The sequence below is a fragment of the Nomascus leucogenys genome, unplaced genomic scaffold, assembly GCF_006542625.1.
Source record: "Nomascus leucogenys isolate Asia unplaced genomic scaffold, Asia_NLE_v1 000683F_127431_qpd_obj, whole genome shotgun sequence".
NCBI classification, from domain to species: Eukaryota; Metazoa; Chordata; class Mammalia; order Primates; family Hylobatidae; genus Nomascus; species Nomascus leucogenys.
The window spans coordinates 59,569-127,845 of record NW_022096908.1 but is presented as its reverse complement, the minus strand read 5'-3'; the positions used below and the strand labels follow the sequence as shown (position 1 = coordinate 127,845).

Here is a 68,277-nt window from a genome sequence, read left to right as displayed (position 1 = left end):
TCACGTCTGCTCCTCACTGCAGCTCCTGGGCCGTGGAGCTTCCCCAGGGAGCCAGAGGGACTTTTTGCCGCAGGCATGAGGGGGCACGCTGGAGGAGGGCCCCCTGGGTGTCCCTGAGCTGCCTGTGTCTCTGCCTCCTTCCGCATGTGGTCACGGGTAAGTGATGGAGAAACAGGTGAGGCTGGCTGCAGGGAGCACTTGGGGGAGGTGGGAGCTGTCAGAGAAAGAAAGGTACGGGGGGGAGAGAGAGAGAGAATAGGGGAAAGGGAGACAGCGAAAGAGGAAAGAGAAGAGAGAGAGAAAAGAGGGAGAGAGAAAGGAGAAAGAGATGAATGGGGCAACCTGGGGGGAAGGTGGAGAGAGACCCAGAGAGGGAAAGAAGAGGAAGAGAAGAGGGAGAGAGAAGAAGAGTGGAGGCCGGGCGCGGTGGCTCACGCCTGTAATCCCAGCACTTTGGGAGGCCGAGGCAGGCCATCACCTGAGGTCAGGAGTTTGACACCAGCCTGGCCAACAAGGTGAAACCCCATCTCTACTAAATATACAAAAATTAGCCGGGCGTGGTGGCAGGTGCCTGTAATTCCAGCTACTCAGGAGGCTGAGGCAGGAGAATCACTTGAACTCAGGAGGTGGAGGTTGCAGTGAGCTGAGATCACGCCACTTGCACACTCCAGCCTGGGAGAGACAGCGAGACTCTGTCTCAAAATAAATGAGTAAATAAATATAAAATTAAAATTAAAAATGAGAAGAGGAGAAAAGTGGGGAAGAGGAGGCGTGAACTGGCAGATACAGGACAAGATCTGAGGGGAAAGACAGAGGGAGAATGCTGGAGAGAGAGAGAAAGAGGACAGAGGGCCAGAGAGCAGCCGATGATGTCTGCAAGGACCCATGGTGAGAGCCAGGCTTACTCGCGGACAGAAAGACAGGCAGAGCCAGAGCAAGAGGAACAGAGTCAAGGAGAAAGATGTACACCCTTTGTTACAGAGCCAGGGGTAGAGGGGATGCCAGGAAAGCTGGGTGATGGAGAATTCTGGAAGAAAACTCTTATAAAGCCGCAGGGTGAGAGGACGAGACAGGTGAGAGACAGACAAACTGAGGACCCTGGGAATGGAGAGATGAGAAGATCAGGAGACAGCAGCAAGCGAGGGAAGCGACAAGGAGGAGAGAGGCGGCCGGCCGGGAGGGCGGTGCGGAGGAGCGGCAGGGCGGAGAGGGCCGGAGGTCGGTGGGCTTCTTACCTCTGAGCTTGGGTTTAAAAGCCTCCACTTGGGTCACGGCCTTGCCTGGGGCTCGTAGCCCTGTCATTGGCCTTGGCTCCTCCGTGTACAGAGCTGGGAAGGGAGGGATGCCAGGCCTGTGGGAGACGTTCCCTCGGGGCCCCGTCTCTTCCTCACACTTTCCAGGCTGTCCGTCTGCTTCAGGACCAAGTTTCATTCTGTATTTCTGGGTGTCTGAGTCTTTGGGGGGAGAGTCTGGGGTCCAGGATAGGGTAAGGGGTCTGGAGTTCAGGCTGGGGATTAGAGTCTCAGCTCCTGCCCTGCCTCTCAGCAGGCTGGGAACATTCGCCAAGGGAAAATATTTCTTGGGCGAATATTTTTTTTTTTTTTTTTTTTTTTGAGACGGAGTCTCGCTCTGTCGCCCAGGCTGGAGTGCAGTGGCGCGATCTCGCTCACTGCAAGCTCCGCCTCCCGGGTTCACACCATTCTCCTGCTCAGCCTCTCCGAGTAGCTGGGACTACAGGCGCCCGCCACCACGCCCGGCTAATTTTTTTTGTATTTTTAGTAGAGATGGGGTTCACCGTGGTCTCGATCTCCTGACCTCGTGATCCGCCCGCCTCGGCCTCCCAAAGTGCTGGGATTACAAGCGTGAGCCACCGCGCCCGGCCCTGGGCGAATTTTTGAGGAGCTTCCTGGGAGTGAGTCAGAAGGCGAATGCCCTTAAAGGCTGCAGAGAAACCATGCTGGTGAAGTGGAACCTTCCACCTCGAAATGTTTCAGGACTTGGCTGAGGGCAAAGGGAACTGCCACCACCTCCCTACACCTCCTACCCTCCAGCACCCCCGCCCCACCCTGGCCACACACCCCCGCTCGAGCGCTCATCCCACCGTGAGGACGTGGAGGCCGGAAGGAGCCGCCACACGGCCTTGCCCTGCAGATACGGTTGAAGGGGTCTCCACGGGAATCACGGGTCCCAGAGCGAGGCCGGGGGTTGGGGCGCCGGGGCGGCAGCTTGGATTTAGTAGCCCCCAGTGCCAAGTCTTTGCCATGAACTGTTCTGGCCCCTGTAACCAGGCCCTGCCCCGTGTCCCCCAGGGCCCCGGTCCCTGTGTAAAAAGCAGTGGTGAATGCTGGACCTCCTGACGCCTAAGTCCTTGAGTTTCAAAAATCTGTGATTTAAAGCTGACCCCAAATGTGTTGGGTACCAGCTGGACACTCAGCTCCATGTGGAGCCAGGAAGTGGGGTCTGTAGAGAGGAGCCCAGAGGGGCAAGACCTGGAGTGGGCATGAAAAAGCACGGGGGCATGGCCTGGAGGAGGAGTGAAGGTCTGTTGGTGTGCAAGGGTGTCTCCGTGACGACCCGAAGAAGCTAGGCATGTGCTGGAGCCCTGAGTCCTTTGTGTCGCTAAGAGACCAAGCGGAGCTGGGTCAGGAGAGGAGGTGGTAGTGGCTGGGAGATGGCACCCACACATCTGACCGGGCACTACCAGGGCCTTGGCAGGAAAAGTAGTCACCAAGGGTGGGCGGGCAGCCCCACCCCACAGGGCAGCTGCTGGAGGACTGGCAGCCAGCCAGCCGGTTCCTTTTGGCTCCCTGAGGGGCTTAGAGATGACCCTCCCTGAGGGGCTTACAGATGACCCTCCCAGCCCGGAGCGTGGCTGACGCTTGTAATCCCAGCACTTTGGGAGGCCGAGGAGGGCGGATCACGAGGTCAGGAGATCGAGACCACGATGAAACCCCGTCACTACTAAAAACACAAAAAATTAGCCGGGCGTGGTGGCGGGCACCTGTAGTCCCAGCTACTCGGAGAGGCTGAGGCAGGAGAATGGCGTGAACCCGGGAGGCGGAGCTTGCAGTGAGCCGAGGTCGCGCCACTGCACTACAGCCTGGGCGACAGAGCAAGACTCCGTCTCAAAAAAAAAAAAAAAAAAAAAAAAAAACAGATGACCCTCCCTGAGGGACTTACAGATGACCTCCCTGAGGGACTTACAGATGACCTGCCTATATTCGAGTCTAGGGTCTGTTTGCACACTTGCCGGCAGGACCCTCACCCAGTCTGGGTCGCACTGAAGCCCCAGGTCAGAGGAAAATCCCAGGGTTTCCTTAAGGAACAGCCCTGGCTCTCAAGGGTTAAAGGATAAGGCACAGCAGACAGAGGTGGGCTAGACAAGGACAAATGGAAATTTGGTGTCTACAGTCGCCCCAGGCAGGAATGACTGAGAAGGAAGCCTGGCTGTCCTGGTTCCACGCCACAGGGAAAGGCAACTGGGTTGAAATAGGCCTTGGTCTCCAGCACTATCAGTGACCCCGGGGAGGTGACAGGCTGGAGCAAGTGCAGGGCAGGCAGGGGAGGGGACGCCGGCCGCAGCGCACCCTGCAGGGAAGGGTCTTTATGGGCCCCTCCTCAGAGAACCCCCGGTGTGTCAGTCTGGGACAGGCCACCTCAACTTGCCACCAAGGACACGAAAACTCTCCACAGACCGCTCTGGCCCTCTGGGAAACCCCACTGTGCTCCAGGACACTCAGAAGGAAAGGATCCCTGGACAAGAGGTCCTGCCAGGAAAATCAGCCAAATTTTGGCCAACCACCAGCAAGGTGCACAGGGAAGAGCAGGTGCTGAAACTCAGAGGTCCAGCGTCAGCGACGCCCTTTGCAGCCCGGGGAACACAGGCAACACCCTTTGGCTCTGGAGTCTCAGGCTCTTCATCGGCAAACAGCCCAAGGGGAAGGGGTTACTACGTAAGGTTGTCATGAGGATGAAACGAGACAGCATCTGGTGTAAAGTAGAAAACGCATATAGGGCCGGGTGCGGTGGCTTACGCTGTAATCCCAGCACTTTCGGAGGCCCAGGTGGGTGGATCACCTGTGGTCACGAGTTCAAGACCAGCCTGGCCAACCCCGTCTCCACTAAAAATAAAAAATTTTGCTGGGCGTGGTGGCGAGCACCTGTAATTCCAGCTACTCGGGAGGCTGAGGCAGGAGAATCGCTTGAACCTGGGAGGCAGAGGTTGCACTGAGCCGAAATGGCAGCACTGCACTCTAGCTTGGGTGACAGAGCAAGACTCTGTCTAAAAAAAAAAAAAAAAGAAGAAAAAAAGAAAAGCCATAAAGACGTGTCTGAGAGAGAGGCCTGGGAAGATGGGGGAAGGAGGGTGATGGAACCCAGAATGGCATGAACACTTGTGTCGGCCCAGGGTCATATCCCTTCATCTAAGGATCCTCGTGCCTCTAAAAAGCCACCCTGTGCTTCCTGTGGGTTTGCAAGGGCTGGCTTGGTATATTCAGAATGTGGCTTATTGCATGAAAGGACCCTGAGGGCCATGGCCCTAGAGCAGGGGCTCGCTCCAGCGGACGGCTCTGTCTCACCGCTCCCTGCCTGTGAGTCCCCCCATGCCCTTGGTTTCTGGGCTTGGCCATGGAGGCAGAGGCTGGCCTGGCAGAGGCTGGCCTGGCAATGCTTGACACGCAAGTGATTTGTGTCTTCATTGCCAAGGACAAGAGGCAATGAGAGGACAAGAAGAAGTGGTTGGCCTTTTGTATGCTCAACGGGTGGTTTTGCTACTGTGTCTTTTCTCTGATTTCGCCGTGCTGTTAAATGCTTAAAATATGCACATCGTGTAGCTCACACAGCCACTTCTCTGAAGGCCAGGACAGAGACCCTATAGGTTCTCTCTCCCCCCAGTTTCTCAACTTTTTACCTTAAATATACATCTTTCTTTCTACTAGGCTAAGTTCATGCCCCAGCATGTTCTGAGAAATTGAGTCAAAATAAGTGAGTCTGTTGGCACTTCATAGACAGTTTCTTCATAGACGGTTTTTGGTGTTGTTGGTTTTTTGGGTTTGTTTGTTTGTTTTTTGAGACAGAGTTTCTCTCTTATCCAGGCTGGAGTGCAGTGGCGCGATATCAGCTCACTGCAGCCTCTGCCTCCCGGATTCAAGAGATTCTCCTGCCTCAGCCTCCCGAGTAGCTGGGATTGCAGACGCACGCCACCACAGCGGCTAATGTTTGTATTTTTAGTAGAGATGGGGCTTCACCATGTTGGCCAGGCTGGTCTCAAACTCCTGACCTCAAGTGATTCGCTTGCCTCGGCTCCCAAAGTGCTGGGATTATAGGCGTGAGCTACTGCGCCCGGCCCTACTTCATAGAGGTTTAAATGCCTTTTCACCCTTTTCCTGGAGACTCTGAAGAGGCCTCAGGAAACGGGCATTTGTGTTGCACATGAGGCCCTGCAACGGTGGCCCTGCTCGGAGGAGGGGCACTGGCCTGTGTTGCCGGCAGCTCCACTCCCCGTGTGTGTGTGTTTAGGGACCGCAGCGGACATCGACTCTCTGTAGAGATGCTGCCCCGCCCAGGTTGCAGTTTAGGTTCCAAAAGTCCAGTTGCCAGTGGATTTTGGGGGAATTTGGAATAATAAACAGCCTAGACTTTGGAGTTGTTCATTCACTTGCAGAATTTCTGCTCATGCCAGCTGCTCTGGACACGAAGATGAATACGTCACAGTTCCTGCTTTTCAAAGCTCTCTAAGTTAAGTGACTTGTTTAAGGTCATAGAACCCATAAGTGAGGCAGCTGGGACTAGAACCCAGGTCTCCTGACTCACTGCAGCACACAACCTTTTGGCAATCTCCAAACCAGCCCAGCCCACCGATGGAGGGAAGAACAGAAGCATTCACACACCCTGCTGAGACAGCCATTCATTCATTCATTCATTTATTCATTCATTCATTTGTTAATTAACCATTTAGGAAACGCCTGCCTTAAGTTCCTGACATTGTTCTAGGACACAGCACTGGATGCACACAGTGAAGAGTGAAACAGACAAGGCCCAGTCTCTTGGCACTAAAATCTTGGTGCAGACAGACATCAAATAATTACAGAAATGTTCTCAACTGCACATGTGGTAAATGCAGTGTGGAAAAGTACAGGGTGTGCTGAGAGCTGCATTTCGAATGGCCAGAGAGTACGGGAGCTGCATCTGACTGAAGTCAGGAAGGCCCCTGTGAGGAACTGCTGTGCGGGGAGCTGAGGCCTGAGGCTGAGGACAGCCAGGTGGAGAAAGTGCCAGGCCTGAGCAGGCAGAGGCGGAGCTCATGGAGAGGCAGGAAAGAGCTTGGCCCCTTGGAGGACTTGAAAGAGAAGGCAAGTGTTAGATCGCACAGGGCTTTGCAAGCTGTGGAATAGATTATGAATTTTATGTTATTTTATTTATTTATATTTTTGAGACAGTCTCACTGGGTCACCCAGGCTGGAGTGCAGTGGCGTGATCTCGGCTCACTGCAACCTCCGCCTCCAGGGTTCAAGAGATTCTCGTGCCTCAGCCTCTGGAGTAGCTGGGATTACAGACACACGCCACCATGCTCTGCTGATTTTTGTATTTTTAGTAGAAATGGGGTTTTGCCATGTTGGTCAGGCTAGTCTCGAACTCCTGACCTCAAGTGATCTGCTTACCTTGGCCTCCCAAAGTGCTGGGATTACCAGTGTAAGCCACTGCGCCCAGCCCAGATTATGGATTTTGAGTAATTAAAATGACAGACAAGGCCGGGCACGGTGGCTCATGCCTGTCATCCCAGCACTCTGGGAAGCTGAAGTGGGTGGATCACTTGAGGCCAGAAGTTCGAGACCAGCCTGGCCAACATGGCAAAACCCCGTCTCTACTAAAAATACAAAAATTAGCAGGGGATGGTGGTGGGCACCTGTAATCCCAGCTATTTAGGAGGCTGAGGCAGGAGAATCGCTTGATTCCAACTGGGATCACAGGCACACGCCACCACACCAAGACAGCCCAAAGCTAACCACTGTGGAGGGGTAGCTAGGCTCCTGAGGACAGCCCTAGGCTAAGAGGATGTGCCTGCCCTGGTGGGAGCCAGGAGAGATGGGTGGCAACACCAAGATGGTGGAGACGGGAGATGGCACCTCTGAGAAGGAGGCGTTGGGGAAAAGAGAGTTGAGCTGGGCCGGTGTGCTGTGCTCACAGCCGGATTTTGGTGCTTCTAGGTTTGGTGCTGAAGCTTCTGCGGCGATCACCAGGGTGGCCAGGTGCTGCCACAACAGACGCTGACAGAAGTGAGGTCAAATGACCGGTGGTGGGATCCATGGTGAAGAAATGCCTGGTGACAGGCGTGGGTTGGGGTGTGACTTCGGTGGGGATCGTTGGAAAGAACCGATAAAGTTCTTGCCTTGGAGTCCACTGTGAAGGGACTTGAACCTGGGAGGCGGAGGTTACAGTGAGCTGAGATCACCCCACTGCACTCCTGTCTGGGTGACAGAGCAAGACTCCATCTCAAAAAAAAAAAAAAGATACAGATAAAGAAACAGGCAACGTCGCCCTCTCTCCAGCCTCGGCTGAAGGCAACAAAGGCCACAGGGCCTGGGACGCAGGAGCTCCTGTATTCCACAGATGTTTATGAAGGCATTGCTGTATGCCAGGTCTCGTTTCAGGCGCTGGAGATCACAAGAGGTCAGTTATTCCAAGGGCATCTTGAGTTAGTGTCTTTCCTCATCTTGAATCCTAGGGAAAATACCCAGTGGACACAACGCTGGTCACAGTCGATTCTGGGGCTGATACACAAATAGCATTAGCTCCCCGTCAAAGGCGGTGGGGCCGGGGTTCAGCATCTGCGCGCCTTCCGGGCCGGGGTTCTGCGTCTGCGCGCCTTCCGGGCCGGGGTTCAGCGTCTGCGCGCCTTCCGGGCCGGGGTTCTGCGTCGGCCGCGGCCTTCCGGGCCGGGGTTCTGCGTCTGCGCGCCTTCCAGGCCGCCTGCTGCCTGTGTGGGGGTGAATGTTCTGCTCAAGGCCATCCTTACCGTTGGGCACTTCCCTTGGGCTCACACTGCCCTGCCCGAGGCAGCCTGGCAAGGGGCCCCACCCGTCAGGAAGTAATTCCGCTCCAGGAAAGAGAAACACTGTGGCCATATGGCTTACGGGTTCCTCACCTCCAGTTCCAGGAAAAACCCAAGACAAACAGACCAGATGCTAGGAATAAGCCTCAACCCACAGCACTAGAAAGCCGCAGGCTTTGTGTTTCTTCAGGGATTGGCTTCACCCTTCTTGGAACCTGTCTTCCGCCATCGTCACTCATGCTGCTGCCACTCCTTCTCCAGAGCCAACAGCACACCTGTCACCTCGGCACACCTGTGGAGTCAGCAGAGGGGCCACCTGGGGAAAACGATGCCTACTGCCACTCAGCCTTCACATCCCTGGAGCCCTAACAGCTGCGGGCTGTCTCCCACCTGACATGGTTCAAGGAGAGAAAAGAACTACCTTGATGGGAGATCTCTGGCTGACACGATGGCAGAGGTTTGACAGAGGCTTCGAGGACTCAGATGTGGGGAACGTCTCTACCTCAGTGCCAACGCCAGTGCCCTCCTCCTCCCTGGATGGAGCCTCCTCCTCTGACAGAATGTCTTAAAAACTATCCATTTTACTCAATGACACACATGTGTCTTCTCACAGTGATCTTGTCACCTTAAGGGGTCAACAGCCTTCACACTCACTCTAACATCATCCCAGAAAAGAGACACCAGGAACATTGCAAAAACACCCCAGTGTCACAGCGTCCACCCCGAGAATGTGCCTGGCTCAGCCTCAGGCTCAGAGCCCTCTGCATGTGGCAGTCCAAGAATTTGGGGCAGGTCAGTGACCATTTCTCCATCTTTGCCTCAGCTCTCCATCCACTCGGTGGCAGTCCCAGAGCTGAGCAGCTTGCAGCTTCCAAGCAATGGCTCTTACCCCGAGCCCCCAGCCCTGCTACTTCCAAGGCATATAATATCGCTCGGTCTCTTCGAATCTCGATTTCCCCGCCTGTGAAATGGGGCCGCTGAATCTCGATTTCCCCACCTGTGAAATGGGGCTGCTATTAACAAGATAAGCTATAAAGCCCCACATGAACATGAGCTGTGAACATTTGTATTATTCATAGAGTCATAATGTGCCTACGAGAGAAGTAAAAAAGAAGTCCCACCTCCCTGGTGTGTTCATCACAAGTCAGCTGACCCTCAGTAACTCGACCCAACGCAGATGCAGAGGCTCTCGCTGCTTACCGAGTTTAATTCATAAGGTCTGGTAGGAAGAAAGTGAATTTATTAACCAAACTAGTGAAGGGGAAGCAGCCAGATTTCTACTTAAAGTAGCTGCTTTGGCCGGGCGCAGTGGCTCACGCCTGTAATCCCAGCACTTTGGGAGGCCAAGGTGGGCGGATCACGAGGTCAGGAGATCGAGACCACGGTGAAACCCCGTCTCTACTAAAAATACAAAAAATTAGCCAGGCGTGGTGGCGGGCACCTGTAGTCACAGCTACTCGGAGAGGCTGAGGCAGGAGAATGGCGTGAACCTGGGAGGCAGAGCTTGCAGTGAGCCGAGATTGCGCCACTGCGCTCCAGCCTGGGCGACAGAGCGAGACTCCGTCTCAAAAAAAAAAAAAAAAAAAAAAGCAACTGCTTTGATTTTCAGAGGGGAAAGCCTTGATAAGGAAGGCACACGAGAATCGGGCTGAGTCCTGTGTCGGTGTGTCTTGTTCTGGTGGCTCTTTTGGGTCCCAGTCCGTCTGGACCTCGGGCTGACATTATTTTAACAAGAGCTGTCTTGAAGTAATTTCTGGGATTTTGCAGCTGGATTTCCAGATGTGGTTTGTCTCTTTCAAGGTTTTAGCCCCTGAAACTTTTAGGAAGACACATAATTCGATCCTCGCACACAGAGAAATGGAAGGGAGTGTATACAGACGGTGAGATAAATGGAAGGGAGTGTATACAGATGGTGAGAAAAGGGAGGGAGTGTATACAGATGGCGAGAAAAGGGAGGGAGTGTGTACAGACGGTGAGAAAAGGGAGGGAGCGTATACAGACGGTGAGAAGAAGGAGGGAGTGTATACAGATCGTGAGATAAGGGAGGAGCGTGGAGTCTATTTTTACGCTGAGGAAAACGGCCTTTGCAGTTGCCTCAAGGTTATACTTGGAAACCCAAGGGAAAGGGGAAAACATGTTTAAAATGCATTTTGAAGTTAAGCTGCCAGCTACAAAACCAAAGACAATGTCTCCCGCAGAAACGAGAAATCCCTTGGTGTGGCCATTTCTTATTATAGAAGCTGTCCTGCCATGCACACAGATGCGCTGGAAGTATCTTTTCTCAGTCCCAACCAGAGGAAGGTCGTTCTTGCCCAGTGGCCTCCCTCTGAGGATTCTGGTTTCTGGCATCCGTGTCACAATGACAATGCCAGTCACCAGTCTCTGACCACTAGACCCACGCCCCCAGGACCTATGCAGACACCCAGGACCAATGCCAGTCACCAGTCTCTGACCCCAGGACCTACTAGACACCTTCCAGGGCAGGCAGGGCAGGCCATTTTCCAAAGCAACTCGCGCTAAGGAGACAGCAGCAGCAACCCTCCCTCCTGGCCCTCAGAGCTGAGGATCAACCCACAGGGGTGTGATGGAGGCTGAGAGCAGGGGTGTGGAACCGGAGTCAGCAGGGGCAGTGAGGAGGCTGCCGCAGTAGTCAGAGTGACAGGGAGGCTGTGGCAAAGCAAACAAGGGGACGCGATGGGGTAAACACTTGGGAGGAAGAGCAACTTGTACTGACTAGGACCCTGGGGACAAGGAAGAGAAAGAAATCCAGAGGACCCAGAGCTTTCTGGGATGGATGTCTGGGGGACCGTTGTTAGAATGAACAGGAAGAAGGAAGAAAGCTTGGAAGGAAAGATTGACCTGGACCCATTGCATTGCATGAGCTAGGCAGGAAATCCCTGGGAGGGTGAGGCCAGCATATGGGTGGGAAGTCAGGGAGAAGCACAGATTTGTAAGGCGTAAGAGTAGATGCAGGGTGGCCAGAGAGGGAGGGGCAGCAGGAGAGGGAAACGGCTGGAGACGTGTCATCTGGGCGCGGAGCGGGGGAGAGAGGTGGCAAGGGGAGTGGAGTGGAGGGCCCGGGAACGTGGACAGTGGAGCAGGACCCGTCAGCTTCAATGAGGGCGAAGCTGGGTGGTGGCACGGGGCCGCTGGCCAGGGAGAGCACGGGGAGGTGGGCGCACAATACACATCTGTCAGATTCATGAATGAATAAATGGATGGGGCTGAATTGACGAGACACGTAGGGACTGGAGAAAATCGTTTTTGCGGTTGGGAAGGAGATTCTGGTAGCTCTGAGGAAAATGGCTTGAGTAAAGTGACTGAGGTGGGGGCAGAGCGAGCAGCGCTTGGTAAAGAAGAGGCGGCAGGGGAAGCCCCGCTTTCACGGTGCTGGAGGGCAAAACAAAAGACAGGGATGAGGAGGACACAGACGGATGAGAGACTTGTTTTAGGCCAAGAGACACCTAAACGTGCTCACAGGCAAAAGGGAAGGAGAAAGGCAGAAAGAGCGTCGGAGACAGAGAGGCAGAGCAGTGAGCCATCCGGGCAGGAGGGAGCCACAGGGCCCTGGGGAGGGTGCGGAGAAGGCTCTGGGCATTGAAGGAGATGAAGGGCACGGCTTTGGTCCTTTCAGTGAAGTAGAAAATGGAGTGTCACAGGGAGAGAAGAGAGAGGAGAAACCTGTTTCTCTCCAGTATCAACTCTTTACGCTCAAATCTCCCAGCTCTCTGCTCCGCAAGTTTATGCGTTTGGCCAGAGTGAGAAGAATAAGTTTCAGTTGTCTGACAATCTGATGGAACCTGAAGGGCCTGACTTGCATCCTGGTGAGAGTCAAGGTCAGTTCATTCTGGCCAACATTTGAGCAGCAAGAACAAGGCTATGAATATTTTTTAGGATAAAACTTGATCAAGGCTTCAAATTTCTCTGCCTTACAACTTCAGCAAGATGCTTTTAGCTTACGAACATTGTTAATAGTGGATACTATCATTTTATTTTAAGGGTAGTGTTTCTTAACGTGGTCCACAGACCACCTATATCAGAATCACTCTGGGTGTGTGTTAAAATGTTGATGCACCCTGCCTTTTGAGAACCACTTTTTTTTTTTTTTTTTTTTTTTCAGAGAAGGGGTCTTGCTCTATTGCCCAGGCTGGTCTCAAACTCCTGGCCTCAAGCTATCCTCCTGCCTCCACCTGTCCGTGCTGGGATTTTAGGCATGAGCTACCATGCCCAGCTGAGCACCATTTTCTTACCAAAAATCATTCTCCATAGTCTCTCCATCCACTAGGACTTCTTTCTTTTTTCTTTTTTTTAAAGATAGGTCATACTTGAACACAGGATTTCTTACCTATGAATAACCTACTCAAGCTTAGTAGATTGAGTTATCTGAAAACTGTTTTCCTAAATAGCTGAATAATCAATCTATTGCAGGAGTGGCTTCAGATGTATTGTTTAAATGATGGTGAAAGACAAATGCAATAACTAGTTTTGTCGTAATGAATGCTAATCTCTTCCTCCTCACAAGCCCAACAGATTGAGAGATTTTGACAGCGCCTTCTCCCCTAGACAATAAAACTATGTCCTCCACATACAGTGACTCACTTGCCCTCCTATTTGTGGCAGCAGGAAACTCTAATCAACTCGGCTCAAGATGAGCAAGTTCTCTAAATAAAGATTTAAAAGGAGGACTACCAGGACACAGCCCTGTTTAGCAAGACTTTTTTTTTTTTTTTTTTTTTTTTGAGATGGAGTCCCGCTCTGTTGCCCAGGCTGGAGTGCAGTGGCATGATCTCGGCTCACTGCAACCTCCACCTCCCAGGTTCAAGCGATTCTCCTGCCTCAGCCTCCTGAGTAGCTGGGATTACAGGTGCACCCATTGCCTGGGTAATTTTTGTATTTTTAGTAGAGATGGGGTTTCATCATGTTGGCCAGGCTGGTCTTGAACTCCTGACCTCAAATGATCCACCTGCCTCGACCTCCCAAAGTGCTGGGATTACAGGTGTGAGGCACTGCACCCGGCCGATTTTCAGTCGATGCTGTGAAGCAAAGAGCAGCAGGTGAGGGATGAGGCCTGTCCTGGATCATGCCCCTTTGTTCACAGGCCAGGGATATGGGGAAACAGGCACGCTCTTGCACACTGCCAACAGGTCTGTAAATTGGCACAAGCTTTCTGCAAAGAAATTTGGCAGTCTGTATTAATAACATGAAAAATTTTATAACAGCATTAATCAGTAATTCCACTGATAGAAATTTATGTTAAGGAGGTGAGCTGAAATAATGTAAACAAAACGTTATCACGAAGATAGTCATCAGCGCTTTATTTAAAATAAGCAATACATTGGAAATATCCTGATTGTCCAACAGTAAGTTAACAATATGAGCTTTCTCTATGATGGCTTATTATTTAGTGTTTAGGCTGGGCGCGGAGGCTCACGCCTGTAATCCCAGTACTTTGGGAGGCCGAGGTGAGTGGATCACCTGAGGTCAAGAGTTTGAGACCAGCCTGGCCAACATGGTGAAACCCAGTCTCTACTAAATATACAAAAAATTAGCCTGGCGTGGTGGCACATGCCTGTAATCCCAGCTACTTGGGAAGCTGAGGCAGGAGAATCACCGAGGCGGAGGTTGCAGTGGGCCAAAATCGTGCCGTTGCACTCCAGCCTAGGCAAGAAGAGCGAAACTCCATCTGGAAAAAAAAAATGTTTAAAGGCTATGTCCAGTGTTCCATAAGGGAAGGGACACACACACACACACACAGTGTCGCACATACATACTAGCAACACAGAATGGGCATAAAGTAAGACATATTAAGGAGAAATTGCGAGCAGGGAGCAGTGGAGTCCACATGACCCCCAAGCTCTCATCACACAGAGAGGTGGGTACGGTGGACACACAGCAGGATATGGTCCAGGAGAGAGACCTGCTCCTGTTTAACGGAAAATGGGAAGGGTAACAATGCTTCCAGTTGGGGGAGTGGCTTTGTTAGGAAGGAGGCCACCAGAGCTCAGCAGGGAGTTTTTATACAGCACCCTAGATTTTACTGTGGAGCTGAGCACTCCCAGTCCCCCTGAGCCAGCTCTTGTAGGACTCCAAAAGAGGGAAGCAAGGAACTGCCATCCAAGACATAAAAGATGTGCCTCTTCTCAGGCTATGTTTATGAAGCTAGTATCTTGAAGAAATGCTCATATCAGGTATGGCTAAAAAGGCAGGATATAAAATTACATATACTGAATAAGTTACACTATATATGTATTTTTTTAATTTTTAATTTTTTTTTTGGAGACAGAGTCTCACTCTGTCACCCAGGCTGGAGTGCAGTGGTGCGATCTTGGCTCACTGCAAGCTCTGCCTCCTGGGTTCATGCCATTCTCCTGCCTCAGCCTCCTGAGTAGCTGGGACTACAGGCACCCGCCACCATGCCCGGCTAATTTTTTTGTATTTTTAGTAGAGATGGGGTTTCACCGTGTTAGCCAGGATGGTCTCAATCTCCTGACCTCATGATCCGCGCACCTCAGCCTCACAAAGTGCTGGGATTACAGGTGTGAGCCACCACGCCCGGCCTAAACTGTATATTTTTTAAAGCATAAAAACATCCTGGAAGGAAGCATTGTCTGGTAGCAAGATTATGGGTTTTGATCTTTCAACTATCTCAATGTTCCCAAATGCACGTAACCAGTATGTGTGTTTTCTTTGGCATATTTCAATGCAGTTGTACAATTTTGCCCATAAAGATTAAGCACATCTTTTGTTAGATTTATTTTTACGTACTTTTTTTGGTCACTATCATAAACACTATAGTCTTAAAAATATTTTCTGTTTCACTGATATATAGGAGTGCTACCATGCCCAGCTAATTTTTTATTTTTTTATTTTTTATTTCTGTAGAGACAGGATCTTGCTATGTTGCCCAGGCTGGTCTCGAACTCCTGGCCTCAAGTGTTCCTCCTGCCTCAGCCTCTCAAAGCACTGGGATTACAGGCGTGAACCACATGCCGAGCTGGAATGCAATTATTTTTAAAATTTTGATTATGGATGTAGAACTTTGTAATAATTTATATGTTTGGGAAGTTTCTATGTAAACGATTATGTTATCTGCAAATAACCATAGGCTTGTTTCATCCCTTCCATACCCAAAATAACATTTCTCTACTCTCATACCTTTTGTTTATTTTTCTCATCTTATTTCAGCAGCTAAAACCTCCAACCTAATGCTGATTAGATGCAGTGATTGTTGGCATCTTGGTTTTATTCCTGATTTTACAGAAATGTTTCCAGTGTTTTAAGTATAATGTTTACACGGGGTTATAATTGACATTGTTTATCAGGTTAAAAGAGTTAACGTGTCTTTTTAGTTTGCTAGGAGTTTTAACAGGAGTAAGTGTTGACTTTTATCAAATAATTTTCCTGTATCTGCTGTGGTGATCGTGTTTCCCCTCCGTTCTGTTCACATGGTGATTTACATTAAGAAAGCATTGTCTTTATCTTGCATTTCTGATTTAAACTCAGCTTGATCATAATGTACTTTTTAAATTTTTATTTATTTATTTATTTATTTAAGATAGAGTCCTGCTCTGTCGCCCAGGCTGGAGTGCAGTGGCACAATCTCGGTTCACTGCAATCTCTGCCTCCTAGGTTCAAGCAATTCTCGTGCCTCAGCCTCCTGAGTAGCTGGGATTACAGGTGTGTGCCACCACGCCCAGCACACACCTGTAATCCAAAAAAATACAAATTTTTTGTACTTTTACCAGAGACGGGGTTTCTCTAGGTTGGCCAGGCTGGTCTGGAACTCCCGGCCTCAAGTGCTCCGCCCGCCTCGGCCTGCCAAAGTGTTGGGGTTACAGGCATGAGCCACTGCGCCTGGCCATGATGCACTTTTTAAAAATTCTACTTTGGCTTGCTACTATGCTTCCAACTACTATTACTGGGACTTATTAATCTATAGTTTGTCTTTCTTATCCTATGTTTGGTTTCCAACCTTATAAAATTAGTATTAGATCATTTCCTCCTGTTCCAAACTCTGAATAAGTTTGTATAAAATTTAAATTACCTATTCCTTGAATGTCTGATTTGCCTGTAAAATCATCTTAGCCTACATTTTTTGTGGGGTGGATAGATTATATATACGTATTTTTTTTTTTTGAGATGGAGTCTCACCTTGTCACCCAGGCTGGAGGGCAATGGCACGATCTCGGCTCACTGCAACCTCTGCCTCCCAGGTTCACGCCATTCTCCTGCCTCAGCCTCCAGAGTAGCTGGGACTACAGGTGCCTGCCACCATGCCCAGCTAATTTTTTTTTTCACCGTGTTATCCAGGATGGTCTCAATCTCCTGACCTTGTGATCTGTCTGCCTCGGCCTCCCAAAGTGCTGGGATTACAGGCGTGAGCCACCGTGCCCGGCCTAGATTATATTTTTTAAACTGCTGATTCAATTTAAAATAGTTTATAGCAGCCGGGCGAGGTGGCTCATGCCTGTAATCCCAGCACTTCGGGATGCCGAGGTGGGTAGGTCACCTGAGGTCAGGAGTTTGAGACCAGCCAGGATGACATGGTGAAACCCAGTCTCTACTAAAAATACAAAAGTTAGCCGGGCCTGGTGGCACGCACCTGTAATCCCAGCTACTCGGGAGGCTGAGGCAGGAGAATCTTGAACCTGGGAGGTGGAGGTTGCAATGAGCAGAGATCATGCCATTGCACTCCAGCCTGGGTGACAAAGCAAGACTCTGTTTCAAAAAAATAAATAAATAAAATTAAATAAATAAAATAGTTTATCGCCAGGTTTTCTTTTTTTCTTAATTCATTTTTGATAAATTATATTTTTAAGGACAGTATATCCAATTTATCTAAGTTTTCATATTTTTTGGTATAAATTCATCAAAGCACTGTCTCTTAAATTTTTTTTTCTGAAGTTATGTACCCTTTTTTGTTTCTAATAATCTTGGTATCTGTGTCTTTTGTGTCTCTCTCTGTCTCCCTCCTCCCACTCCTCCCACTTTCTTTCTCTTGCCAGGTGTTTGTTTTATTTTCAAAAAACTAATCTTTGGCTTCATTTATTCCGTCTTTAATTGTTTCTATAGCGAGTTCTGGTCTGTTACTATATCCTTCATTCTGCTTCCTTTTTCTTTTTTCTTCCTGATCTTTCTAGTCCACTTTTTTTGCTGGCGGTTCCAGCTTTTTTTTTCCTTAATGCAGTATCTGTTTTATTAATCAAAATAGCAGATAAAATAGATGATATCTTTTTTCTTTATTATTATTATTATTATTGTACTTTAAGTTTTAGGGTACATGTGCACAATGTGCAGGTTTGTTACCTATGTATCCATGTGCCATGTTGGTGTGCTGCACCCATTAACTTGTCATTTAGCATTAGGTATATCTCTCAATGCTGCCCTCCCCCCTCTCCCCATCCCACAACAGTCCCTGGAGTGTGATGTTCCCCTTCCTGTGTCCATGTGTTCTCATTGTTCAATTCCCACCTATGAATGAGAACATGCGGTGTTTGGTTTTTTGTCCTTGAGATAGTTTACTGAGAATGATGGTTTCCAGTTTCATCCATGTCCCTACAAAGGACATGAACTCATCATTTTTTATGGCTGCATAGTATTCCATGGTGTATATGTGCCGTATTTTCTTAATCCAGTCTGTCGTTGTTGGACATTTGGGTTGGTTCCAAGTCTTTGCTATTGTGAATAGTGCCGCAATAAACATACGTGTGCATGTGTCTTTATAGCAGCATGATTTATAGTCCTTTGGGTATATACCCAGTAATGGGATGGCTGGGTCAAATGGAAGTTCTGGCCAGGGCAATCAGGCAGGAGAAGGAAATAAGGGGTATTCAATTAGGAAAAGAGGAAGTCAAATTGTCCCTGTTTGCAGATGATATGATTGTATATCTAAAAAATCCCATTGTCTCAGCCCAAAATCTCCTTAAGCTGATAAGCAACTTCAGCAAAGTCTCAGGATACAAAATCAATGTACAAAAATCACAAGCGTTCTTGTACACCAATCACAGACAAACAGAGAGCCAAATCATGAGTGAACTCCCATTCACAACTGCTTCAAAGAGAATAAAATACCTAGGAATCCAACTTACAAGGGACATGAAGGACCTCTTCAAGGAGAACTACAAACCACTGCTCAGTGAAATAAAAGAGGATACAAACAAATGGAAGAACATTCCATGCTCATGGGTTGGAAGAATCAATATCGTGAAAATGGCCATACTGCCCAAGATAATTTATAGATTCAATGCCATCCCCATCAAGCTACCAACGACTTTCTTCACAGAATTGGAAAAAACTACTTTAAAGTTCATATGGAACCAAAAAAGAGCCCGCATCGCCAAGTCAATCCTCAGCCAAAAGAACAAAGCTGGAGGCATCACGCTACCTGACTTCAAACTATACTACAAGGCTACAGTAACCAAAACAGCATGGTACTGGTACCACAACAGAGACATAGATCAATGGATCAGAACAGAGCCCTCAGAAATGATGCCGCATATCTACAACTATCTGATCTTTGACACACCTGACAAAAACAAGCAATGGGAAAAGGATTCCCTATTTAATAAATGGTGCTGGGAAAACTGGCTAGCCATATGTAGAAAGCTGAAACTGGATCCTTTCCTTACACCTTGTACAAAAATTAATTCAAGATGGATTAAAGACTTACATGTTAGACCTAAAACCATAAAAACCCTAGAAGAAAACCTAGGCAATACCATTCAGGTTCCAGCTTTTTGCAGGGAAACTCAGTTCAGTGTCGTGACCGAAGGTCTTGCTTCGTTTCCTTTTTCATCCTTTCAGTCAGCACATTTCCAAGGGCATTGACTCACCATCTTAGTTGTTAACTTCTTCTCTCCTGAGTGCTTCCCTTTCTTTCTTCTCATCTCACCTCTGCATTAGAAAACACTTATTATATTTATAACATGCATTTATCTGGCATCGGCTGGTTTTGCTATTAGAGGCTTATCTCTTCTTCCATATCGCTGAAACGGAGCTGTGCCACTTTTATAAAGAACTACAAAAATCTTTATTTTAAAAAAAAGGACGGTGCTGTCATCAAACTTCTGCTGCTGATACTGATTTGAGCAGAGGTGATTCAGGCTCTGAAAAGATGTTAATTGCCAAGAATTTACACATTCAGAAAGTTTGGCCCCTAGATAGCTCCTGTCTGTTTACTCAAAGCCTGATGATAGACAAATGCTCTTAATTATGTTCTCAGGGAAATGAAATAAGGTTAAAAATAACTGCATAGAGAATGTTTTTAAATTTAAACCTTACTCGGAGAAACCCAAGTTTTGCAAATTTTCTCTAGGAGAAAGCAGGCATCGAGTTTAGAGTCCTATCAACAAATGTCATCATAATTCCAACTAAAGGAAGTTTCCATTTAAAGTTGAAGTGGAGTCATTTTGGATTAAGCCAGGGGCCCAGCGACCTCCCAGAGGGCTCTGCAGTTCAGTCCGTGCCTTTGTCCACGTCAGTTTACAAGTGTGTCACTAGTAAGCAGTTACTATTAATGAAGTGCAGAAGCTTGCAAGTGAGTCACTTTTTTAACAATTAGAGCTGGTTCATAACCATTATCATTCACTTGAGAGTCTAAATTGCTGTCTTAAGAAGAGAAAGTGGCGGAATTAGTCAATTCCAGAAAGTGTACTTGAACCTAAATTCTTCCCTGAGACTTTGTCTCTCTGAATATCATCTTGCCAACTATCTAGGAGCACTGAGGTTAAAAAAAAGGGTGGGAGCGGTGGCTCACACATTTAATCCCGGTACTTTGAGAGGCTGAAGCAGGAGGATCGCTTGAGGCCAGGAGTTCGACACCAGCCTAGGCAACATAGCAAGATTCCACCTTTACAAAAATAAAAAAATTACCCAGGCATGATTGTGTGTGCCTGTAGTCCCAGCTACTCAGAAGGCCAATTACACTGCTGAACTTCAGCCTGGGTGGCAGAAGACCCTCTCTCTCTCTCTCTCTCTCTCTCTCTCTCTCTATATATATATATATATATATATATATATATATATATATGTTTAAAAAGGAAAAAGAAAGAAGTTTGAGAACAGCTAGGGAACTAATGAAAACCCAAAAGAGTCAGTTTCTAAAAGAAAAAAGAAAAGGCAGGTTTTCTTGGTTTCTTCTTAGTTCAGAGACTAAGGTAATATTCAAGAAGATGGTATGTGGCTAGTGTAGGTGCTATGAAATATTGTAAACAAAAAAAGCCAATATTTAAACATTCTGCCTGGGAACTATTTTTCTTTATTTATTTAATATTTATTTATTTTTTATTTTTATTTTTTAAGACACAGGGTCTCGCTATGTTGCCCAGGCTGGTCTCAAACTCCTGGCCTCAAGTGATCCTCCCACCTTGGCCTCCCAAAATGCTGGGATTACAGACATGAGCCACCATGCCTGGCCTCTGCCTGGGAAATAATTTTCTTTTTTAAAGTGGTTATGATCAATAATATTAGCTTCATGGTAGTCTGTGACCAGGGCAAGAGTATATGCATTTACCCTTGGGTTTTTTACTAGATTGGGACAAATGTTAATAACGAAAAAGAAAAGTAGAAATTTAACTTATTTTTAAGAAAGATAATGCTATAATTCAAGTTGAGAGAGTTAACCCAGCTTATAGCAGAGGTACTGATTCCCTTTTCCCATGGAGTTTAACACAGTTCATTCACCATTCTAGTCTAACCTCACCTTCCCCCTCACAAGGAAGATAGGCGGGAGCTGGAGAAGACCATTGGCTATATTCCTGCGACTGTGCTTTTTCTAGACGATTGAAGCAGTGCCTATCAGGGGCCTTCCTCTGTGGGAATCCTGCACCCCTATCTCTCTCTCTCTCTCTCTTTTTTTTTTTTTTTTTGAGACAGAATCTTGCTCTGTCGCCCAGGCTGCAGTGCAGTGGCATGATCTCTGCTCACTGCAACCTCCACCTCCTGGGTTCAAGCAATTCTCCTGCCTCAGCCTTTTGAGTAGCTGGGATTACAGGAACCCACCACCATGCCCAGCCATTTCTGTATTTTTTTTTTTTCTAGTAGAGATGGGGTTTTGCCATGTTGCCTGGGCTGGTCTTGCACTCCTGACCTCAAGTGATCCACTCATCTCGGCCTCCCAAAGTGCTGGGATTGCAGGTGGGGCTACTATGCCTGGTCCCATCTCTTATTATTTTTTTATCCCTCAAATATGTACAATTGTGATATATTAATTTTTCATTTTTTTCTTTTTATTTCTTTTCATTTTTTTACTTTAAGTTTCGGGATGCATGTGCAGAACGTGCAGGTTTGTTACACAGGTATATATGTGCCATGGTGGTTTACTGCACCTGTCAACCCATCACCTGCATACATTAGCTATTTATCCTGACGCTCTTCCTCCCCTTGTCCCGCCCCTGACAGGCGCTGGTGTGTGTTGTTCCCCTCCCTGGGTCCATGTGTTCTCATTGTTCCACTCCAACTTCTGAGTGAGAACATGCAGTGTTTGGTTTTCTGTTCCTCTGTTACTTTGTTGAGGATGATGGCTTTCAGCTTCATCCATGTACCTGCAAAGGACATGATCCCATTCCTTTTTTATGGCTGCATAGTATTCTGTGCTGTATATGTACCACATTTTCTTTATCCAGTCTATCACTGATGGACATTTGGGTTGGTTTCATGTCTTTACTATTGTGAATAGTGCTGCAGTAAAGATACATGTGCATGTATCCTTATAACAGAATGATTTATATTCCTTTGGGCATATACCCAGTAATGGGATTGCTGGGTCAAATGGTATTTCTGGTTCTAGATCCTTGAGGAATCACCACACTGTCTTCCACAATGGTTGAACTGATTTACATTCCCACCAAGAGTGTAAAACCGTTCCTATTTCACCACAGCCTTGCCAGCATCTGCTGTTTCTTGACTTTTTAATAATTGCCATTCTGACTGGCGGGAGATGATATCCCATTGTGGTTTTGATTTGCATTTCCCTAATGATCCATGATGATGAGCTTTTTTGCATGTTGGTTGGTGGCATAAATGTCTTCTTTTGATAAGTGTCTGTTCATATCCTTCGCCCGCTTTCTGATGGGGTTGTTTATTTTTTTCTTGTAAATTTAACTTCCTTGTAAATTGGGGATATTAGACTTCTGTCAGATGGTTAGATTGCAAAAATTTTCTCATTTCACAGGTTGCCTGTTTTCTCTGATAATAATTTCTTTTGCATCCACAGGTCACACCATCTCTCTTCCTGTCACCAGCACTTCCTCAGCATCCACAGGTCACACCACCTCTCCTCCTGTCACTGACACGTCCTCAGCATCCACAGGTCACACCACCTCTCCTCCTGTCACCAGCACTTCCTCAGCATCCACAGGTCACACCACCTCTCTTCCTGTCACTGACACGTCCTCAGCATCCACAGGTCACACCAGTTCTCTTCCTGCCACTGACACGTCCTCAGCATCCACAGGTCACACCACCTCTCTTCCTGTCACCAGCGCTTCCTCAGCATCCACAGGTCACACCACCCCTCTTCCTGTCACCAGCACTTCCTCAGCATCCACAGGTCACACCACCCCTCTTCCTGTCAGTGACACTTCCTCAGCATCCACAGGTCACACCACCTCTCTTCCTGTCATCAGCACTTCCTCAACATCCACAGGTCACACCACCCCTCTTCCTGTCACTGACACGTCCTCAGCATCCACAGGTCACACCACCTCTCCTCCTGTCACCAGCACTTCCTCAACATCCACAGGTCACACCACCCCTCTTCCTGTCACTGACACGTCCTCAGCATCCACAGGTCACACCACCCCTCTTCCTGTCACTGACACGTCCTCAGCATCCACAGGTCACATCACCTCTCTTCCTGTCACTGACGCTTCCTCAGCATCCACAGGTCACATCACCTCTCTTCCTGTCACTGATGCTTCCTCAGCATCCACAGGTCACACCACCCCTCTTCCTGTCACTGACACGTCCTCAGCATCCACAGGTCACATCACCCCTCTTCCTGTCACCAGCACTTCCTCAGCATCCACAGGTCACACCACCCCTCTTCCTGTCAGTGACACTTCCTCAGCATCCACAGGTCACACCACCTCTCTTCCTGTCATCAGCACTTCCTCAACATCCACAGGTCACACCACCCCTCTTCCTGTCACTGACACGTCCTCAGCATCCACAGGTCACACCACCCCTCTTCCTGTCACTGACACGTCCTCAGCATCCACAGGTCACATCACCCCTCTTCCTGTCACCAGTACTTCCTCAGCATCCACAGGTCACACCACCCCTCTTCCTGTCACTGACACGTCCTCAGCATCCACAGGTCACATCACCTCTCTTCCTGTCACTGACGCTTCCTCAGCATCCACAGGTCACATCACCTCTCTTCCTGTCACTGATGCTTCCTCAGCATCCAAAGGTCACACCACCCCTCTTCCTGTCACTGACACGTCCTCAGCATCCACAGGTCACACCACCTCTCCTCCTGTCACCAGCACTTCCTCAACATCCACAGGTCACACCACCCCTCTTCCTGTCACTGACACGTCCTCAGCATCCACAGGTCACACCACCCCTCTTCCTGTCACTGACACGTCCTCAGCATCCACAGGTCACATCACCTCTCTTCCTGTCACTGATGCTTCCTCAGCATCCAAAGGTCACACCACCCCTCTTCCTGTCACTGACACGTCCTCAGCATCCACAGGTCACACCACCTCTCTTCCTGTCACCAGCGCTTCCTCAGCATCCACAGGTCACACCACCCCTCTTCCTGTCACTGACACGTCCTCAGCATCCACAGGTCACACCACCCCTCTTCCTGTCACCAGCACTTCCTCAGCATCCACAGGTCACACCACCTCTCTTCCTGTCACTGATGCTTCCTCAGCATCCACAGGTCACATCACCTCTCTTCCTGTCACTGACACTTCTTCAGCATCCACAGGTCACACCACCTCTCTTCCTGTCACCAGCACTTCCTCACATCCACAGGTCACACCACCCCTCTTCCTGTCATGACACGTCCTCAGCATCCACAGGTCACACCACCCCTCTTCCTGTCACTGACACGTCCTCAGCATCCACAGGTCACATCACCTCTCTTCCTGTCACTGACACTTCTTCAGCATCCACAGGTCACACCACCTCTCTTCCTGTCACCAGCACTTCCTCAGCATCCACAGGTCACCCCACCTCTCTTCCTGTCACTGACGCTTCCTCAGCATCCACAGGTCACACCACCCCTCCTCCTGTCACCAGTGCTTCCTCAGCATCCACAGGTCACACCACCCCTCTTCCTGTCACCAGCACTTCCTCAGCATCCACAGGTCACACCACCTCTCTTCCTGCCACTGATGCTTCCTCAGCATCCACAGGTGACACCACCTCTCCTCCTGTCACTGACGCTTCTTCAGCATCCAAAGGTCACACCACCCCTCTTCCTGTCACTGACACGTCCTCAGCATCCACAGGTCACACCACCTCTCTTCCTGTCACCAGCACTTCCTCAGCATCCACAGGTCACATCACCCCTCTTCCTGTCACCAGCACTTCCTCAGCATCCACAGGTCACCCCACCTCTCTTCCTGTCACTGACGCTTCCTCAGCATCCACAGGTCACACCACCCCTCCTCCTGTCACCAGCACTTCCTCAGCATCCACTGGTCACACCACCCCTCTTCCTGTCACTAGCACTTCCTCAGCATCCACAGGTCACACCACCCCTCTTCCTGTCACCAGCGCTTCCTCAGAATCCACAGGTCATGCCACCCCTCTTCCTGTCACTGACACGTCCTCAGCATCCACAGGTCACACCACCCCTCTTCCTGTCACCAGCGCTTCCTCAGAATCCACAGGTCACGCCACCCCTCTTCCTGTCACTGACACGTCCTCAGCATCCACAGGTCACACCACCCCTCTTCCTGTCACCAGCACTTCCTCAGCATCCATAGGTCACACCATCCCTCTTCCTGTCACCAGCACTTCCTCAGCATCCACAGGTCACATCACCTCTCTTCCTGTCACTGACACGTCCTCAGCATCCACAGGTGACACCACCTCTCTTCCTGTCACCAGCACTTCCTCAGCATCCACAGGTCACACCACCCCTCTTCCTGTCACTGACACGTCCTCAGCATCCACAGGTCACACCACCTCTCTTCCTGTCACCAGCGCTTCCTCAGCATCCACAGGTCACATCACCTCTCTTCCTGTCACCAGCACTTCCTCAGCATCCACAGGTCACACCACCTCTCTTCCTGTCACCAGCGCTTCCTCAGCATCCACAGGTCACCCACCCCTCTTCCTGTCACCAGCACTTCCTCAGCATCCACAGGTCACATCACCTCTCTTCCTGTCACTGATGCTTCCTCAGCATCCACAGGTCACACCACCTCTCTTCCTGTCACTGATGCTTCCTCAGCATCCACAGGTCACATCACCTCTCTTCCTGTCACTGATGCTTCCTCAGCATCCACAGGTCACACCACTTCTCTTCCTGTCACTGACACTTCCTCAGCATCCACAGGTCACATCACCCCTCTTCCTGTCACCAGCACTTCCTCAGCATCCACAGGTGACACCACCTCTCTTCCTGTCACTGACGCTTCTTCAGCATCCAAAGGTCACACCACCCCTCTTCCTGTCACTGACACGTCCTCAGCATCCACAGGTGACACCACCTCTCTTCCTGTCACTGACGCTTCCTCAGCATCCACAGGTCACACCACCCCTCTTCCTGTCACCAGCACTTCCTCAGCATCCACAGGTCACATCACCTCTCTTCCTGTCACCAGCGCTTCCTCAGAATCCACAGGTCATGCCACCTCTCTTCCTGTCACTGACACGTCCTCAGCATCCACAGGTCACACCACCCCTCTTCCTGTCACCAGCGCTTCCTCAGCATCCACAGGTCACACCACCTCTCTTCCTGTCACTGACACGTCCTCAGCATCCACAGGTCACACCACCTCTCTTCCTGTCACCAGCGCTTCCTCAGCATCCACAGGTCACACCACCCCTCTTCCTGTCATTGACGCTTCTTCAGCATCCAAAGGTCACACCACCCCTCTTCCTGTCACTGACATGTCCTCAGCATCCACAGGTCACACCACCTCTCTTCCTGTCACTGACACTTCCTCAGCATCCACAGGTCACACCACCTCTCTTCCTGTCACTGACACTTCCTCAGCATCCACAGGTCACACCACCTCTCTTCCTGTCACTGACGCTTCCTCAGCATCCACAGGTCACGCCACCCCTCTTCCTGTCACCAGTGCTTCCTCAGCATCCACAGGTCACACCACCCCTCTTCCTGTCACCAGCACTTCCTCAGCATCCACAGGTCACACCACCCCTCTTCCTGTCACCAGCACTTCCTCAGCATCCACAGGTCACACCACCCTCTTCCTGTCACCAGCACTTCCTCAGCATCCACAGGTCACATCACCTCTCTTCCTGTCACCAGCACTTCCTCAGCATCCACAGGTCACACCACCTCTCTTCCTGTCACCAGCACTTCCTCAGCATCCACAGGTCACATCACCTCTCTTCCTGTCACCAGCACTTCCTCAGCATCCACAGGTCACACCACCCTCTTCCTGTCACCAGCGCTTCCTCAGCATCCACAGGTCACACCACCCCTCTTCCTGTCACCCCCCCCCCCCCCCCCCCCTGCACCACTTCCTCAGCATCCACAGGTCACACCACCTCTCTTCCTGTCACTGATGCTTCCTCAGAATCCACAGGCCACCCCACCCCTCTTCCTGTCACTGACACTTCCTCAGCATCCACAGGTCACACACCCCTCTTCCTGTCACCACCTTCCTCAGCATCCACAGGTCACACCACTCTCTTCCTGTCACCAGTGCTTCCTCAGCATCCACAGGTCACATCACTTCTCTTCCTGTCACTGACACTTCCTCAGCATCCACAGGTCACACACCTCTCTTCCTGTCACCAGTGCTTCCTCAGCATCCACAGGTCACATCACTTCTCTTCCTGTCACTGACACTTCCTCAGCATCCACAGGTCACATCACTTCTCTTCCTGTCACTGACACTTCCTCAGCATCCACAGGTCACATCACCTCTCTTCCTGTCACCAGCGCTTCCTCAGAATCCACAGGCCACCCCACCCCTCTTCCTGTCACTGACACTTCTTCAGCATCCACAGGTCACACCACCCCTCTTCCTGTCACCAGCGCTTCCTCAGCATCCACAGGTCACATCACTTCTCTTCCTGTCACTGACACTTCCTCAGCATCCACAGGTCACACCACCTCTCTTCCTGTCACCAGCGCTTCCTCAGAATCCACAGGCCACCCCACCCCTCTTCCTGTCACTGACACTTCTTCAGCATCCACAGGTCACACCACCCCTCTTCCTGTCACCAGTGCTTCCTCAGCATCCACAGGTCACATCACTTCTCTTCCTGTCACTGACACTTCCTCAGCATCCACAGGTCACATCACCCCTCTTCCTGTCACCACTTCCTCAGCATCCACAGGTCACATCACTCTCTTCCTGTCACTGACACTTCCTCAGCATCCACAGGTCACATCACCTCTCTTCCTGTCACCAGCGCTTCCTCAGAATCCACAGGTCACACCCCCCCTCTTCCTGTCACTCACACTTCCTCAGCATCCACAGGTAACCCCACCCCTCTTCCTGTCACCAGCGCTTCCTCAGCATCCACAGGTCACATCACTTCTCTTCCTGTCACTGACACTTCCTCAGCATCCACAGGTCACATCACCCCTCTTCCTGTCACCAGCACTTCCTCAGCATCCACAGGTCACACCACCCCTCTTCCTGTCACCAGCACTTCCTCAGCATCCACAGGTCACACCACCTCTCTTCCTGTCACCAGCACTTCCTCAGCATCCACAGGTCACACCACTTCTCTTCCTGTCACCAGTGCTTCCTCAGCATCCACAGGTCACATCACTTCTCTTCCTGTCACTGACACTTCCTCAGCATCCACAGGTCACACCACCTCTCTTCCTGTCACCAGCGCTTCCTCAGCATCCACAGGTCACACCACTTCTCTTCCTGTCACCAGTGCTTCCTCAGCATCCACAGGTCACACCACCTCTCTTCCTGTCACTGACACTTCCTCAGCATCCACAGGTCACCCCACCCCTCTTCCTGTCACCAGCGCTTCCTCAGCATCCACAGGTGACACCACCCCTGTTCCTGTCACCAGCACTTCCTCAGCATCCAGAGGTCACACCAGTTCTCTTCCTGTCACTGACACGTCCTCAGCATCCAGAAGTCACACCACCTCTCTTCCTGTCAGAAGCACTTCCTCAGCATCTACAGCCTCCTCGGGCACCCCTCTGAAGAAGGAAACATCAGGTAACTGCCATCTGCCTCGTCTTCATCTCTCCCAGTGGGCCCCTTGGCGGAATTCAGCCTCAGGAGTACCTGAGAACACTGGTGCATTCGCATTACCTGGTGTGGCTGAGTCAGGTCCCACAGGGGAGGAGGCGATGGGTGTGGTGGGCGACAGGCTCACTCTCCTGTGTGCCCCAATCGAAAACCACTGATGTCAAGAGTAGTCTGGATATGACCAGCGGATAGACAAGGAGTTTCCAGCTCTCTCTTCCACCTCCTGATTTCTTTGAATCTCTTCGACTCTGCTGTTCTCTTACTGTAAGAACCACCCCTGCCTTCTCTTTTCACCTGTCCAGGGATGACAACACCGTCACTGAAGACAGACGGTGGGGGACGCACAGCCACATCCCCACCCCCCACAACCTCCCAGACCATCATTTCCGCCGCTCCCAGCACTGCCACGCACACCCGCTCCACAGCCGCCCCCATCCCCATCCCGCCTGAGAAAGGTGAGTCAGGCCATACAGGCGAGGCCTGTGCCTTTTGAGGGGCGACGTAACTGAAGGCTCCTGCTCAGCCTGCTTCCCACAGTCTCTGCTCTCTTGGGTCGGGAGGGCCTTACCAAGCACAGGAACACAACATCGGAGTCGCTGCTGAGGGCTGGCTTTGTGCATGCCACTGGGCCAGGAGCTGGAGACAGAGAAATGACCTCGGTGCCATTCAGCAAGAGACAGATGGACTGTCTCATAGAGGCGGTTAGAGGGCTTATCCCGGGTCTAAGTGCACACAATGGAAGGCCCTGAGGAATGCAGAGACGGGGATGGAGGAGCACCCCGAGCAGGGAGGAGGGCAGGAACAGCTGGAACAAGGTGTTGAAGGTATGGCCGTGGAAGGTATGGGTGTGGAAGGTATGGGTGTGGAAGGTATGGGTGTGGAAGGTATGGCCGTGGAAGGTATGGGTGTGGAAGGTATGGGTGTGGAAGGTATGGGTGTGGAAGGTATGGGTGTGGAAGGTATGGGTGTGGAAGGTATGAGTGTGGAAGGTATGGCCGTGGAAAGTATGGGTGTGGAAGGTATGGGTGTGGAAGTTATGAGTGTGGAAGGTATGGGTGTGGAAGGTATGGCCGTGGAAAGTATGGGTGTGGAAGGTATGGGTGTGGAAGTTATGAGTGTGGAAGGTATGGGTGTGGAAGGTATGGCCGTGGAAAGTATGGGTGTGGAAGGTATGAGTGTGGAAGGTATGGCCGTGGAAGGTATGGCCGTGGAAGGTAGGGGTGTGGAAGGTACATCCGTGGAGGGTACGGGTGTGGAAGGTTCAGCCGTGGAAGGTATGGGTGTGGAAGGTATGGCCGTGGAAGGTATGCGTGTGGAGGGTATGGGTGTGGAAGGTACGGGTGTGGAAGTTATGGCCATGGAAGGTACGGGTGTGGAAGGTACGGGTGTGGAAGGTACGGCCGTGGAAGATATGGCCGTGGAAGGTACGGCCGTGGAAGGTATGTCCGTGGAAGGTATGGCCGTGGAAGGTATGGGTGTGGAAGGTATGGCCGTGGAAGGTATGGGTGTGGAAGGTATGGCCGTGGAAGGTATGGGTGTGGAAGGTATGGCCGTGGAAGGTATGGGTGGAAGTTATGGCCGTGGAAGGTACGAGTGTGGTAAGTATGGCTGCAGAAAATCGTCTCGGTGCTGCATGGGGAGCAGATCCCCGAAGCATTTGGGGTGGCTCGAAATGAAAAGAAGGGTAGCAAAAAGTGCGGCCGGCATGCGGGGCACCCTGTAGGTAAGGGGAGCCTGGGAGGACTCAGTGTTGCATTGTACAAATGGCATTTAACAAGTGGTGCCTGGAGTGGTGAGATTTGCAGGCAGTGAGGAGGCCAGGAGAGCCTGCAGGATTCCAAGCAGGACCAGGGGAGGGTGCCAAGGAGTCGGCAGCTGGGAGAAATATTTGGGACAAGGTTTCTCAAACTGGAGCCCGAGGACCTCTAGGGAGTTATAGGTTAAATTCGAGGAGTCCTCAAGTTTATCTGGAGAAAGGCCAGTTAGGAAACAAGTCTCATTCCCTGAAAAGGGCTTTGCAGTTGCTCATCTTCATTGCGCTGCACTTTTGTCTTCTTTTTTTTTTTTTTTTTTGAGACGGAGTTTCCGTTCTTGTTGCCCAGACTGGAGTGCAATGGCGCGATCTCAGCTCACTGGAACCTCCGCCTCCTGGGTTCAAGCAATTCTCCTGCCTCAGCCTCCGGAGTAGCTGGGATTACAGGCGAAGGCCGCCACCACGCCCGGCTAATTTTTGTATTTTAAGTAGAGACAGGGCTTCTCCATGTTGGTCAGGCTGGTCTCGAACTCCTGACCTCATGATCCTCCTGCCTCAGCCTCCCAAAGTGCTGAGATTACAGGCGTGAGCCACCGCGCCCGGCATGGGCTTTTGTCTTTTAACCCTGAAAAGGATTGGGGTACTAAGAGATTGAGAATCGGTTGCTGGTATTCTGACAGCAGGACCTGTTTTTCTCCAAGCTGGGGAAGGATGAGAGGCGCAGTTTAGGGAGTAAAATGACCACATGCATTCAGTGTGGGTGGAGAGGGAGCAACAAGAACCCTCGATGGCTGCCTCTGGGGCCCTCGGGGAACAGGGGACAGGTGCGGGCAGTGTGCGGGGAGCACTCTGGGATCCCTTTCAGCCCTAAAGCAGGCCCAGGCCCACTTGGGCTTCCTGCTCTTGGAGTTTCCCTCTTCCCCTACGGGGCAGGCACCGGGGACCTGGAGTTCGTCAGGAGGACTGTGGACTTCACCTCCCCACTCTTCAAGCCAGCGACTGGCTTCCCCCTCGGCTCCTCTCTCCGTGATTCCCTCTACGTGAGTCTGGGCTGCGGCCTATGCGGCCTGAGCTCCCTGGGCCCACTTCTCTCTCCAGCTTGGAGATGGAACCCAGAGGAAGCGGGAGTGGAAGCAGCCTTGGCTGGGCCCCTCGTCCACCCCCACAGCCTCCTTAATGTCAGGCCTCTGCCCGAGGAACACCGGGTGCCAGGCGAGGGCTGCCCACCTGCTGGGCCCACCGCTGCTTCTGCGGGGCCTTCTCAGGAGTAAAAAGCTACACTTGGGAAACCAGACTGCCATTTCCACCTTCTGGGATTAGTCTCTGGCCCGCTGGTCCCTGTCTCCTGGAGCGGAGTTGGAAGGACAGTCCTGGCTCCTGTGGCCCTCAGGGAGGAGGCTGAGTTGGAACACACCATGAGAGGGCGACTCAGCGATGGAGAGAGGTTTCCACCCCCTAAGTGATGGAGAGGGGGTGTCTACACCCCTGAACAACGGAGGGAGGGCTCCGCTCCCTGAGTGATGGAGGGAGGGCTCCACCCCCTGAGCCCCACCTAATGTGTCACAAACTTCAGGATGGGGCCCAGGGCACTGGCCAAGAGGGGTGTGCCTGTGAGGGGCTGGTCCACAGCCAGGGATCTGCAGTGAAACAGGACCAAGCCTACCACCCAACGCAAGGGATGGCCTGAGCGGGGAGCACTCTGTGAGATTATATGGAAAGGGCTCTCCCCAAGCCAGGACACAGGAGGTGACTTCCAGGGGTTAGCATCTCTAAAGCTCTACCCTCATGCTTCTGAGGAGCTGGACCAAGGCTGGGACTTTCCTCCCCACTTCCCTCCCTGAATGCTGACCACAAAGCCCGTGTGCTCAGTTCACAGACAATGGCCAGATCATCTTCCCAGAGTCAGACTACCAGATTTTCTCCTACCCCAACCCACTGCGAACAGGCTTCACAGGCTGGGACCCTGTGGCCCTGGTGGCTCCATTCTGGGACGATGCTGACTTCTCCACTGGTCGGGGGACCACATTTTATCAGGTGAGCCTTTCAAAGCCTGGCAGTCAGGATCCCCCAGTAGCTGGCAGGGGAGACAAAGAGTTGTGTGGAAGGCATTGCCAGAGTTGCTGCTGTGACAGCCCCTGCAGCAGGGGACTGAGGCTTAAATATGGGTGTGGGAGGAACCAGGCAAGGGACATTAAGCTGACTCAGGAATATCCCAACCCAACCACGAAACTGACCAGGAATACCCCAACCCAGCCACGAGACTGACCAGGAATACCCCAGCCCAGCCACGAGACTGGCCAGGAATACCCCAGCCCAGCCACGAGACTGACCAGGAATACCCCACCCAGCCACGAGACTGACCAGGAATACCCCAGCCCAGCCACGAGACTGACCAGGAATACCCCAGCCCAGCCACGAGACTGACCAGGAATACCCCAGCCCAGCCACGAGACTGACCAGGAATACCCCAGCCCAGCCACGAGACTGACCAGGAATACCCCAGCCCAGCCACGAGACTGACCAGGAATACCCCAGCCCAGCCACGAGACTGACCAGGAATACCCCAGCCCAGCCACGAGACTGACCAGGAATACCCCAGCCCAGCCACGAGACTGACCAGGAATACCCCAACCCAACCACGACCACAAGAAGACCTGCAGGTGATAGGGATGGGGGCTGACAATTCAGCCTTTGATTATAAAATCAGGCTGTAGGGGGTCTATCCTAACAAGAGTGAGTCAAGAGGGCCCGTCCTGTGCTCCTGGACTGGGTGAATAACTCCAATCAGAGGAAGCATGTGATGAAAGCTACTGCAGGAAGTGTGGACCATGCCCCTGCCACGGATAGGGCAGTGTGGAGGCTCCAAGAGGGAGAGACTGATGCCTGTTCTCAAGGAGCTGCAGATTAGGCATGGGGAGGTAAAAGTGGGCCCGAGTGGCTCTGCTCTCTGGGCCACTTTGAGCTAAGAGACGCTTGAGTTCAAGTCCAGAGGTCTTGGACGTCTGGGCCACGACCCTGCATTCTGCACACTGCAGGCCTTCCTGCAGCCCAAGTTTGAATTGCACTTCACCTCAGAAGAGGTCATGGCAAAAATGCAGGCCTGGGACAGGGGAGGGCAGGCCATGTGGGTGGGCTAAAGTGGGCAGGGTCCCCAGGCAGAAAGTGGGGGTCCATGTGTAGGAGTGGGACCCTCATTGGCTTGTTCTCATCTGCCCTCCTTTCCTAGGAATACGAGACGCTCTATGGTGAACACAGCCTGCTAGTCCAGGAGGCCGAGTCTTGGATTAGAAAGATCACAAACAACAGGGGCTACAAGGCCAGGTGGACCCTAAAGGTCACGTGGGTCAATGCTCACGCCTATCCTGCCCAGTGGACCCTCGGGGTGAGTAGACCCGTGGGCAGCTCCTGGGAGCCATCTGGGAGTCAGACATCCTAGAATCCTAGGCAGGGGCTACTCTTCCAAAATCCTCTCTGGCTCTAGGAAAGATTGCTAATTACAGCAAGCCACTGCCACCACTGTTGGCTGAGCACTCACCGTGGGCCCGGCCTGCCTCGGCCCTTTGCCTACTTGACCTCACAGCAGCCCAGCAAACTGGGTATTATTAGGCTGAAACATAGCAAGTGGAATTTTTGTAAGTCAAAAATGTCTGGCTATTCGCAATTTCATGTGGCTCAATCTGGTATTATGATCCCCATTTTACAGATGAGGAAGACAATGGTTAGAGAGGTTAAGTAACTTGTTCAAAGTCACGCCGCTGGCAAATGGCAAAGCCAGGCCTGCAGTGGAGCTTCTTCTGACTCCAGCCTCTGGCTCTTAAGCACAGGCTCATCCAATGGGCACGGGGCACACCACACTGTCTCCTCTGTCCTCCCTCCGAGGACCCCGCTCTTGTAGTCACCAAGTTCTTCCTTATGCCTGGTCTAAAGTCACTCATTTCTTCATTCACTCGACAAAAGCTCACTGGTCACCTACTGTGGACAACGTGTGCGCCTTCAGTGAACCCCAGTGTCATCCATGCTGTTCAGGTGGAGGAGACAATTTGGGCAGTGTCCTTAACTATCCGCGAGGGAGCTAATGAGCCTCCTCTCTAGCTCTCTGCTATCTTGGCTAATCTCAGGTTCTGGTAGCGTTCTCTTACAAACACTGATGTAACTGAATTGTAACCCAGAACCCTTTATCTCCCCTCCTGGAAGAAAGTCACCAAAAGGCAAATCCACCGTGGTGGATTCACACCCAGGGTGAAAAGTTCACACCCAGGGTGAGTGTGGTAAGTTCACACCCAGGGTGAAAAGTTCACACCCAGGGTGAGTGTGGTAAGTTCACACCCAGGGTGAAAAGTTCACACCCAGGGTGAAAGCTGCCCTCACTGACCCACAACTTGCCAGCATTTTGGGCCCATGCCTTTGCTGTGGGCAGACTAGGAACAGGTGCTGTACATGTCCAAGCAGTGCTGTGGGATGGGTGGGGGGACATAAGAGAGGAGACCCCGGATCTCTCACAGGCATCCCTGTGTTTGCTTCCACCCACCCCCAGAGCAACACCTACCAAGCCATCCTCTCCACGGATGGGAGCAGGTCCTATGCCCTGTTTCTCTACCAGAGCGGTGGAATGCAGTGGGACGTGGCCCAGCGCTCAGGCAACCTGGTGCTCATGGGCTTCTCCAGGTAAGATGGGAGGGGCTGTCAGCACTGAGTAGATGGCAGGGAGGGGTGTAGAGTCAGGTTTCGCTGCACACACACTCCCATCCTGGGGCAAGGCGTGAACCCTCCTGGCTGGTGCTTCTGACTCACGCTGACTCCAGCTCCCACTGGGGCCAGGCATCTGGCTGCTTCCCATGACAAGATCATCCATCCGCCATGCCCCTTCCCATCCCAGTCCCCGTGTCTTGTAATAATGCCCAGAGCTTTGGCTTCCCTGATTTCCACTGACATTAGCTGGCCTCTCTTACCTTCTCAAATATCGTGATAATAACAGCCAAGACTGATTACACTAACACTTTATGTACCTTATTGCATGTCATGATCACAGCCACTCCATGAGGCAGATACTACTTACCATCCCCATTCTACAGATCAGGAAACTGAGATACAAATAGACTAGCAATTTGCCTAAAGTCCCAGAGCTGGGAAGTGGCAACATGGAGATTTGAACCCAGACATCTGAGGCTAGAATCTGCCTTCCTGACTTCCTGCGAATTACCCACTTATCCAGGGGACACCCAAAAGCTTATATGGAGCCGGTGGTAAAGGGAGAGAGGAGGCACGGGGCTGTGGGTGGTTGAAATGTGGATTCCTGTGTGTGGGAGGCTGTCTCCGACGCAGCAGTGCGCCATCTCTGTTCCCATATGCTGGGGTGTGGCAATCAATACGAAGGCCACATGTCTTTTGTTCTTGATAATTGCTGCAAATGGTCTTCTCTTACATTGAGTGTGTTCAGGTTACCCCTTTGATTTCACTGCTTTCACTAGTTTCTTGGTGTGCTATGAAGGAGAAAGGGGAGTTCCCCAACTGCCTAGGAATTTCACACGGTCCAAGTACACCCGAGGAAGGTGTCACGCAGGGGTGCATCATCCTGCTTGTGTTAGGGAGGAGGAAAAGCCCAAGAGTTCCCACTCTGCAGCAGGCATCCAGGGTGGGGCTGCAGGCGGCTGCTCCAGGCTTTCCTCCTTCCCGAGCTCTGCTCGGACCCCATACCTGCGGACGGTGATGGCAATAGTGGTGGTGGTGATGGTGGTGGTGTTGGTGTTGGTGGCGGTGATGGCGGCAGTGGCGGTGGCGATGGTGGTGGTGGAGGTGGCAATGGTGATGGCGGTGGTGGTGGCAGCAATGGTAGTGTTGGCGGTGGCGATGGTGGTGGCAATGGTGGTGATGGTGGCGATGGTGGTGGTGGTGGTGATGGTGGTGATGGTGGTGGTGGTGGTGGTGATGGTGGCGATGGTGGTGGTGGTGGTGGTGGTGGTGATGGTGGCGATGGTGGTGATGTTGGCAATGGTGGTGGTGGCGATGGTGGTGATGGTGGTGGTGGTGGTGATGGTGGTGGTGATGGTGGTGGTGGTGGTAGTGGTGGTGGTGATGTTGGCGATGGTGATGTTGGCAATGGTGATGGTGGTGATGGTGGTGGCGATGGTGGTGGTAGTGGTGGTGGTGATGGTGGCGATGGTGGTGGTAGTGTTAGCGGTGATGGTGGTGGCGATGGTGGTGATGTTGGCAATGGTGGTGATGGTGATGGTGGTGGCGATGGTGGTGATGTTGGCAATGGTGGTGATGGTGATGGTGGTGGTGATGGTGGTGGTGGCGGTGGTGGTGGCAGCAGTGGCAGCATCTGTTGTATCAAGGCCTCACTGAGTTCTGAGGGATTTACAGATGGTACTGCATTTAATCCTCACAATACAGCGAGGTAGGTGCTACTGTAATCCCTTTTATACAGATGTGAAAACTAAGAATCAGAGAGGGTCAGTAACTTGTCCATGGTCACCAAGCTAGAAAGTGTGGGGATCAGCAGTTGAATCCATCACTGCCTAACTCCAGAAACTGGCTCTTAACCATCATAATACACTGTCCCTAGAGTCTGTCCTGCTCCAAACCCTCTGCTTGTTGAAGGGAAACAAACAGAAATGAGGCCTGAACTCTGTTGTTTTCACGCCCCTGTCTCATGACCAAGCAGACCTGCCAGTTTCTTGCAGCTAGCGATCAGATGTGGAATCGGTTAGAGCTTCCTCCCTCTGCCCATCTGTCTTGTCCCCTCTCCTGCTCAGTGCTGGGGCTCAACGATGGGGGCTGGCTGACCCACTGACCCACTGCCTGCCTAGCTGGTTGACCAGCTGCTGACCGGCTAGCGGGATGAACGAACACCTTGCAACTATGAGGCAAGAGCCTGTGCACGGCAGGGGCCTGAGCGTCTCTCCTTTCCTGCAGTGGAGATGGCTATTTCGAAAACAGCCCACTGATGTCCCAGCCAGCGTGGGAGAAGTATCGCCCTGATAGATTCCTGAATTCCAACTCAGGTAAAAGTGCCACCTTATCACACCTGAGCTGGTCTCAAGCCCTCGCGTGTCCTCCAGCCCATACACCATCGCAGTCCTAGAGGGCACCTCACTAACATCACTGCCATCCTGAAGGGCCTCCCCCACAGTCCAACCTCCTACAGGTCTAGGTGGGATGTGGCACCGCCCAGGGAGCAGCTGGCACCTCCTGCACCCCTGGACACAGCACAGTCTCAGAGGGGGCTAACATCTCCTGCCTCAGATGAACCAACCCAAGAGGGCTCTCGGGGGGCCCAGATCCTGAAGTGAGGACCGGGTCTTGTGGGAGGTGGGATTTGAATGGGCAGTTCAGACAATACTCCAAGTGTCCTGTCCAGAGCAGGAATGAGAACCCAGGTGAGATCCTTTAAGAAAATCTACTGGCTGGGCGCCGTGGCTCACACCTGTAATCCCAGCACTTTGGGAGGCTGAGGTGGGCAGATCACTTGAGGTCAGGAGTTCGAGACCAGCCTGGCCAGCATGGTGAAATTCTGTCTCTAGTAAAAATACAAAAATTAGCTGGGCGTTGTGGCGCACACCTGTAATTCCAGCTACTCAAGAGGCTGAGGCAGGAGAATTGTTTGAACCTGGGAGGTGGAGGTTGCAGCGAGCCGAGATCACGCCACTGCACTCCAGCCTGGGTGACAGAGTGAGACTCCGTCTCAAAAAGAGAGAATCTACCAGGAAGAGGCCCAGAGGTCTCACATTCATTGTCATCAATTATTGGGCACCTGCCGTGTGCTGGACACTGCTAATGGCCAGAAACATTTTCAAAGGAAAAAGACCAACTGTGTTTTCTCTCAAAGAGCTTTCATGTGGGTAGAAAGACAAGCATCAAGAGGCAAACGATGGTGCCTTCTCCATGACTCAGGCCAGAGGCCCCAATGGGAAAGAAATAATAGTTTCCAAAATGTGATAGGACGAAGGACATTTTAGCCTTAGAAACCAGCCACGTGAACTGTGAAGTGTAAATCCAGTTCTATTTGTTCTGTGGCAACCACGTTTGGTCATCAGAAGCAGACGCTAAGTCAAGCGAGGGGCTTTGGGGGAGGAATTATTGCCCATCTGACTTGGGTCCAAAGAGGTGAGAAGCGGCATAAGGGGGTGCATTTGTGAGTTTTGGTTGACCCTAAAGCTAGGACAGGGCCTGCAGCCCCAGCCCTGGATAAGCCCTTCCCCCCTCCCATCCCCGACCTCAGGCCTCCGAGGGCTGCAGTTCTACAGGCTACACCTGGAAGAAAGGCCCAACTACCGTCTCGAGTGCCTGCAGTGGCTGAAGAGCCAGCCTCGGTGGCCCAGCTGGGGCTGGAACCAGGTCTCCTGCCCTTGTTCCTGGCAGCAGGGACGATGGGACTTACGATTCCAACCCGTCAGCATAGGTGACACCTCCTTCCCGCCCCCCACAAGCCCACCCACCACCCTCTCTGCTCATGCCCTCAGCCTCTCCCCAGAAACAGCCCCTGCTTGTTCCCGCCCCGCTCCTGGCAGCCCCGGCCTGGGCCTGAGTGGGACTGGACTTGTTTCAGGACGCCGGGGCCTCGGCAGCAGGCAGCTGTGCAGCTTCACGTCCTGGCGAGGAGGCGTGTGCTGCAGCTACGGGCCCTGGGGAGAGTTTCGTGAAGGCTGGCACGTGCAGCGTCCTTGGCAGTTGGGTGCGTGAGTGCGTGGAGATCTCAACCCCAGCTTCCCAGCCAAGCAGAGGACCCTCAGCATGAAGCCTCTTGTCCTCATTCCTTCCCAGACCCTTCCCCTCTCTGGGCCTCCACTTCCTGATCTGGTAACGTTAGGAAGCTTCCAACATCCCCACCAGCAGACATTCGGAGATGTATGAGCTGAGTGCCTCTTTCCCCATCTCTATACCTGGCTCCGCATCCCCAGGCCAGACTGGGGCCATCTCTCCAGGCAGGAGGAGAGCGCTTAGGCTGACCCCGTCCCTGTAGACCCAGATGAGCAGGATGTTTGGGGGAAGACTGAGAGTCAGCTCCCACAGAGACCCTCCAAGGGAGCTGGAGAGCGCAGGGGTGTGGGGTCACGTGGTCCGTGTCCTCCCCTTCTCTCCCCTGTCCCACGGCAGTTTCCACAGTTCCCAGACTGTCAGCCATGCCCTCCCTACTCCTAGCCCGTTGAGAGCAGCAGTACTTGGCTCTCCACCCTCAAGACGAATTTGCTTAGCTCCTACCATACGCCCTGCTGCACAGTGGCCCCAATGCCTGCAAAAGAGACAGCACCCTGTCCACTGCCCAAGGTCACGAGAAGGGCCACGTTGGATTCCAAAGCCATGCTCTTGCCACCAACACTGCCCTGCCCTGCCAAGCTCTCCAGATGGGTTCTCCAGGTCCTCAGCCTCCCCAGCTCACTGCTCTTCTCCGCAGCCCAGGAACTGGAGCCGCAGAGCTGGTGCTGCCGCTGGAATGACAAGCCCTACCTCTGTGCCCTGTACCAGCAGAAGCGGCCCCGCGTGGGCTGTGCTACATACAGGCCCCCACGGCCTGGTGAGTGACAGGGCCCAGGCCCAGGAAGAGCCTCTGGGGAGGGGGAGCTTCTGGGCTTCCAGGAGGTGGCGTCTGGATGAGCAGTAGGGGCAGAGCCGTGGCCACAAGGGAAGATGGAGATGACGCCAGTGATGGGCGGACGGTCAGTGGAGGGGCTTTGTACCTGAGTTGGGGAAGGAGTGAGAGTAGCGGGGCATGAAATGCAAGAAGCCTTGAGGGGAGGATTCTGTGCTCTCTGAACATCCCCAGCTGAGTCCGCCTGGACAAGTGCCGCACCTGACTGCAGTGAGGAATCTCAGCCCTACGCATGATTTGTCATGCTGAGGCGGCATCTCTTTTTTCCTTCCAGCCTGGATGTTCGGGGACCCCCACATTACCACCTTGGATGGTGTCAATTACACCTTCAATGGGCTGGGGGACTTCCTGCTGGTGGGGGCCCAGGACGGGAACTCCTCCTTCCTGCTGCAGGGCCGCACCGCCCAGACTGGCTCAGCCCAGGCCACCAACTTCATCGCCTTTGCGGCTCGGTACCGCTCCAGCAGCCTGGGCCCCGTCACGGTGAGTGAGGGGCGCCAGGGACCTCCCTGCCTTCCACCCACAGGGACCTTCCGCCACATACTGAGGCCGGGGAGAAGGAAGAGAGCGAAGAAGGGGAAGCTGGGCAGGAGGGAGGGAGGACACATCCTATCCACGCAGCTGTCCCGGAGTCAATCCTGGGGATGGTGGATTAGGGCTCTGGCCCCACGGTTTCCCAGCTGTTTGGCTTCGAAGAAACTACTGAACTTGGTTTTCTCCTAGTAAGAATGGGGATAACATTACCTGCCTCATGGGCTGTTGTAAGAGCTAAAGGGGATAATCCGAAAACTATGCCTGACCCTGCTGAGCACAGGGTAGACGGCGGCTGGCATCACCTCGGGCGGCGGCCTCCAGCGCCCTCCTCCCGGCCCAGGGCGCAGCTTCCAGCCCCGGGGGCTCTCCCAGCCGCTTTCCTGGGCGTCGGCTCCACCTGCGAGTGGGGCTCAGGTCCCCTCCCATCTCCTTCCAGGTCCAATGGCTCCTTGAGCCTCACGACGCAATCCATGTCCTGCTGGATAACCAGACTGTGACATTTAAGCCTGGCCATGAAGACGGCAGAGGTAGGCTGAGGAGCGCCGGCCGCCCCCTCCCCGCACCGGGAGCAGTGAGGTGGGCGGGAAGCCGCGTTGCGGTGCAGGGCCGAGCGCGTTGCGGTGCCGGGCCGGGTGCGTTGTGGTGCAGGGCCCGGTGCGTGGCAGTGCAGGGCCGACTGCGTGGCGGTGCAGGGCCCGGTGCGTGGCGGTGCAGGGCCAAGAGCGCGCAGCCTCTTCACCGCCCGCAGCGGGGCCTGCAGCTCGCCGGCCTTTTCTCCGCCTCCAGTGCAGATCCCTCCCGGCTTCAGCCCTGGGGGCGGGGTGGGGGGTGGGAGGTGGGGGAAGGGGGGTGGGGAGGTGAGGGGAGGGGGGGTGGGGGTGGGGGTGGGAGGTGAGGGAAGCGGGGGTGGGGAGGTGAGGGGAGGGGGGATGGGGAGGTGGAGGGAGGGGGAGTGGGGGGGGGCGAGGGGTGGTGCCGGCCGGGCAGGGCCCGGATTTGGTGGGGGCCGCGGTGCCGACCTGGCTTCCTCTCCGCTGCCTCCCGATGCTCCAGGCCAGGAGACGTTCAACGCCACCGGAGTCTTCCTGAGCCGCAACGGCTCTGTGGTCTCGGCCAGCTTCGACGGCTGGGCCACCGTCTCGGTGACCGCGCTCTCCAACATCCTCCACGCCTCCGCCAGCCTCCCACCCGAGTACCAGAACCGCACGGAGGGGCTCCTGGGTGAGGGCGGCTCGGACCTGCCTCTGGGGCTATTCGGAGCCAGCCGGAGCTCGGACCCCCACGCCCGCGGCCCGGGCAGCCCTGCTCGGCCTCCCTTTCTCCGCCTCCTTGGAGCAGAACCCTCGGGGCACAGAGCGGGCCGGGAGCCGAGGGGCTTCTCCAGCCTCCCCCGAGGCTCCCTTCCTGTCCTCCTCCCGCTCTAAGGGAGCATCAGGGATGGGCTCCGGGGAGGCGGGGGGCACAGCCATCCTTTCTCCCTTTCCTCTTGCCTCCCACATCCTCCCGCCCTCCTCCATCGCTGCCTGCGTTTCCTCCCGCCCCTCCCGAAGGCAGACAGGCAGGGTGTGAGGGCCCGTCCTCCCGGCTCCCCTGGAGGCCTGACAGCAGGTGCAAGGGCAGAGGTTGCCAGGCCCTGGCCTCTCCCCACTGCGTCCTCCGGATGCTCCCCAGGAAGGGGACAACCGTGTGCCCAGGGTGGCCAACCTCCCACTCTGTCCTGCAGGGCTCTGGAATAACAATCCGGAGGACGACTTCAGGATGCCCAATGGCTCCACCATTCCCCCAGGGAGCCCTGAGGAGATGCTTTTCCACTATGGAATGACCTGTGAGTCTGGGCAGGGTCCTGGGGCAGAGGGGCAGGTGAGGGGAGCCGGTATGTTTATGTCGTCCCCCTCGGCCCTGTAGGAAGCAGACCTCCATCCTCCCTAAGGTCTGACGAATCTGTGCCCCCCCAGGGCTGTCCCCCCCCACCAGCCCACCTGCCTCTCTCTACCTGGAGGAGAGAATGGAGGACGTGGAGTGTCCTCTCTCACTGCAGCAGGCTCAGAAGCTGGAAACCGCTCTGGCCCTGCACTCCCACCGCCCCACCCCAAGCCATATAAAGTGAGGGGTAGAGGCGGACACAGGTGGAATAAGGCTGAGTGCCACACCTGGTACCATCGTGCTCTGTGTGTTACAGGGCAGATCAACGGCACAGGCCTCCTTGGCAAGAGGAATGACCAGCTGCCTTCCAACTTCACCCCTGTTTTCTACTCACAACTGCAAAAAAACAGCTCCTGGGCTGAAGCTTTGATCTGTGACGGAGACAGCTCATGCATCTATGACACTCTGGCTCTGCGCAACGCAAGCATCGGACTTCACACGAGGGCAGTCAGTAAAACCTACAAGCAGGTGAATGCCACCCTCAGTAAGTGGCCCGAGGCCCCGGGAGGGCTTTTCAGAGTTGGGAGCAGATGAGGAGCTGCCCTTGCCTGACTCTGCTTTACCCTGTATATCTGCATTCACTGAGCAGATTCTTCCACTCCTGTTATTCCTCTGCTCAAACCCTTCAGTGACTTCCCTGGCTGTCTCATCCTTGCAGTGGCCTTTGGCCTGGTTCAGCTTCTCAGAGTTCTTCTCCTAGTGCTGGACCCCTTCCCCTCCATCCTAGTGCTGGACCCCTTCCCAGCCCCCTCCACTCCATGCTAGTGCTGGACCCCTTCCCAGCTCCCTCCACTCCATGCTAGTGCTGGACCCCTTCCCAGCTCCCTCCACTCCATCCTAGTACTGGACCCCTTCCCGGCTCCCTGCACTCCATCCTGGTGCTGGACCCTTCCCAGCCCCCTCCACTCCATCCTAGTGCTGGACCCCTTCCCAGCTCCCTCCACTCCATCCTAGTGCTGGACCCCTTCCCAGCCCCCTCCCCTCTTTCCTAGTGCTGGACCCCTTCCCAGCCCCCTCCCCTCTTTCCTAGTGCTGGACCCCTTCCCAGCTCCCTGCACTCCATCCTAGTGCTGGACCCCTTCCCAGCCCCCTCCACTCCATCCTAGTGCTGGACCCCTTCCCAGCTCCCTCCACTCCATCCTAGTGTTGGACCCCTTCCCAGCTCCCTGCACTCCATCCTAGTGTTGGACCCCTTCCCAGCTCCCTGCACTCCAGCCCTGTAGGCTCCTCTGTGTTCTTCAGACACACCAGGTGTGCTCAGCTCCCAGGCTTCACACGTGTTGTTCTCTTGCCTGGAATACCCTTCCTTCCCCGGACAGCCACACCCTTGCCCCTCACCTCCTTTATGTCTTCATTCCAATGTCCCCTCCTTGGCGAGGCCTCTCTTGGCCACCCTGTCCAAAATGTCACATTCACCCACACTTCCTGTTTGCCTTCCCTGCCTTTTTTCTCCTTAGCATTTATAATTACTCGACATATTTTATAATTTTCACAGGTATCTTTTTTATTATTCATTCATGACTGTATCCTCATCACCCAGAACAGTGCCAGCCACTTAGCTCAATAAATATTTGTTAAATGACTGACAATGAATGCGTGAAGCAACTATGAAATGGAAATGGCAGGGCTCCGAGAAACAGACCCGTGGAGAGGTTTCACACCCTCTCTATTTCTGGACAAATGCAATATCCGTTTAGATGTGATCCTCCATGTTTTGGTTTTGTTTTATTTTGTTTTTTTTTTGTTTTTTGATGGAGTTTCGCTCTTGTTGCCCAGGCTGGAGTGCAATGGTGCAATCTCAGCTCATCACAACCTCTGCCTCCTGGGTTCAAGCGATTCTCCTGCTTCAGCCTCCTGAGTAGCTGAGATTACAGGCACCCGCCACCATGCCTGACTAATTTTGTATTTTTAGTAGAGACAGGGTTTCACCATGTTGGTCAGGCTGGTCTCGAACTCCCAACCTCAGGTGATCCGCCGGCCTCGGCCTCCCAAAGTGCTGGGATTACAGGCATGAGACACCCAGCACCCTTCAGGTTTTCAGCCTTTTGCCAAAGGTACAACCCTGTAATGGTCTAAACAGATCTGCTCTCTAATTCACTTTTTGTCATACCCAGCATAGCACCATGTTCAGGAAAGAATCTGAAAGGAGCTCTTTGAGGAGGTGGGGGGAGAGAAAGAGGCTAAAGATTTGGCTAGGTGGGCAGTACAGTCCCCGTCTGCTGTGCGTTACTCAAGAGCAGGTACACAGAATAATTCCTTCTTCCAGAGATGGGTCACAGTCCTGGGAAAGCCTCACACATATTAGAGTTGAGAAAGAGAGGAGGCTGATAAAGCAGGAGACTGTCCTGCCTGGGAACTCCCATTCCCTCTTTGTGTTTCAGATCAGTACCCACCCTCCATCAAAGGTAGTCGTGTGGTTGAAGCCTACAAGGGGCAGATCACGCTGATTCAGTACACCAGCAATGCAGAGGATGCCACCTTCACGCTCAGAGACAACTGTACCGACTTTAAGCTCTTTGGTAAGAATATTTGGCTGGCTGAGGAGAGTGGGGAGGTGGGTAGGGGATGAGGTCGGACTCAAACTTTGGGAAATTCTGCACTGCTGTACCCAGCAACACTTGCTGTCAATCTTTCATTCGAATATCCAGGACCGGCATTTCCGAGGAGCGATACCTATAACTCAAATAGGTGCCCCCCAGTAAGTAGTAGTGACGGGCTTATGGTGGTTTGGCCAGATAGCTACAGTGACTCTGGACACACAGAACTGATTCAAGGCCGGGCGCGGTGGCTCACGCCTGTCATCTCAGAGCTTTGAGAGGCCGAGGCGGGTGGATCATCTGAGGTCAGGAGTTCGAGAACAGTCTGGCCAACATGGTGAAACCCCATCTCTACTAAAAATACAAAAAAATAGCCGGGCATGGTGGTGCATGCCTGTAATCCCAGCTCTTCAGGAGACTGAGGCAGGAGAATCGCTTGAACCCAGGAGGCAGATGTTGCAGTGAGCTGAGATCGCATCACTGTACTCCAGCCTGGTGACAGAGCGAGACTCTGTCTCAAAAAAAAAAAAAGATGCGAAGATCATTTAATCTCAATCTGATCATATACAGTCATCTTTAGTCATTATGCATTCACCAAATTATTAGAATAATCAAGTGCAACATTTAAAATGACCAATTTACAACATTTTTATATCTATTAAAGGAAGGATGTAATGTAGGACAAGATTTAAAGGAATATAAAAAATACTTTTGTTTGGTACCTTTCTCGCTCTTTTTGTCTGGTAACCATGTTTACCTATAGCCATGTCTCTCCTTGCCTGGTTTCCTGGGCTAGGACCCAGTAAAGTGCCATCGCTCCCTCTCCGTAAAGGTGTTAGAGACCCCGAGCCCTACATCCATGATCAGGGCGAAAGGGTCCAAGCACAAGGGATGCCACTTTCGTCCGTTGCCAGCACTAATTCTGCGGGTGACTGTTCTTGGCTAAACCAAAGCCCCAGGGGGCATATTCTGCGTTCTCTTTGCCTCTCTGCCTGATATTCTTTCTCTCCGCGTCTCAGAAGGGACTGCTTTGCCTGCAACCCTTTTGCCCCACGTGCGTCCTCCCAGGTGCGAGACAATGGCATTGAGAGATTTTCTTCTCCACGGGCCCCACCCCTGAAGGACGATGATCTGGAAATTACGTTCGTCTATTATCTGTCACTTCCTTTCAATCTGCTGTTTTAAGGAGACTTTCCTATTTTCTTGAAAAATATAAGTTTGATCAGAAGATATGTAGCAGTGTTTCACTACAGTCTGGTGTCTGAAGGGGGTGTCTGGGAAAGGTCCAGGAAGTGGGGGGTGGGTGAGAAACCAGGGCAAAGGATGGGGCTGCTGTGAGACTGAAGCCAGTTTGGCCGGCAGCGCAGCCTGGGGAGGTGTCTGGAGGATCCTGGCCTTGATCCTCCATCCCCCAGGATGTCCCATCCTGGTGTGAGCCCAGCCAGGGCTGCCTTTGGGGTTTCTTCAGGGGGAAACCGCTTTCCCCTCTGTGGCGTTCCCCGCTACAATCAGTATGTTGGACTGGTGCCACCTCCTTCCAGCTGGGAGCGTGACTAGGATCACCCCCGATACCAGCCTTGCTCAAAGGAAATGACCAATGAGATTTGTCTGGGGAGGGGGGAGGGTGGCCTGAGAGGGGTGGGGGAAGCCCAGTATCAGCAGTCAGGGTGTTAGATGAGGACGCGTCAGACCACAGAGCTGAGGAGTCTCCCAGCTCTCAACATTCTCATCTTCCCCCGGGCAGAGAATGGGACGTTGCTGTGGACACCCAAGTCGCTGGAGCCATTCACTCTGGAGATTCTAGCAAGACGTGCCAAGATTGGCTTGGCATCTGCACTCCAGCCCAGGACCGTGGTCTGCCATTGCAGTGCAGAGAGCCAGTGTTTGTACAACCAGACCAGCAGGGTGGGCAACTCCTCCCTGGAGGTGAGTGCTGGGAGGCGGGTGAGGAGTGTCTGTGCCGAGGGGAGAGGAAATGGGAGTGGAACGGATGCTGTGATTCTGCCTCTCCTGGGTGTGTCTGTGTTGGGAGGTGGGTGGAGCAGTGGTAGGTGAGTAGAGAAGATTCCAGTCTCAGGCCATAAACTCACGTGGGAAGAAAGAGAACTTTCTGGCCTGGTGCAGTGGCTCACGCCTTTAATCTCAGCACTTTTGGAGTCTGAGGAAGGCGGATCACAAGGTCAGGAGATCGAGACCATCCTGACCAACATGGTGAAACCCCGTCTCTACTAAAAATACAAATATTAGCTGGGCGTGATGGCGGGTGCCTGTAGTCCCAGCTACTCGGGAGGCTGAGGCAGGAGAATCGCTTGAACCCAGGAGGCGGAGGTTACAGTGAGCCAAGATTGCGCCACTGCACTCCAGCCTGGGCAACAGAGCGGGACTCCATCTCAAAAAGAAAGAAAAGGAAAGAAAGAAGGAATGAAAAAAGGAAAGGAAAGAAAAGTAAAGGAAAGGAGAAAAAGAGAGAAAGAAAGAATGAATGAATGAAAGAAAGAAACTAACTTTATTGGAGAAAAAGGAAGAAAGAAGGAAGGAAGGAAAGAGGAAAGAACCTTTATTGCTTATAGTTCAACTGGATTTTTATCTCCCACCTCCCCTTCTGCCAGGTTGGCAGGAAACTTCCACCTCAGTCTTTCTCACAGTGCCCAGTGGTTCCCAGTTCCACAGCTCTGCGGCAAAGCCCAGCAGAGGGCCCTGCGGTGTGGGGTGGAAGGTGGTCATGGGGTCCCTGGGCCTGAGTCCACACAGGTTTCCATCACAGCTCCGCCCCACTTCCCCTCAGACCCAGGGAGAGGCTCTGCTGCTTCTGTGCCTTGCTCAGACAAAGGACACCTTTTCTGAGGCCGCTTACAGTCCCGTCTGCCTAGAAGCACCCCACAGCCGTTTCTCCCTGGGATGCCATCATGGTGCTGGGAAGAGAGCTGTGGGTCCCTCTATCTTGACACCTCCAAGCCCCTTTGCTTTCTCCTTTACTATCTCCTTCCAGCTAAAAGAAACATCTTTTCCAGTTTGGAGAAATTACTTCTGCATGTTTCTAGCCAAGATACTTGGCCTAATTCCACAACTCTTGTCCTATCTGCTTTTTTATTTTTATTTTTGGTTGTAAAAGAAGAGCCAGAAAGGAAAGTGTTTATCTGGCAACACAAAACTACCTCCCTCACCACTTACACACACACACACACACACACACATGCACACAGACACACACACACACAGACACACATCCTTCTGAAACATGAGCAGAGAATGGGTACTTGAAAGGGATAGAGGTAGGGATGGTTGGTGGGGTAGGGGGTAGAAAAGGATAAAATACACAATGGGAAAAAGAGAGATTGAAATCAATATACTATTCCATAGATCCCCAAATATGCACTCTTGGGAGTAGCAAGTGTTAGAAGGTTCCATTTTAGGGAGATTCCCTGAGTCGATTCAGTAAGGGAGTTAGAAAGGGGAGTGCAGGGAGCTTGGTGAGGCCTGGGCGCCGCAGCCTTTGCTGCGCTGTTGTTCTGGCTGCTGCGTTTTCTCACAGTGCTCAGCAGGGAGGCTCTGTGTTCTTGGTCTAGGAGTCAACAAGGGAGGTCAATTTCAGCTTCTATGGAATCCAGTTTGCAGGCCACACAGGAGCCTGAGGCAGGCGGATTGCTTGAGCTCAGGACTTTGAGATCAGCCTGGGCAATATGGCAAGACCGTGTCTCTACTAAAAATCAAAAAATTAGCTGGGCGTGTTGGCATATGCCTGTAATCTCAACTATTTGGGAGGCTGAGGCACAAGAATTGCTTTAACTTGGGCGGGGGACATTGCAATGAGCCGAGATCGAGACACTGCACTGCAGCCTGGGAAACAGAATGAGATTGTCTCATTAAAAAAAAAAAAGCAGAAGAAAAATACAAAAATTAGTGGGCGTGGTGGTGCATGCCTGTAGTCCCAGCTCCTTGGGAAGCTGAGGTGGGAGGATGGCTTGAACCTGGGAGGTGGAGTTTGCAGTGAGCCAAGATCAAGACATTGCACTCCAGCCTGGGTGACACAGTGGGACCCTGTCTCAAAATAAATAAGGAATCCAGTTTTCAAGCAATAGAACATACATGGATACATACACACATGGATGCATACACACATGGATGCATACACACATGGATACATACACATATGGATACATACACACATGGATACATACACACATGGATACATACACACATGATACATATGTGGATACATACATGCATGCATGGATACACACATGCATACATGGATACACACATATGTACATGGATACATTCATTCATTCATTAATGCTTCAATCATTCATGCATCCCCCATCTTACTCTAGAAAGGATTTCAGGCAAAGAGCTAGAGTGTGAGAGGGAAGAGGCTGAGATCCCGGTGCAGGGCCAGGCAGGGGGTCAGGGTAAAACAATGACCCAGGGAGGCCAACTGGGCAGGACTACTGTGTGGCTTTAGGCAGGACCTTGCAGCCCCACGGCCTGGTCAAGAAGGTGCTCAGCAGGTGCTGGTGGGGCTGAGACACAAATCAGGGTCCACGGGTTCTCAGGCCAAAGGGGTCAGAGTCAGAAACACCCAGAAGCCTTTCTCAGTTTGGTCTCCTGGCCGCCCGTGATCAGCAACCCTCCTCCAGGTGGCTGGCTGCAAGTGTGACGGGGGCACCTTCGGCCGCTACTGCGAGCGCTCCGAGGATGCCTGTGAGGAGCCGTGCTTCCCGAGTGTCCGCTGCGTTCCTGGGAAGGGCTGCGAGGCCTGCCCTCCAAACCTGACTGGGGATGGGCGGCACTGTGCCGGTGAGCCGGGAACAGGGCCTGGAGGAGGCACTTCTGGGAGCAGCTGACAGCTCAAGGGTGTAGACAGCCAAAGGCAAACCATTTCTCTCCTTTTTCCAGCAAATCTTTAGAATGCTCAATCTAGGCAGGTATGGGAAATCTAGGCAGGCCTGGAAAGGGGGTGGTGGATGGTGTGGGGCTGAAGGAGAAGAGGTTGTACAGGCATAGCGGAGGGGACGGGGCTGAGCATCCCTGAGGCATTGATGGGGGGAACCCCGGGCAAAAGACTGAAGATGGTTTGGCCAGGGGAGGAGACTTCAGCAGCTCCAGGGAACAGGGCAAGCTGGGTCCTCGGTGGGGATCCGGCAGCAAAGGTGCCTGATTTTCCCTTTGAGTCTTCCCAGCCATCTGTTCCTCCCGTTCTGAGCCACCAGAGTCTGATGAGGGAGATCACAGCGAGGCCTTTACCAAGCCCCCTAAGGCACCCAAATAAAATCTACAGATCACTGTGCGTTCAGAGCTGAGGCCAGAGTGGGTAGAACCGCAGCTTTTATAAAGGCAGAAAAGGAGATGGACGTGAGAGGGGAGGGCGTGAGGAAAGCCAGCTGGGGGCCCCTCCTCTGCCAGCCTTCGGGGTCCTTTCTGAAGCAGAGGGTCTGAGAAACACTCCAGTCCCTCCACAGAAGTGGAAGAATACCTGCCTGGCCAGGGAAAGGGGTTGCCCTGCAGAGAAACGCCTGGAAAAGCAGGGAAGGATGGTTTGGGGTTCCGAGTGGGGGAAAGAAAGCAGGCCTGTCCCGGAGCGGGTTTCCACGGGCTGGGCTGTCCCTCTGCTCCCCAGCGCGCGGCTGCTGACCTCCCTACTCACTCTGCAGCTCTGGGGAGCTCTTTCCTGTGTCGGAACCAGTCCTGCCCCATGAATTACTGCTACAATCAAGGCCACTGCTACATCTCCCAGACTCTGGGCTGCCAGCCCACGTGCATCTGTCCCCCGGCCTTCACCGACAGCCTCTGCTTCCTGGCTGGGAACAACTTCAGTCCAACTGTCAACCTAGGTACTGCCAGAGACCCCCCCCTCTCACCCGCGCACCCCGCCTGGGCCCCGCCCTCTCACCCCAGCACTCCTCCCGGGCCCCACCCTCTTGCCTCCGCGCTCCGCCCACCTTTGGAGAAGATGAGGAAGCTCTGGGGTCACAGGACAGAGCTCCAGATTTCTCTGGGACGGTGTAAGGTGCAGGCTGTGGGAGCTGGTGAGGAAAGCTGTCATGGCAAGGACCATGGGCCTGTGTGGCCTATGGAGGAAGGACGGAGGCAGAGACCTCACAGCTGGCTCAGTGAGATGAGCGTCGGGGAGGTCCGGAGCATAGTGGAGTGAGCGCTAGGGTGAGGGCCACTTCTCCCGGTTTCTTCAGCGACCTTCTGTCACTGTGGAATGTAGGGTGAGGGCCACTTCTCCCGGTTTCTTCAGTGACCTTCTGTCACTGGAATGGAGCAGTCGGCCTGGGCTGGCCCGACAGACTTTTTGGGTAAGTCTGGGTAAACCGTGGGGTGATGACACATTTGCTTCTCCCATCTCCAGAACTTCCCTTAAGAGTCATCCAGCTCTTGCTCAGTGAAGAGGAAAATGCCTCCATGGCAGAGGTCAACGCCTCGGTCAGTGCTGCAGGCCGCGCTCTGGGTGGGAGGGGATGCTTGGCGGGTTCAGGCGAGGGCAGGACCATCACTGTGTGGCCTTCGTCTTGTCATCTCTCTGGATTCAACTGCCAGAGGAGGCCGGAGCCTCTTGCCCCATGGGAGGTGCAGGGCATTAGGAAGTGAGGAAGGCCCAGGACAGAAACCTCGACTCATCATAAGCAGAGGCCAGGATGCCAAGTCACCCCAGCTGAGACCTCTAAGCTTCTTGGTTATGATCTGAAAGAAACTAAAGGACATTTCACCTCCAGGGAGTCTTCCCTGACTTCCCAGAGGGAACTGGCAGCTCCCTCTTCTTGGCTGCCATGCCATACCTCAGTCACAGGCAAAGTGGCGCAACTGCCAAGTGGTTGGGGCTCTAGAATCCTGCACACCCAGAATCAGAATCCCTGCTCTGCCCCTCACTAGAGCAGTGTGCTAACTAGACACATCATATAACAGGTCATCTGTAAACACAGGGACAATCATAGCACCTGAGTCAACAGGCTGTATCACCATTTAAATGATAACGTGTGTCAAGCATTTAGTCCAGTGCCTGACACACAAGTATTCAAACATTATGATTGCTATTATTACTACTGCAAGCCTAGCACTCCACATTCCACACTCCACACGGTAAAATCTGTTGACATTTGTCACCTGCGCCAGACAATGCACTCTTTGAGTTTACACTCCACCTAAGTCACCTTGACACCCCCAGCCCCTGACCATCTCCTAGGTCTAAACAGCCCATGTTCAATATATGGGGAGGAGGTCATGAGTCATGCATCAGAGGCAAGGTAGGGGCCATTCATGTCAGATTCCCCGCTCGTCATATGAGGCCAAGGAGGGGGACAGAATGGAAAACCCTTCACTCTCAACAAACATTATGAAACAAGGACCCATGACAGTCACTGAGCTAGGCCAGAGTGTGAGGGTGCAGAGACAGGTGAGGAAGGTGCTGGGGTCCTAGGGCTTGCGTTCCAGGAGGAAACAGGGATGAATACACCCATCAAGGTGGGAGGGGGTCTCCCCCCTGGATGGGTCCTCACCCCCACCCCCATCCCCCATCCTCTGGCCTAGGTGGCATACAGACTGGGATCCCTGGACATGCGGGCCTTTCTCCACAACAGCCAAGTGAAACAAATGTAAGTGGGACTGTGTCTCCCTGAGCCCCCAGATCCTCTTCCTCATCCCCCACCCCCAGCCCCCCAGCCCCCTCACTGTCGCCCTCCCACACAGCGATTCCCCAGCACCGGCCTCGGGAAGCCCCATTCAACACTGGATAGTCATCTCAGAGTTCCAGTACCGCCCTCGGGGCCCTGTCATCGACTTCCTGAACAACCAGCTGCTGGCCGCGGTGGTGGAGGCGTTCTTATACCATGTTCCACGGAGGAGTGAGAAGCCCAGGAATGACGTGGTCTTCCAGCCCATCTCCAGGGAAGACGTGCGCGACGTGTCAGCCCGTGAGTCCGTCCATTCCGGGGACAGTATGGGGGTCACTGCGGGGGGCGGGTAAACAGAGGTGCTTCAGCCCACACAAACAAGCTAACTGAGTTTTTCTGTTTGGTTTTGAGCGAAAACGTGAACATTTTATCCAGCTGCTTTTTAGATTCAGGAGCAGGAGCAGCCAGCGCTGCTAAGGCAGTCACATGCAGACAGCTTCACAGAGCAAGTACCCAGCCAGGGCCTTGCTGACTGTGGCTGCTAATCAAACAGCAGCAATTCATTTTCATAAAATTGCTAATAGTTTTCTTAAAATGCCATTGCATTTAAACATACACAGCGACACCCCCATCGTCTCTGCCCTCTAGCGGGAGGATATGAAGCTGGAGACTGGAGACTGGCCAGGGACAGAGGCAACTACTCCCTGAAATGATGTGACCCTGTGCAAGCCCCTTCCCCAGGCCAGACCAGGCCTCAACACCCCCCAGCACCTTCCCGAGGCCAGGCCTCAACACCCCCAAGCACCTTCCCCAGGCCAGGCCAGGCCTCAACACCCCCAAGCACCTTCTCCAGGCCAGGACAGGCCTCAACAGCCCCCAGCACCTTCCCCAGGCCAGGCCAGGCCTCAACACCCCCCAGCACCTTCCCCAGGCCAGGCCTCAACACCCCCAAGCACCTTTCCCAGGCCAGGCCGGGCCTCAACAGCCCCCAGAACCTTCCCCAGGCCAGGCCTCAACACCCCCCAGCACCTTCCCCAGGCCAGGCCAGGCCTCAACACCCCCCAGCACCTCCCCAGGCCGGGCCTCAACACCCCCAAGCACCTTCCCCAGGCCAGGCCTCAACACTCCCCAAGCACCTTCCCCAGGCCAGGCCAGGCCTCAACACCCCCCAGCACCTCCCCCAGGCCAGGCCAGGCCTCAACACCCCCCAGCACCTCCCCCAGGCCAGGCCTCAGCACCCCCATCTGAAAATGAGATGGGATTTCTGAGCCCCCTTTCAGTGCTGACAGCCCCTGTTTCTTCCAGAACAGGAATAAGTTGGCAAGCTTGTCAGAGAAACAAAGGAATAACGCATCCTATTTTCTGTATAGGGCAGGGCAGTGGCCACACCCCAAACACAACAGAAACTGCTGTTTTACTTGGGTCTGGGACCAAGCAAGAGCTTCTCCCAGAATCCAGGCTAAGCCCGCTCTCTCCCGGAGCAGGGGGTGAAATCCCTCAGAACTACTGTATGTTGGGGAGTTGGGGTAGGAGGCGCAGGGAGGCAAGCCCTGACTATGCAATTAAGGAAAACCTATAATTTTTATTATACAAGCATCGTATGTTTATTGCAGAAACTTTAGGAAACACAAACTTAACAAAAAGAAAAAAGGAAAAAAACCCTGTAATCCCAACCCCCAGAGAGACAACAATATTTCATACATATCCGTCTGAACTTTCTTTTATGCCTAGGAACCTTCACACATCGATTTTTTATTGAAGGATCAAATCATTCCTAATGTTGGATAACCTGCTCGTTCAACAATTGTGAACAGGTTGTCTCATATATTGTGTCCATATTCCCATTTGACATATTATAATGGTATGTTTGAATATAGTGTCATATTTTAAAATACGTTATAATAATCATTACCATTTTTGGAGTGCTTACTGTGTGTCAGGCAGTGTACTGAGTACTGTGGACACATTATCTCATTTAAATCTCACAGCAGCATAAGTGCTATTATGATCATTTCCTTTTAAAGATAAGGAAACTGAAGCTGAAAGAGTGAAAGAGTGTTCCCTGAATTACACGTCTAGTAACTAGCAGAGTTTCAGTTTCCACCCAGGTCTGGCCACCTTCAAAGCATGTGCTCTTCAGGAAAGCATTTTCCATAGGAAACTTTTTCCATAGGAACCTTTTTCCCTAGGAACCTTTTTCCATAGGAACCTTTTTCCCTAGGAACCTTTTTCCATAGGAACCTTTTTCCCTAGGAAACTTTTTCCATGGGAACCACCATCCCTTGGTAAGGATGTGCAGTAGTTTATTTAACCAGACCCCACTTCTGAAATGTTGTTACTATTATCCACCACGCTGATCTGAATGTCCAGGGGCATATGTATCTGTGCACTTCTTTACTTATTTCTCAGGATAAACACCCAAAAAGGAATTCGTGGCTGAAAAGGTATTGATTTAGTGTTCATCAGTTGCTTTCTGTGTTAATCTGTGTCCTTCCCGACAGTGAACGTGAGCACGCTGAAGGCTTACTTCAAATGCAATGGCTACAAGGGCTACGACCTGGTCTACAGCCCCCAGAGTGGCTTCACCTGCGTGTCCCCGTGCAGTAGGGGCTACTGTGACCATGGAGGCCAGTGCCAGCACCTGCCCAGTGGGCCCCGCTGCAGGTGCATAGGGCTGCGGCCAGGAGGTGGATGACAGTGCTGGGGAACCCAAGCTGGGCAAGACACTGCAAGGGGTCCAGGAATTAGGATGGCTCCCTTTGTAAAGAGAGAGATCAGAGACCAGGGAAGAGGGGACAGTGGAAAAGGAGAGTTGTGAGTGCCTGCTGTGTGTGGAGAATAAAGGCGCTATATTACAAACTCTGAAACCCAAAGGAGCCACAAGGGGCATTAGAGCCATTTTGAAGATGAGAAAACTGCGGCTTAGAGATGACAAGGAAGCTGCCCTGGGATGCAGCAGGTTAAGCAGCAGGGCGTGGTTTCCAAAGCCAAACATTTTTTATATTTTTATGTTTTGAGATGGAGTGTCATTTGTCGCCCAGGCTGGAGTGCAGTGGTGCGTTCTCGGCTCACTGCCACGTCCTTCTCCCGAGTTCAAGCGATTCTCTTGCCTCAGCCTCCCAAGTAGTTGGGACTACAGGCACGCACCACCACGCCCAGCTGATTTTTGCATTTTTAGTAGAGATGGGGTTTCGCCATGTTGGTCAGGCTGGTCTCGAACTCCTGACCTCAGGTGATCCGTCCACCTTGGCCTCCCAAAGTGCTGAGATTACAGGCGTGAGCCACCGCGCCAGGGCCCAGAGTCAAACCCTCCCACCTGATCTGGCTGCTGCTTCCCTGCTGCCTCCTTGTGGGAAAAGAACCTGCAGTCCTGTGTCTAGGCCAGCCCTGCCCCTCAGTCGAGCGAGGCGCCTTTGCTCCTGCCCTCACCAGCAGTCCCCGGGGCTCCGCTGGTTAACACGCAGGAGGCCGCGGCCCCAGGCAGGCCTGGTCTCGGAGCCCTCCGCCAGCTGCAGTTCCAGATCCCGCCAAAGGAGGGGGTGGGCGGGGCGGGGCTGGGGCGGGGGTGTGACTGCGCATCCGGGATGCTGTGGCCAGCATCCCTGCTGCACAGGTGCAGCTGACTGCACGTGCAGCTGAATTCACACCAGGTTTTTGTTTTTTTGTTTTGTTTTGTTTTTTGAGATGGAGTCTTGCTCTGTCCCCCAGGCTGGAGTGCAGTGTTGCAATCTCGGCTCACTGCAACCTCCACCTCCCAGGTTCAAGCGATTCTGCCTCAGCCTCCTGAGTAGCTGGGACTACAGGTGCGCACCACCATGCCTGGCCAATTTTGTATTTTTAGTAGAGATGGGGGTTTCACCATGTTGGCCAGTCTGGTCTCGAACCCCTGACCTCAAGTGATCCGCCCACCTCAGCCTCTCAATGTGCTGGGATTACAGGCTGAGCCCTCGCGCCGGCCCAGGCCCATGTTTTTAAAGCCCACACCTGCCTCCTTTGCCCAGTGGTCTCACTTCAGCACGGCCTCAGTCTCTCAGTCTCTCTGGAGAGTGGGGCGAGCCCAGCCTCTCCTACAGAACCTCTTCTTCCCCAGCAGAAGAGGAGGGGCTGGGAGGCTGAGCTCCCGCCTCTGACCACCTGTCGCTCTCTCTTGGTCCCCAGCTGTGTGTCCTTCTCCATCTACACGGCCTGGGGCGAGCACTGTGAGCACCTGAGCATGAAACTCGACGCGTTCTTCGGCATCTTCTTTGGGGCCCTAGGCGGCCTCTTGCTGCTGGCGGTTGGGACGTTCGTGGTCCTGCGCTTCTGGGGTTGCTCCAGGGCCAGGTTCTCCTATTTCCTGGACTTAGCTGAGGCCTTGCCTTGAAGGGGCAGCTGTGGCCTAGGCTACCTCAAGACCCACCTCATCCTCACCGCACACTTAAGGCGCCACTGCTTTTGGGAGACTGGAAAAGGGAAGGTGACTGCAGGCTGTCAGGATTCTTCAAGGAGAATGAATACTGGGAATCAAGACAAGACCCATAGGCACAGGTGCACAGGGGGAGGCCATAAAGATCAAACATGCATGGATGGGTCCTCACGCAGACACACCCACAGAAGGACACTAGCCTGTGCACGCGTGCGTGCATACACACACACACAAAAGAGTTCATAATGCGATGATGGCCCTAAGTTAAGCAAAATGCTTCTGCACACAAAACTCTCTGGTTTACTTCAAATTAAACTCTATTTAAAGTCTCTCTGACTTTTTGTGTCTTCAAAACCAGGAATTCCATTCCTGATTTTCTTCTGGTGGCTGAAGGGCTGGGCACAGGCTTCTCCCAACCATCAGAGGGCACCGAGTGTGGAGGTTAAGTGCTGGGCAGGCGGTGGAGCAGTAGGGGCAGCTGGATCCAGTCCTAATCAGCCTGGTCACCCATGCTGGAAGCCCTCAGTTGCTCCACCCCAACCTTGCTTCATAATCCACATCACCTTCTTCCCCTACCCCAGTGCAGGCCATAGCTTCGCCCGCTAAGGACGAAAGCGAAAGAGATACCCCAAGATGGAGTGCCCCAGACTCTCTCCCAGGACCCCTCCCTGCCTGCCTGTCCATCAATTTCACAAAAGTCGTAAAAGGATCAATGTAGAGTGTGTTTTCCTGTCTGGTGGCTGTCCCCACCGCCTGTGTTTCATGGAAGAGGGATTAAACCATTTCAGCTCCATTTCCAGGAACCAGCTCAAGAAACATGCCACCACCCCACCCTTAGATCTGGAGGACCCGAGCCCTAATATACCTTCTCTGTCCTTTCCCGGACCCCAGATGGAGTCCTCTGAGGTTCTCCATCCCACAGCCCTTCACCTCTACCCTGCCTCCACTTGTCCCCAGCAACCTGATCAGCTTCCACATAATCCTCTCAGGAGGCGGGACTTTTACACATATCTGGTGTAATAACTCCAACGCAATTGGTCCACAATTCCTGTGTCTAGAAAATTTCAGTTCCAACTTTATGCAGAAACTAGGTAGCTGCCTCTTAGTTCTAAACCCCAAATCCCTGAAGAGAGAATCTGACTGGTCCAATTTACATCAGTTGTTTATGCCTGGTCCAATAAAATGCAGTCATGGGGTCAGAAAGGAGGTCACATGGTGCAAAGCAGGTGTTCAAGCTCATTCTTGTGGGTGGGTAAGTGCTGTTGAAGGAAGCTCCCAAAGGAATATCTTTGGCTGGGCACCGCGGCTCATGCCTGTAATCCCAACACTTTGGGAGGTCGAGGCGGGTGGATCACTTGAGGCCAGGAGTTTGAAACCAGCCTGGCCAACATAGTGAAACCCTGTCTCTACTAAAATACAAAAATTCACTGGGCATGGTGGCACACGCCTGTAATCCCAGCTACTCAGGAGGCTGAGGCAGGAGAATCTGTTGAACCCAGGAGGCGGAGGTTGCAGTGAGCTGAGATTGTGCCACTGCACTCCAGCCTGGGTGACAGAGCAAGACTCTGTCTCAAAAAAAAAATTATATATATATATATATATATATATATATATAAAATCTTTGTATTAGGGTTCCCTAGATGGTCAGGACTAATAGGATAGATGTATATATAAAGGGGAGTTTATGAAGGAGTATCGACTCACAGGATCACAAGGTGAGGTCCACAATAGGCCGTCTGCAAGCTGACAAGCAGGGAAGCCAGTCTGAATCCCAAGATCTCAAAAGTAGGGAAGCCGACAGTGCAGCCTTAAGTCTGTGGTCAAAGGCCCGAGAGCCCCTGACAAACCACCAGTGTAAGTCCAAGAGTCCAAAAGCTGAAGAACTGGAAATCCAATGTTCGAGGGCAGGAAGCATCCAGCATGGGAGAAAGATGAAGGCTGGAAGTCTTAGCCAGTATAATCCTTCCACGTTCCTCTGCCTGCTTTATTCTGGCTATACTGGCAGCTGATTAGATTGTGTCCACCCAGACTGAGAGTGAGTCTGCCTCTCCCAGTCCACTGATTCAAATATTAGTCTCCGTTGCCAACACCCTCACAGAGAGACACCCAGGAACAATACTTTGCATCCTTCAGTCCAATCAAGTTGACGCTCAATATTAACCTTCACAGACTTTGATCTGAGCAGACTCCAAACTTATATGGAGAATGACTTCTCCCAATAGGTGAAGCCACTCTCCTATGTACAAAGCTGTAGCTTTACCCTCATATGGCCCAAAGTGGAATGTAATGGAATCTCCATACAAAACCATAGTCACAGCATTCATTTATCAAGAAGCAAGCACACAGCACAGATGAGTTCGCTGGTGCATTTTACCGAATATTTAAGGGGAAATAATACCTATTTTCTGCAATCTTTTCCAGAAGATAGAAGCAGGAGGAATACTTCCTAAGTCATTTGTCAGTGTCACCCTAGTACCAAAACCAGACAAAGACATTACAAGATGACTATAGACCAATATCTCTCACACAGATGCAAAAATTACCAACAAAATATTAGCAAATAGAGTTCAACAATATGTAAAAAGAAATATAGGCCATGACCAACAGGGATTTATCCCAGGTATGCAAGACTAGTTCACTATTCAAAAATCAGCTAATGCAATCCGTGACATCAACAGGCTAGAGAAGAAAAATCACATGATCGGCTGGGCACGGTGGCTTACGCCTGTAATCCCAGCACTTTGGGAGGTTGAGGCAGGTGGATCACGAGGTCAGGAGATCAAGACCATCCTGGCTAACACGGTGAAACCCTGTCTCTACTAAAAACACAAAAAATTAGCTGGGCGTGGTGGCGGGCACCTGTAGTCCCAACTACTTGGGAGGCTGAGGCAGGAGAATGGCGTGAACCCAGGAGGTGGAGATTGCAGGGAGCTGAGATCGTGCCACTGCACTCCAGGCTGGGCGACAGAGCGAGACTCTGTCTCAAGAAAAAAAAAGAAGAAGAAAAATCACATGATCATATCAGCGGACACAGGAAAAGCATTTGACAAAATCCAAACCTGCTCATGATAAAAAAAAAAAAAAAAAAAAAAAACTCTCAGTAAATTAGAAATAGGAACTTCCTCAACTTGATAAAGGATTATCTACAAAAACTTAGCCGGGCGTGGTGGCTCAGGCCTGTAATCCCAGCACTTTGGGAGGCCGAGGTGGGCGGATCACAAGGTCAGGAGTTCGAGACCAGCCTGGCCAATATGGTGAAACCCCATCTCTACTAAAAATACAAAAATTAGCCGGGCATGGTGGCTGGCACCTGTAGTCCCAGCTACTTGGGAGGCTGAGGCAGGAGAATCAGCCCAGGAGGCGGAGGTTGCAGTGAGCCGAGATTGCACCACTGCACTCCAGCCTGGGTGACAGAGTGAGACTCTGTCTCAAAAAATAAATAAATAAATAAAAGAATATCTACAAAAACCTACAGCTAACATCATCCTTAATGGTGAGAAACTAGATGCTTTCCCCTAAGATTAGGAACAAGGCAAGAATGTCCCCTGTCACCATCGATTCTCAACATCCTGCTGGAGGTCTTGGCCAATGCAGCTAGACACAAAAGGGAAATAAAAGGTACAGAATAAAAAGGAAGAAATAAAACTGTTTTTGTTCACAGATGACAAAATCATCTATGTAAAAAAATCTAAGAGTTGACAAAAGGAAAAAACCCCAGAACAAAGAAGCAATTTCAGCCAAGTTTCATGATATAAAGTTAGTGTCCCAACATCAACGGCTTTCGTGTGTGCCAGCAAAGAACAACTGGAATTTAGAATTAAAAACATTTGAGTAAGACAGGAAACAAAAAAACGAAAAACTAATAATAAAATTAAATACACATTACCGTTTACATTAGCATCCCCCAAAATGAAATACTGAGGTATAAATGTAACAAAATATGTACAAGAGCTATATGAGAAAACTATAAAACTCTGCCGAAAGATATCAAAGAACTTCATAAATGGGACGACATTCTATGTTTATGAACAGGAAGACTCATTTTTTTTTTTTTTTTGAGACAGAGTCTCACTCTGTCACCCAGGCTGGAGTACAGTGGCGTGATCTCAGCTCACTGCAACCTCAGCCTCCCGGGTTCAAGCAATTCTCTTGCCTCAGCCTCATGAGTAGCTGGGATTACGAGCACACACCACCACGCCTGGCTAAATTTTTTTGTGTTTTTAGTAGAGATAGGGTTTCAGCATTTTGGCCAGGCTGATCTCAAACTCCTGACCTCAGGTGATCCACCCACCTCGGCCTCCCAAAATGCTGGGATTATAGATGTGAACCACACCAGGCCAGAAGACTCAATATTATCAAGCTAGCAGCAGATCAAGATAGCCAACTTGATCTACAGATTCTACATAATAACACAATCTTAATCAAAATCCCAGGAAGTTATTTGTAGATATTGAGAAACTGGCTCTAAAGTTTATGTGGACAGGCAAAAGATCCAAAATACCCAACTCAATATTGATGGACAACAGTCAGAGGACTGACACCACCTGACTTCAAGGCTTGCTCTAAAGCTATAGTCATGAAAACAGCATGACATTGGCTAAAGAATAGACAAATAGATCAACGGAACAGAACAGAGAGCCCAGAATATTAAAAGTAATATTTCTAATAGACCTGTATAAATGTGTCAACTGATCTTTGACAAAGGAGCAGAGGCCACATAATGGAGCAGAGATAGTGTTTTCAACAAATGACACTGGGACAACTGGACATCCACACACACACACACAAAATCTAGACACAGACCTTATACCTTTCATAAAAACTCAAAATGAATCATAAACCTCAATAAAATGAAAAACCGTAAGACTACAAGAAGATAACACAGGAGAAAATCTAAATGACCTTGGGTATGGTGATGACATTTTAGATACAATAGCAAGGGCATGATCCATGAAGGAAATAATTGATGAGCTGAACTTCGTTAACATTAAAAACTTCTTGGCCAGGCGCGGTGGCTCACGCTTGTAATCCCAGCACTTTGGGAGGCCGAGGCAGGCGGATCACGAGGTCAGGAGATCGAGACCACGGTGAAACCCCGTCTCTACTAAAAATACAAAAAAATTAGCCGGGCGTGGTGGCGGGCGCCTGTAGTCCCAGCTACTCGGAGAGGCTGAGGCAGGAGAATGGCGTGAACCCGGGAGGCGGAGCTAGCAGTGAGCCGAGATTGCGCCACTGCACTCCAGCCTGGGTGACAGAGTGAGACTCTGTCTCAAAAAAAAAAAAAAAAAAAAAAAAACTTCTTCTCTGTGAAAGGCAATGGCAAGAAAATGAAAATATTTGCAAAAGTCTCATCTGATTAAAGACTGTTATCTAAAATATACAAAGAGCCAGGTGCACTGGCTCAGACCTGAAATCTCAGCACTTTGGGAGGCTGAGGTAGGCGGATCACTTGAGGTCAGGCATTTGAGACCAGCCTGGCCAACATGTTGAAACCCTGTCTCTACTAAAAATACAAAAATTAGCTGGGTGTGGTGGCGGACGCCTGTAATCCCAGCTACTCAGGAGGCTGAGGCAGGATAATCACTTGAATCCGGGAGGTGGAGGTTGCAGTGAGCTGAGATCACATCACTGCATGCCAGCCTGGGCAACAGAGTGAGAGTCTGTCTCAAAAAATAACATTAATTAATTAACGAAATATACAAATAACTCTTACAACTCAACAATAAGAAAATGAATAACCCAGTTTTTAAAACTGAACATACATATCATCACCAAAGAAGATATTCACATGGCACATAAGCATCTACAAAGATATTCAACATCGTATGTCATTAGGGAACTGCAAACAACGTGAAACCAATACACACCTGTTACAATGACCACAATCGCCAGGCACCGTAGCTCACAGCTGTGCTCAATACACACCCGTTACAATGACCACAATCGCCAGGCACTGTGGCTCACACCTGTGCTCCCAGCACTTTGGGAGGCTGAAGCAGGCGGATCACTGGAGCCCAGGAGTTTGAGACCAGCCTGGGCAACAAAGCAAGATCCCATCTCTACAAAAAATTTAAAAATTGTATGGGCACGGTGGCACGTGACTGTGGTCCCAGCTACTGTGGAGGCTGAGGTGAGAGGATGGCTTGAGCCCAGGGGTTGAGGCTGCAGTGAACCATGATCCAGCCTGCACTCCAGCCTGAGCAACAGAGTGAGACCCTGTCTCAAAAGAAAAAGAAAAAAAGAATGATCCAAATCCACAGCACTGAAAACTTCAAACGCTGTCCGGGATGTGGAGCAACAGGAACCCTCCTTCATTGCTGGTGGGAAGGCAACATGGTACAACCACTTTGGAAGACAATTTGGCAGTTTGTTTTTTTCTTTTTTTTGGAGATGGAGTCTCGCTTTGTCGCCCAGGCTGGAGTGTAGTGGCACAATCTTGGCTCACTGCAAGCTCCGCCTCTCAGGTTCACACGATTCTCCTGCCTCAGCCTCCTGAGTAGCTGGGACCACAGGTGCCCGCAATTTGGCAGTTTCTTACCAAACTAAACCATACTCTTACTATGCAGTCCAGCAATCACACTCCTTGGTATTTACCCAAAGGGACAGAAAACGTTTTTGTCCACACGAAAACCTGCACATGGAGGTTTATAGCAGCTTTATTCATAATTTATAGCAGCTTTATTCATAATTGCCAAAACTTGGAAGCAACCAAGATGTCCTTCAGCAGGTGAACGGGTAAATAATCTATGGTACATTCAGACGATGGAATATTATTCAGTGCTAAAATGAAATGAACTACACAGCCATGAAAATACATACAGAAAACTTAAATGCATATACTGTGTGAAAGAAGACAATCTGAAAAGGCTATTTACCTTATGACTGCAATTATATGACATTCTGGAAAAGGTAAAACTATGGAGACAGTGAAAAGATCAGTGGTTGCCAGGGGTTGGGGATGAATAAGTGAAGCACAGAGGATTTTTAGGGCACTGAAGCTACTAATTTTTCTGTATGATGCTACAATGGCAGAAACATTTATGTTATTTTATTTTTTGAGACGAGTCTCACTCTGTCGCCCAGGATGGAGTGCAGTGGTGCAATCTTGACTCACTGCAACCTCCGCCTCCTGGGTTCAAGCGACTGTCCTGCCTCAGCCTTCCACGTAGCTGAGACTACAGGCATGCGCCATCATGCCCGGCTAATTTTTGTATTTTTAGTAGAGATGGGTTTTCGCCATGTTGGCCAGGCTGGTCTAGAACTCCTGATCTCAAGAGATCCACCCGCCTCGACCTCCCAAAGTGCTGGGATTACAGGCATGAGCCACTGCACCCGGCCAGCCGATACATTGTTGAATAGAGAATGGAGAATATCCAGTGCCAAAAATGCGCTGTCGACTCTGGACTTTGATGAGGATATGTTGACGTGGACGCATCGACTGTCACACGTGTGCCACCTGGTGCAGGGCGTTCGTGGTGGGGGAGGCTGGGCGTAGGTATATGCGTGTGTGGCAGGGGGCATATGGGAACTTTCTGTATTTTCCACTCAGGAAAATTTTGCTGTAAACCCAAAACTGCTCTAAGACGTAAATTTTATTATTTAAAAGATGATTTTAAAATTAATATATTTAAATTTTGAAAAGAATTAAGCACATATGGCACTAAGGGGGCGGCTAGGGAGCCCACCGTCCATCAGTTGTGAGGAAGGGGGAGGCCGCAGGCACGAAGGAGCTGGTGCGACCGCCCTCACCTGGCCGCCAGGATCCCAATTCCATGAGGACTTTGTCATGTGACTCAGTCAGAGACAGCAGAAGGTACAAAAGTTACAACTTACCTGAAACCCACCAGGCACTATTGGCAAAGGATTCACCGCCACCATGGAAGGCATGTGAGCGCTGTGGGCGCCGTGTGTCATCAGCTGCGGCGAAAGAGCAAAAGCAAAGCGGCGAGTGGGGAGCAGAACCGCCCCAAACCCAAGGGCCCTCCTCCCCCGTCCATCTTTGGACACTAACCAATGGAGGGAGCGGGAAGACAGAGTCTGTGTGTGATGGACAGCCCCTCCCGAGGCAGAGGAGAGGCCCAATACCTGGGAGAAGGCTGGGAGCTTGCTACCCCTGAAGGAGACCCGCAGATTGGAGGGAAGAGAGGAGGCGGGGACTCTGGTGGGAGAGGATGCCTTAAAAGTAGGGCTGTCTGGGCCAGGTGCGGTGGCTCACACCTATAATCCCAGCACTTTGGGAGGCCGAGGCAGGCAGGTCACCTGAGGCCAGGAGTTCAAGACCAGCCTGACCAACATGGTGAAACCCCGTTTCTACCAAAAATATAAAAAATTAGCTGGGCGTGGTGGCACATACCTGTAATCCCAGCTACTTGGGAGGCTGAGACAGGAGAATCCCTTGAAACCGGGAGGCGGAGCTTGCAGTGAGCTGAGATGGCACCACTGCACTCCAGCCTGGGCGACAGAGCGAGACTCGGTCTTAATAATAATAATAATAATAACAATAATAATAAAAAGTAGGGCTGTCCAATTTAGCAAATGAAAATACAAGAAGCCAAGCTTAAATTTCAGATTAACCACAAATAATTGTTTTAGTTTAAAGATATCCCATGAACTATCTGGAACATTCTTGTCTATTTTTAAGTGTTCATCATTTATCTGAGGTTCTAATTTAACTGGGCGTCCTGTGTTTTCTTGTTGAGCCCAGTCAAAGCCGCTGAGGCCCTGACTGCATGGGCGGAGGAGGCGTCCGGGAAAGGAGAAGGCACCTGGGGACACCCTTCTCTAGCTGGACAGGGAGATGCCCCTTCACAAGTGGGACAGTTAGAAGGACAAGGACACAACCATCCATTTTCGTCAGCTCATTCCCTGGCTACAGGTGGTCTGGATTCTGTCGCTTTGGCCCCTGGAATAAAATAACTGACTGACCCTTAGCAAACTTCCCAGGGTGCCAGGTGTGAGTTTGCTTGGAAGAGAGAAGGGCGCAGACCCCCATCCCCTGCAGGTGGCAGCAGCTGGGACACCTTCAGTGGGCTCGGGAGTGGCAAAGGGAGCTATCTGGGGTGAAGCTTGGCCAAAGACACAGACTCCCTTGTGCATTCTTCCCTGCTTCAAAGGAGCCTTCCAGAAACTCCCCGTAGGCCTGAAGTAAGTGGCTTAATGACTAGGATGATGAGTAATAGGTCACTGGCATGATATACCCCTTTACGCATTTATTGGCACCAGAAAGTGATATGATGCCCACGATTAAAGTGTGGGGCACACCCATGGAATTTGTTTCCATTCAAATGCTCTGCATACTTTGGTGGCCAATCCCCCTCTCAAGGGATGAAGGCAGGACTGGCTGTGGCAGAAGCTTCACATGAGGTCTCTGGTGAGAGAAGTTCCACCTCACGTTGTCTTCATCATTGCTGTGGAGTTTTGCCGTCTCAGAGCTCACGCCGAGTCACAGGTGACTTTAGACAGGCCATCTGGTTTAGGTCCACGCTTAGATTTGTCTTTATAAAACGTGGCATTTTTACCTCATATACATACACTTCAGAATCTTAAATAGCTGGAGAGTTTTCTCCAGGCACTTCTGGCTCCTGTTGGCTTGGTAACATTACTCCTGCTAACTTTGGTCATCTCCAGTAATACAGGCATGCACGCGCACACACACACACACACACACCACACACACACATTCTCTCTCTTTCTTCCTCTTTATTGTTCCCCCCAACCCCCGCACCACATGCAATCATAATTATACTCTTTAGTTCCCAAATGCTTCTAATTCGTGTTGTTGTCGTTGATGTTTTGAGACACGGTCTCGCTCTGTCACCCAGGCTGGAGGGCAGTGACGCAGTCTCAGCTCACTGCAACCTCTGCCTCCCAGGTTCAAGCAATTCTCCTGCCTCAGCCTCCTGAGTAACTGGGATTACAGGCACCTGCCACTACACCCAGCTAATTTGTGTATTTTTAGTAGAGACAGTTTTTCACCATGTTGCCTAGGTTGGTCTCAAACTCCTGACCTCGTGATCCGCCCGCCTCGGCCTCTCAAAGTGCTGGGATTACAGGCGTCAGCCACCGCACCCAGCCTCTAATTTGTGTATCCCATATTTTACAGATTTTTTAAGCTAGTCAAATTTTACAATTTTTTTACTTCCAAAAATAACAGTAATCAGCACTATACGTACATGTGTGTCTTCATATGTAGTAACTAAGATTACATGAGCCACTGTATTAGGTATCACCCATTTGAGGAAATACAAAGCAAGAGGAGAAAACCTATTTAAGAACTGGGTTTATATAACAGTGGTGTTATTGTCACTTTTGTAAACTGCTCTCCATTCATGCCTAATTATAGTGCAGCTTCAGAACAATATCATTAAATTTACATTTTGTGTGACTTCAATACCAAATGCCATTTTCTTAACTTTCAGAGCTAAGAAAAAGTTAGCTGAAAGTTTCGGGGCCATCTGCTCACGTGGCCCACCATGGTCCCAGTCACTCAGCAAACACATCGTTGCCCTGATGTGGAGGGCTCCACGCTAGCTTCTGTGATGACAGAGGTGCTGCTTGTCCTAGAGCACGTACAATGTAACAAACTTGTAAATAAAATAAGCACATTATAGTACAGCATGTTAAGTGTTACAACAGAAACACATGTAAAGAGACCAGAAAATCAGCACCCCTGCAGGGAATCTGACGAAGTCATGGAGAGGTGCCATCTGAACTGGGCTTTCAGGAATGAATAGGAGTTTTCCGGGTGAAGGGACCGGGGGAAGAATCATGATGTGCAGACACTCCACATGAAAGCAGGTGTGGCTGGGTGCGGTGGCTCACGCTTGTAATCCCAGCACTTTGGGAGGCCGAGGCGGGCGGATCACGAGGTCAGGAGATCAAGACCATCCTGGCTAACATGGTGAAACCCCGTCTCTACTAAAAATACAAAAAAATTAGCCGGGCGCGGTGGTGGGCGCCTGTAGTCCCGGCTACTCGGGAGGCTGAGGCAGGAGAATGGCGCGAACCCAGGAGGTGGAGCTTTCAGTGAGCCAAGATTGCGCCACTGCCCTCCGGCCTGGGCGACAGAGCAAGACTCCGTCTCAAAAAAAAAAAAAAAAAAGAAAGAAAGCAGGTGTGCCTGGGGTTAGCGAGCTGCTTCCTGTGCAAGGAGCATAGGATATGGAAGATGGGGCGGCGACCTGGAGCTAAGATAGTTGGCTGAGGCCATATCATGAAGACCCTTGCATACCAAGGTGGGGGTTTCATCCTGGAGATAGGAACAGGAGTGGCTTTGATTTGGGAGAGGAAAGCTCTGGAGATGGTGTAAAAGGTAGCTTGGAGTTAAAAAAAAATTTTAAAGTTTGATTTTAAGAAAATAAGAGAAGATAAAATAATATTTCATGAACTTTTTTCCATCCTAATAAATATATGTTTCAACAACGCTTCTGTAGCTTGCGTAAAATAACACTACAGTGTTTAAGCAAACTGTTACTTGGGGAGATTTG

At 51.7% G+C, this 68,277-nt stretch overlaps 2 protein-coding genes across 2 annotated transcripts; both read left to right on the top strand.

Annotated features, from left to right (window-relative positions):
• Positions 1-8,478: 8,478 nt before the first annotated feature.
• LOC115834089 (mucin-5AC-like) lies at positions 8,479-23,029 on the top strand (the record flags this gene model as incomplete). The annotated part of the gene is made up of 4 exons (XM_030808862.1): positions 8,479-8,571; positions 11,778-11,889; positions 22,506-22,649; positions 22,698-23,029. Coding segments are annotated over exons 1-4 (681 nt in total), but the record flags the coding sequence as incomplete, so codon positions are not given.
• An 895-nt stretch (positions 23,030-23,924) lies between these two features.
• LOC115834088 (mucin-4-like) lies at positions 23,925-57,145 on the top strand. The gene is made up of 30 exons (XM_030808861.1): positions 23,925-24,327; positions 24,472-25,191; positions 25,383-25,526; positions 25,671-26,438; positions 26,737-26,841; positions 28,369-28,404; positions 28,740-28,892; positions 29,136-29,138; positions 31,100-31,230; positions 32,060-32,224; positions 33,417-33,572; positions 34,725-34,855; positions 37,106-37,194; positions 38,412-38,591; positions 38,739-38,864; positions 39,585-39,704; positions 40,054-40,262; positions 40,750-40,840; positions 41,367-41,534; positions 42,037-42,138; positions 42,493-42,720; positions 44,618-44,755; positions 46,518-46,699; positions 49,411-49,570; positions 50,425-50,604; positions 51,129-51,202; positions 52,304-52,368; positions 52,463-52,686; positions 54,888-55,050; positions 56,545-57,145. The coding sequence occupies exons 1-30, from the start codon at positions 23,925-23,927 to the stop codon at positions 56,747-56,749; spliced, it is 5,619 nt and encodes a 1,872-aa protein (XP_030664721.1). The 3' UTR covers positions 56,750-57,145.
• Positions 57,146-68,277: the final 11,132 nt, after the last annotated feature.

Excerpts from the sequence above, each read along its gene's own strand:
- LOC115834088 (XM_030808861.1), top strand. The coding sequence starts at position 23,925 with ATGCTTCCTCAGCATCCACAGGTCACATCACCTCTCTTCCTGTCACTG. Across the intron at positions 38,592-38,738 it reads ATTCCAACCCGTCAGCATAG|GACGCCGGGGCCTCGGCAGC; the intron begins GTGACACCTCCT and ends GACTTGTTTCAG. Across the intron at positions 38,865-39,584 it reads GCAGCGTCCTTGGCAGTTGG|CCCAGGAACTGGAGCCGCAG; the intron begins GTGCGTGAGTGC and ends TCTTCTCCGCAG.